Source organism: Salvia miltiorrhiza, chromosome 2 (genome assembly GCF_028751815.1).
Source record: "Salvia miltiorrhiza cultivar Shanhuang (shh) chromosome 2, IMPLAD_Smil_shh, whole genome shotgun sequence".
Taxonomy (NCBI): Eukaryota; Viridiplantae; Streptophyta; class Magnoliopsida; order Lamiales; family Lamiaceae; genus Salvia; species Salvia miltiorrhiza.
This window is the reverse complement of record NC_080388.1, coordinates 19,694,704-19,756,696: the sequence shown is the minus strand read 5'-3', so window position 1 is coordinate 19,756,696 and position 61,993 is coordinate 19,694,704. Positions and strand designations below refer to the sequence as shown.

At 42.2% G+C, this 61,993-nt stretch overlaps 2 protein-coding genes and 1 long non-coding RNA gene across 3 annotated transcripts; 1 reads left to right on the top strand and 2 right to left on the bottom strand.

Annotated features, from left to right (window-relative positions):
- Nucleotides 1-4,340: 4,340 nt before the first annotated feature.
- LOC131008105 (uncharacterized) lies at nt 4,341-8,844 on the bottom strand. The gene is made up of 3 exons (XM_057935004.1): nt 8,524-8,844; nt 6,503-8,220; nt 4,341-6,393 (listed from the first exon to the last, which is right to left on the bottom strand). The coding sequence occupies exons 1-3, from the start codon at nt 8,842-8,844 to the stop codon at nt 4,341-4,343; spliced, it is 4,092 nt and encodes a 1,363-aa protein (XP_057790987.1).
- Nucleotides 8,845-19,002: 10,158 nt separating this feature from the next.
- Nucleotides 19,003-21,120, top strand: LOC131008104 (uncharacterized). Its single transcript, XM_057935003.1, has 2 exons — nt 19,003-19,576; nt 21,074-21,120. Exons 1-2 carry the CDS (start codon nt 19,003-19,005, stop codon nt 21,118-21,120), a joined length of 621 nt encoding a protein of 206 aa, XP_057790986.1.
- A 35,922-nt stretch (nt 21,121-57,042) lies between these two features.
- LOC131011492 (uncharacterized) lies at nt 57,043-58,199 on the bottom strand. Its single transcript, XR_009096955.1, has 2 exons — nt 57,926-58,199; nt 57,043-57,330 (listed from the first exon to the last, which is right to left on the bottom strand). It is a non-coding gene; the product is annotated as an uncharacterized LOC131011492 (long non-coding RNA).
- Nucleotides 58,200-61,993: the final 3,794 nt, after the last annotated feature.

Genomic DNA, 61,993 nt, shown 5'->3' with positions numbered 1-61,993 from the left:
CATCCAAAGCATTCCATATCTTTGATGTCGTAAGCGGCTGACTTCCTTTCTCCGCTTCGATCTGTGGAATGTCTGGAGTTGCTTTCTCTTTCCTTTCCTTTGTAGTGCTGCTTGTGGAACCTTCTGTACTTTCGAAACTTGGACTCTATCTTGCTTGAATCTTTCAGTCAACAAGGCATATTGACTGAAGAAGTCCTCAGGGTTGAGTTCCGTTGGTTCCTTGATCTGCTTCTTGCCTTCTCTTGTTGAGGCTTTCAGTGCTACTCCTCTTGAGGTTGATGGACCATCTTCGTCTGATCCTCCAGCCTTCTTGTTTCCAAGATTTCTCAGAAGGTCGAACTCATTTGCCATGAGATCAGAGAAAAGCTTGTTTGTCGGGAGCTGACTGAATCCGCGCTTATGCTGATGAGCGACTGAGTAGATCTGCTATTCTCCTCGTGGCAGTGCTCGAAGAATCTTCAGGTTGATTTCTCGTTGAGTGTATTTGTCTTTGGAAATGGATTGAACTTCATTCAAGATTTGGTTGAATCTAAGTTCCATTTCCTCGACAGATTCATTCTTGAGCATGAGGAAGGAGTCGAACTTCTGGCAAGCTATAGATAGCTTATTCTCCTTAATTTCCTCGGAACCTACGCACATTCTTTCCAGAATGTCCCACATCTCCTTTGCAGTTCCGCACTTGATGATCTTCATGACATGCTTATCGGGAACGGTGCCGGAGATGATACTTTTGGCGAGGTTGTCTAGCTCATCTTGCTTCCTTTCTTCTGTGGTGAAGTCTGCCTTTGGCTTGGGCTGGACCTCATCATAAGGATCTTGTTGTGGATCAACAGGAACATTCTTGACGGTTTCGGTGATGGTGATAGGTCCGCTGGTGATGACTTCCCACATTCGGCAATGTTGGGCGGTGAGGAAGCGTTCAAGCCGAAACTTCCATATGTCGTATTTTTCAATACTAAACATAGGTAGAGAAGATAATCTGCTGTGGTTAGTCTCCATCAAAAAAGAGAGAACAGATAACAGCAGATAGAACAAATAGCTAGCAAGCACAAAAAGAAAGAGAACTTTTTCGAGACCTTTAAGAAAAAGGATCTAGTTCAATTAGAACCTAATCAGATACAGATAGTTCTTGCGAACAACCTGCTCTGATACCAATTGTTAGGTCCAGAGGGTCTCGAATAGGTGTATGGGGGGAGGGGAAATACACCTATGGGCTATTTTTCAAATTCCTCAATCAGAGGGATCTCAGTCAGAGATCAAAACGAAACCTTGCATGCAAACAAAGACGCCTGTTTTACAAAAATCAGTTTTGACCAAACAGGGTTGACGACTGATACTGAAACCTCTTCAGTAAAGAGTTATCAGTTAAGTTGTTGGAAGTTAACTGATGCACGTAAGGGCTTCAGTCGTGTTTGCTAAGACAGAGATGATAACACTCTTCCTGACTATCAAAAGATAGATCAGTCAGACTGATATCATACGCAGCGGAAATTAAACTTAGTTTCGCAATAGCCTCGGTGGAGCACGTTGTTGGTTGTTAGGTTACTCTTTGCAGTTAATCAGTGTTCAGTTTATCAATTGAAATAACACAAGTAAGAATGTAAAACTGAAAGCTGACAACACAGAGACTTTTACGTGGTTCGGAAAAAACCCTTTCCTACATCCACGGTTGGTTGATCAGACCAACAATCCACTCCGCAAGTGCTTAACAGGTGCACTGCTAACCAAACCGTGTGCTTGCCGGGTGCACACAACCGTACCACTGAAGAAAACCCTTCTTCAAGACCCACGCTTCACTCGCGTCGGATTTCTCTGCTCAGCACAACCCGTGCTAAGACTTCTCACTCAGAGTTAGATTACCTTCCTGAACTCCGAATCACTCAAACACTCTTTTGGGAGGGAGGTTTGCACGAGTGCCAACTTCACTACCAAGAACAAGTTCTTTGAAACAAGTTTGACCTTTGGCTTCTGGGTAAACAGAGGTTTGCCTAAGGTCTAAGAGAATGTGTGTGATAAACATGCATTTTTACCTCTTGGTGTGTCATTTTTGATGTTTAGTTATGAGGATTTTGTGTGTTTGTTGATTTATTTGAGCTTATATTGGTTTATAGTCAAGAACTTGTCACTTGCTTGTTGTTTGAACGAATTTTCAGATATAATGAAGCAGAATTTGGAAGAATTGGATGAAATACAAGTTGTAGTTCGTCTCGATAGGAGTTCGTGAGCGCAAACGGATTGTAAATCGGAGATCGGACGAAGGAGAACGAGCCAAAACAAAATTGCTGCGCAAAGCTGTCAGAGCTCGCGCGGTCGGCTCGCGCGGCCGCATGCCACGGCCGCGCGACGGAGCAGATTTTGCTGGAAGACCGCGCGGTCCAGGCGCGCGGCCGCGCGAGAGGCCGAGTTTTCGCCCAAAAGTCCGTTTTTCAGCTTTTTACGCGATTTTTGGGTATTTTTGAGTCCTACTTGACCTAGGGCATATAAATACTCCCCAAGAACTTATTCTCTGAACCTTTTATCACTTTATATCATATTTTACTTTTCCTGAGAGCTGGGAGAGACGGAGAACAGAGCAAGAACAAGATTGAAGATTCTCGATTTCAATACGGTTTTTCATTGTTAAATGTTTATTTGTTTTATTGAGAATTATATTCTAGTTCATATGTCTATGTGTGGCTAGAATCCCTTTTTCCCAGGGTTTAGGGAGTAGACATGATTTGAATTTCTGACTGTTTGATTCGATTAATTGAGACTGTTATTCCATTTTATGTTCTTGTTATAATTGTTTGCTTTATTGATTGGCCACCAATTTAGCATAATCATAGGTTTTAATTTGAGATCGGGAGATGATAATTATTACCTGAACTAAGAACATAGAACACATATATTTAATTCTAAAGGGAATTGATATTTGTGAGGGCGTTAATCCTATGAGCTTTTAGGAGTTGCATGTTAGAAGTGCGATCCGGGGACGGTAGCCTTGCATGTAATCAACGGTTTGTATGCCACGTGAGTGGGTATAGACTAATTTTGAGATTGCCTTAGGAATCATCTTATTAATTAAATTGAACATGTTAGTTAGGAGAATCTGTTGAAACCTTTGCCTTGGGAAATCTTCTCTTATCTGTTTCTCTGTTTCGCAGCTTGATTTATTTTCTTTCCTGCTGTTTATTTATTTTGTTCTTTAAAACAAAACTCTTAATTTCGTTTGTCCAAATAGAGTAGAATAATTTAGGACAGGAATTGGTTAATTCAGTCTCTGTGGAATACGACCTTGCTTACTACTGTACACAATTGCACCCGTACACTTGCGGCGTGTTAATAAAATAGCGAACAAGTTTTTGGCGCCGTTGCCGCGGATTGATTTTTATCTTATTATTAAAATAAAAATTTTATAAAAAGAAAAAGAAGAAACCTAAACCCTTGAAAGCACAGAGAAGCAAACTAAGGGCCGAGCCTCATTAAAACCTCAGAATGAGGAAAAAGAGTACTCGTCTACTAAAAAATAACACAAACTGTGAGGGAGCGGAAAGAAACGACCTCAGAGACTCCGGCCTAACCATTGTCCCTAGATCGTCTCGGCTACCCATCACAGAAACAAAACAAAGAAAAAAGAAACGAAAAGAAATCGTAAACAAAAGCGAGCAAAAACTCCAAAAGAAGACCCAAGCCAAGAAACTACTTGAACACCAAAAGAGCTGCAAACTACGAAGAAGCTTCAAGCCATTCCCATCGAAAAGCTGCATGCTCTAACAAGAGCGAGATACGGTGCATCAACGACCAAAACTCACCGCACTCAAAAGCTCGACGCCAATCTTTATAAGTCCCGCCGGCGGAGCAACCAAAAGAGGCCGAACTCTCCAGCCCCAGCCTTGAGCTCACCCAAGAACTGAAAAAGAGCTCGAGATCAGCCCACCAAAACCAACCAGCAGTCATGAAATCCACAGCAAAACCAAACCCCCAACTGTATGACGAAAGACCCCAGAGAAAAAGCTCATCCGAACTGAGAAGAAGCTCCTGCCACTCCCTCGAAACAACCAAATTAAGCCAATAACTCGGCCCAGACCACTGCCTCACCAGCCAAGTGAAAGCAAAGCAACCTAAAAAACAGAGAGCTCGACCTCCATTCCCCCGAAAAGACCAAACCCAGCCATCACCACTCGAAAAAGCAATGACAACGCTCTTAGAAGAGCAAGTAGCAGCGTATCTATGACCAAAACTCGCTGCTCTAAAAAAACCAGCCAAATCAACAGTCAAACCGTTGAGCACGAACTCGAAAAAAAGCAACCCACCAAGTGTTCGAGAAAAAGCCTCTACGAACAGCGGCTGAGAGGCCACCATTAAACCACCCGTCGAAGATGGCTATGAGTCGAAATGTCACTGCGAGTAGCATCCTTAATAATATCAAGCTCAAACGGCCACCATCCTTCCGGCATCGAGTTGTGCGCAAGGATGTCGGCCACTTTATTTCCCTCTCTAAAGATATGCGTAGTATGCACCTGAAAACTCTTAAGAGTATCTAAAACCATATCCCACAAAGCGGCGAATCTCCAAGGCACAGTCGCAGATCTAGAATGCAGCAGCCTTACAATGTAGGTAGAGTCCGATTCAATCCACAAACGATTCCAACCTCGAGCGTTAGCAATTTGCACAGCAGTAATAACCCCGAGAAGCTCCGCTTTGAAGGCATAACCGAGACCCCCTTTGATATGGAAACAACCCCTGACCGAACAACAAGCGTCTCGAAAAACACCTCCTGCCGCAATTTGCCCCGGCGCTCCAGAAGCGGACCCATCAGTATTTACCTTCATCCAGTTCGTGGTCGGAGGCCACCAATAAATATTAACAAAAGTAGGCGGAAGAGCCACCCGTGGCTTAACACCAATCTTCCGAAGAATAAGCAGATCCGAGCAAGTGTTACTCATGTGGCCAAGACTTTTGAAATTATTCTCCAACTCTGTAAAAGACGATTTGATAAAAACAAGGATACTCTTGGGATTAAAAATCTTATCTTCAAAAATACATTTATTTCTGTGAGTCCAGATGACCCATATCAGAGTAAGAATCCCCGCCTTCCAAAAACACTCGACTTGAGAGCTAAACTTTTTATTCCAAGCAGAAACTAAAAAGCTATGAATATCCGGCGCATCCAAATCCAAATTTTGATCAAACCAACCCAAGAAATCACGCCAAACATGTTTAATTCGAGCACACTGCCAGAAAATATGATCCATCGATTCGAGATCATTGAAGCAGAAAACACAGTGATTCGGCATAATGAGACCATGTTTAATAAGCCTATCAAACGTAGGCATCCTGTTATGAAGAATGCGCCAACAAACCAACGATCTCCGAGACGGAATATTACTCTCCCAAATCCACTTACCCCAGCTCACGTGAGGAAAACTATGGCAGTGATGAGAAAACGCTAAAGCAGAGGTGACATTCCCATGCAAAGACGGTTTCCAATAACGAACATCCTCGCTCTCTCCCATCGGTAAAAGAAGAATATCACAAACAACATCAGGAAAATTGTCCAAAAAAGCTTGAGTGAAGTGCCATATTCCTTCAAAGTAGAAATCGGCCACAGAATTGGTCAAAAAGTCGTGCATATAGCCAGGAACCCTGCATTTCTCAGCAATCTTGTACCCAAGCCAATCATCCATCCAGAAATTGGTGAGATATCCCTTCCCAATAGCACAAAAAGAATTCCTAATAAGAGGCAAAATTTCACTTCTGAGCCCCATCCAAACGGAGGAGGGAGTGACAACCACTTTTGGAAAACCAAACGCTTTAAGATAACGAGCCCTCATGATGTGAAACCCAAAATCTTGCCCCTTAATAACGCTCCAAGCACGTTTCATGAGAAAGCTTTTATTCATAGTAGAAAAAGAGCGAATCCCAAGGCCACCCTCCTCCTTAGTCGCACACATCCTGGCCCAAGCAACAGTGCAAGCATGTCGTTTATCAGCATCCCCCGACCAAATGAAATTTCTGCATTTGGCATCCAACTCTTTGATGAGCGACTTCGGCCATCTGTAAATCATCATAGAGTGCGTGAGAGAACTTTGAATGACCGACTTCACCAGGCAAACTCTTCCAGCCATGGACAGGTGACGACCCCTCCATTTAGAGAACTTCTGGACAATCTGGTCATGAATACTCCTGAGGTAAGAAGCACGAATTCGCCCAAAGAAAAGAGGGACACCCAAATACGTAAAAGGAAGGGAACCTCTCCTGAAATTGATCTCTCTTTCAATCTCACGACGCAAACCAGAAGAAATTTTATCAGAGAAGAAGATGTTGGATTTCTCAGGACTATAAATTTGACCGGACAAACCCCCATAGAAGTCCAAAATATTCCTGATGGTTTTCGCATTCTCCACGGAAGCCCTACAAAAGACAAGAATATCATCGGCATATAGAAGATGAGTTGGAAAAAGGCAGCCCCGAACCATCTTCATAGGCGTAAGGTGACCAGAAAGTCACACAATTGTGAAACAGCATACTCAGAACATCTTCCGCAATGCCAAACAAAATCGGAGACAAAGGATCTCCCTGCCTCACCCCTCTCGAACACGCGAAGTACCCATGATTACCACCATTATATCTGATGGAAAGTCTAGCCGAACGAAGCAGAATCTCAACCCAAGAGATAAACTGATGAACAAAGCCGCCAACTCTCAGAACAGCCAAGAGAAAATCCCACCTGAGGGTGTCGAAAGCCTTTTTTATGTCAATTTTGCACGCCATATTTTGGCCACCAGAAGTCCTTTTCATGCAATTAATACCCTCCGAACCAAGCATGATGCAGTCGTGAATCGAGCGGCCACTAATGAACCCAAATTGGTTCTTCGTTACATACTTCGCCGCCACTATACTAAGCCGAGTGGCTAAGATTTTGGGAATGATCTTATAAAAGAAGTTAGAAAGGACAATAGGGCGGAGATCCATCACCGAATTGACCACCTCCTTTTTAGGTGAAAGCACCATGACGCTAGCATTGCAGCCAGTGGGAAGGTAGGATTTTCGAAAAAACGTTTGAACGGCACACCAAATATCCTTTTTAATCACGCTCCAACAAGTTTGGAAAAACTTCCCAGTAAAACCATCCGGGCCGGGCGAACTGCTCGCCTCCATACCGAAAACCGCAGCAGTGATCTCGTCTTCATTAGGCACTCTAATGAGCAAACCATTATGAACGTCATCCACCACCGGATCAATAACCCACTCAATTGCCGCCATCTCCAGATCATCATGATGTTCTTCCTGGAAAAGTTTCGAGAAATAATCCACAATATGATTGCTAATAATATTCTGATCATAGACCATGCTATCCTCGATAGAGAGATGAGAGATCAGGTAAGGCTTCTTCTTGTACTTAAGCATTGTGTGAAAGAAATTAGTGTTTTGATCACCATCCTTAAGCCACTTCACTCTGCTTTTCTGCTGCAACAGACTGCTCTTCCTAGAAAGAGCCACATTAATCCTAGCTTGAATCTCCACTTCCCTGTCAAACAGAGCCTCCGTATACCCATGAATAGCAATTTGATTCTGCACCTCCATCAGCTCTCTTTGACTATCGTCCATCATCCTCTCAACTCTGCCAAAGACGCTTTTATTCCAATCTTTCAGAACATTCCTAAGCCTTTTTAATTTAAACATGACAGTATAAATAGGGCAATTGCTGTCCACCCCCTGGGACCAGGAAGCAGCCACCGTATCAAGAAAAGTCTCATGAGTCGTCCACATATGAAAAAACCTTAAATGCCGAGGACCCTGCTGCGAATTCTTAACGCACCTCAGAAGAAGCGGGGAATGGTGAGAAGTAATTCTCGGAAGAGCCTGAGTATAAGTAGAGTCCCAAAGGTTCGAAAAATCCTCAGAGAACAAGCCACGATCAATTTTGGACTCCACATGGGTCGGCATAAAGCGACGACCAGACCAAGTGAATCTTAACCCGACAGCCGGCGGTTCAATAAAACTCGTAGCCTCAATAAAATTACAGAACTCTTGACAAGACGTCACACTAGGAAGACAAGCACTGCTGCGCACATGAGCGCCTTTCACCGCGTTGAAATCTCCCATGAAAACTGTAGGACCCTGAATATGATCAAGTAAATCAATCCACAGGTGACGTCTGTCAATATGCGTGCTGGCCCCATGCACAATAGCAAACTTAAAATCCATGTTACTCCAAGAGCAGTCCAAAATGACAGCCTGCTCAGAGGAAAAAATAACATTAGTAATCAGATCAGGATGGCCAAAACACCAGATATTAGACCTTTTTCCCACTCTGCGATTTTGATGCAGAGGAATGAGATTTAAAGAATTCCAAAAAGCAGTAGGGATTTTATGAAACTTAGCTTTCGGTTCCAAAATTCCCATAATAATGGGATTGAAAGAGCGACAATGCTCTTTAAGAATCAGTTTAGATTCATCCGAGAGGCCCCGAACGTTCCAAACCAAGCAATTCATGGCAAACTAGGAATGTCTCGTGGCTTGGGCATCGCCCAACTCCACTTCAGCAGCCCAACTTTTCGCAGCAACATTATCCATAGTTCTAGCCTTGGAATTGTTGCTAGGTAAAATAGCATAACCAGTTGGCTTATGACCCCTATCAATAGCAGTCTCCAGCTTTTTGTTTATATATTCTTCAGCTTTTGAAGCTTGCTTCAACTGTTCCGTTCTCCGCAGTCTTCCCTTGATGCTTTCATCCATATTTACATGTTTTTTCACTGCTTTTCCCGTAAGACGACCTCTTTTTTTTTCCGTAACAGGAGCCTCCGCCAAAGGGTTAAGCACTTCCTGAGCCACTCTATTAGTCTGGATCACCGCCTCCATTTTCTGTATCCTGGTGTCTTCCTGAGTCGGCGCCTGCTGGTTATGGGGCATGAGTATCTCGCACGTTTGGTGAAGTCTCCTCAGTTACCGTAATCTGCTGGTTATTGGGTTGAGTATCTCGCCCTTTCGGTGAACTCTCCTCAGCTACCAAATTGCAAGGGACGAGGGCCTGATTGATAAGGTCAGGACCTCTGAATTCCTCTTCCTGCATATTCTGCTCTTCCTCTTCAGAAAAATCTTCCTCAGAATCCTCAGAATGGACCTCCCCATCTTCCAAATTCAGAGCTTCGAAAGAGTTACCAGAAGTGTGTATATTTTCCACCGCTCTAGGCTTCCAACTCTTGGGAGGCTTTTCCACAATCTCCGAAGGCTTGTTATTCTCAACCGCCTTAGCTCCATGCTGCCGATCTCCAACTCTCTTATCCATCTTTTTACATTTCTCCACGGAATGGCCGGTAATCTTGCACTTGTTGCAAAAAAGAGGAAGTTGTTCATATCCAAACTCCACATAGAAAGGCCCATCATCACAATTTATTAGCAGATTCTCTATAAGCGGAAGCCTAAGATCAATTTCAATTAATATCCTCGCGAAATGGCCAAATTCTCCAACTGCCGAAGCGTTATCAACCCAAATAGGCAATCCAAGGTGTCGTCCTATCCCCGTAATTATTTTCGGATGCCAACACTCCACCGGTAAATTATAAATACGAACCCAGACTTGACAAAGAGAGGAAATCTCACGATAAGGATCGAAATTCTTCACCCAATCTCTCAATCTCATAGTTCCAGTAGATAAGTCCCAGACCATATGAGACTTCGCCTTAGCTTTGTCTTCAGCAGAGTTAAACTTACATGTGTAAAATCCCTTACTCATGGGAATGAGGTGCCAGCTTCCCAAAATTTGCCAAAGTTCTTGTAATTCCTGTTTTAACTCCAACGAAGGCCGTGGTTTATCTCCTTTACGTAACATTAATCTGCCAATAACAGAGTGCTGGAAAGTGGCGACCTGCTGCTGATAAAGATCAGATGGTATATTTAGCGCAAAAACGTCACCTTGCTTCACCGGTTTTAGGGCAAAAAACTTGTGCGCCGGAAGATCCGGTTTTCTTGCCGGCCTCGGGGCCGTGACAGCAGAATAGGTCGGTTTAGTTATAGTCTCAGATTCCTTATTCTTCTCAGTCATAGTGTTTTTTCCATGCAGACCCATAGGGGAAACCCTAGGCGAAGGAACCTTATCCGAAGGAACCCTAGACGAGGAAGCCCTAGGCGAGCAAGCCCTAGGCGAGGTGTTGCTTAGCTTCTCTTTGGCCAAAGAATCACCAACAGGCACCGCATCAAAGTTTGTGGAAATCTTTGGCATTAATTGGCTGGGCTGCCCCCTCAGAAAAATCCGTTCTTGAACCTCCGAATTTCCACGTTCCTTCAGATCTTCAGCCGTTCCAATCTTATATTGTGTCGTATTCTCTCTAGTCTGAGAGTTCACCGGAGAAACCATCGTCAAAAAGCCGGCGAAAAGACGGCGGCAAAATTAGGGTTTTTTCTCAAGAGAGAAAACTCGAACCATGCCTCTCCTTCATTCACAATGCTTCTGTTGATTATTTGATATTAATCTGGATTTTTTTTTTTGTTATTTTTATTTATTTTCTCTATTTTTCCTGTGGTCCTGATTTTTGGTTCTGAAGTTTGCTAGGTAGTTCTATGGCTACCGTAGAAGAAGTTCGTGCTCTCAAGGAGCAACTGCAGCGTTTGATTGAGGCGCAGGAAAACCGCGAGGTTCAGAAGCAGCCTCCGATCAATGAGGCGTTCACTCCGCAGTATCAGTACTACGAGCCTCCAAGAGTTAAGCGCAAACAATTTTGAGCTCAAGACTGGTTTAATCACGATGGTGCAGCAAAACCAGTATGGAGGCAAAGCTGTGGAAGATCCCAATGCGCATTTGGCGCAATTCCTGGAGCTGTGCAGCACTGTTAAGATGAATGGAGTCCCTGATGACATTATACGACTCCGCCTTTTCCCATTCTCACTCAGGGATAAGGCAAAGTCATGGTATCAAACTCTACAGCTGGGAGCCAATCCAGTATGGGGGGACCTGGCAGATCTTTTCCTACGGAAGTTTCATCCTCCTGGGCTTACTTTGAAGTTGAAGATGGACATTCTTCAATTTCAGCAATTTGATGGAGAGACTTTAGCTGAAACATGGGAAAGATACCAGGAGAAGCTGAGGAAGTGCCCGTCCCATGGCTTTGATGAGGGGACTCTAGTGGTCATGTTTTACAATGCGTGTGGTGAGCGTGCGAGAATGTTTATGGATACAGCAGCTGGAGGTTCTCTGCTCAAGAAAGGGAGCTCGGAGGCAATGGAGATCATTGAAAGCATGGCTACTACAAGTTATCAATGGCCATCCGAGAGAGTTCAGTTGAAGAAAGTTGCTGCTGCGTCCAGCTCAGATCCCATGGCATTGATTTTGACTCAGCTGGCAGAGATGAACTCGAAAATCAATGCTATGACTTTTGGCAATTCTGAGCCAGCTGTAGAGATCCCGACAGGCGTAGAAGACGTCAACTACATTAATGGCAGAAACTACGGGAACTTTCAGCACGGGCAACAGAGCGGGTATAATAATGGACAACAGCTTCATCATGGAGGGCGTCCACATCCGAATTTGGCGTATGGGAATCCCAACAATGCAATTCAACCTCCACCAGGCTTCTCGATACCCAATGGAATGATAAATGCAGAGAAGGTTCATATCCAAATCCGACGAGAGGATGGAAAAGCTAGAGTCCAATGCCGTTGCTGTGGGGACTCAAATGAAGATGTTCGAGACCCAATTGGGTCAAATAGCCACCGCCGTCAACAAACTCCAACAGTCGGGTAATCTCATAAACAATGCCAAGGTGAATCCAAAGGAGCAGTGCATGGCCATTGGAGTAAAGAGTGAAGTCACCTCTGAAGACAGTCATGGTTCTCATGAGATGGGGAAAAGAGAGCTCTCGTGGAGAGTCCATGAGGAAGGTCGACGACTTCCACCTCATCTGCGTCCGCCTGGGTGGATGCCGTTTCCCCAGCGTCATTTTAAAATGGTTGATTTGCCAAGCGGGACTACACAGGAAGGGGCCATGACGGCAAAAGATGAGAGTGCACAGCTGATTGAGAAAAAAGCTGAGGAGGTCACTGTTGAGGTTTCTGGCAGAAAGAAGGAGGAAAAACAGAAAGCTACTTCGCCAGCAACTGTGACTATACCATTCCCTCAGCGCCAGAAGAAATAGAGGATGAAAGAGTGGCTCTCTAAGTTTTTAGAGATCTTTAAGAAGGTGAACATCAATATTCCGTTGGTGGAGATGTTACTAGAGAAGCCGCAATATGCCAAATTTCTCAAGGACATAGTCTCACGAAAGAAGAAGTTGGGAGAGTTTGAGACGGTGAATCTCAATGAAGAATGCAGCGCAATCTTGCAGAGGAAGCTGCCGGCGAAGGTCAAAGATCCGGGTAGCTTCACACTTTCCTGCATTATTGGAGGCCGGCAATTCAGAAGGTCACTCTGCGACTTGGGGGCGAGCATCAATCTCATGCCATTATCTGTTTTCAAGCAGCTGGCGATTGGAGAGTTGAAGCCGACATCTAATGAGGCTGCAGATGGTAGACAGGTCGGTCACCTATCCTCGTGGAATTGTGGAGAATGTGCTTGTGAAGGTGGGGGATTTTATTTTCCCTGCAGATTTTGTGGTTTTAGACATTGAGGACGACAACAAAATTCCGCTGATTTTGGGGCGCCCGTTCCTTGCAACGGGAAGAGCTTTAATTGATGTGGAGAAAGGAGAGCTCACGCTGCGAGTTCACGATGAAAGCCAAACCTTCAATGTCTATGAACCATGCCGCATCCACAAGGACGAAGTGCCCAAGAAAGTTAAAGATCCGGGCAAGGTAAGTGTTGATATTGTTAATACTTTTGATGAGGATCAGTTTTCTTGGCAGGACCCAGGTGATCAGAGTTCGCAGGAAGGGAGCACGACTGGCAAGAGTGGAGCAGGGAGCAGCTGTTCGCAACACTTCTTGTACCAGCCTCCTTGATGAGTTTGCTGTTCTGTCGAGCTAACGACGTTAAAAATAGCGCTTATTGGGAGGCAACCCAATTTTTGGTTAGTTTGTTCCTTTTTGTTTGTGTTTTTGTTTTCGTGCCCCACAAATCCTTTTCAAACTTATTCTCCTTAGTGGTGAATAAGTTTGGGGGGATGTGTCTTTGTGGGTGCACTTTTTGTTTTGATTGTTTTTGTTTTGTCGTTGAGTTTGTTTTAGTCTTGCTTTGGTAGTTTCTCTGTGATGTTACCTTGATGATGATGTGAGTAGTGTAGAGATTTGTTGGATAACTGGTTCATGATGATTTTTGTTTAAAACTTGTGAAATTGCATGCGTTTGTGTCGATATTGTTAAGATTGAGCATGAATGATGAATGATAAGCATGGTCTCTGTGTGCTTGCAATCAATGAAATAAGCTGTGAGATTTGAGCCTTGACTGTCATTATTTTTACAGTCTTATTTCTTATTCTTGAGTGATTGTTCGAGCATGCTTGTGTCTCACTAGAACTTGTCTTGGTTTCTCTCTCGAGGTCACATAGTGTGCTTAATAACTTTGAGATGATAGAAGGCCATCTTTGCTAGCCTATTTATCCCTTATTTGTCCTATATCTTTATATGATCCTAGTTCACCCCCTTTGAGCCTTATTTTTCCTTATTCTTTGATTTAGCTATGGGTGGGAGCTTGGAGATTGTTGTTATGGGGTAGTTGGTTTGTGGAGATGTGTGTTTATGAATTATATACTTTGATCTTGATTGAAAAAATCCTAGTACCCTACAAGTCGTTGAAAAAAAAAAAGTAAAACTGAAAAGAAAGAGAGAAAAAAAGAAAAGAAAAGAAAAGAGAGAAAATAATTGAAAAAAATGGGTACATAGGATGCTTTAGAAAGTCATAATATCATGAGAATTAATTATTGTGTTGTGATGGATTTTGTATTGGAAATTTGGTTTTTGTGATAGGTGGATGATTGTTGAGTTAGAATGTTATAAGGTTGGTGATTGTGCTACATTGAGGAGTATCTTTTAGTCACTTAGCCAAATATATCCCACCTTACCAAAGAGCCTACATTACAATCCTTAATGAAGACCTTTTTGATCTTGGTTATAAGAGCACACATTAAGTGGTGGAGAGGTGAGACGATTGACAAGCTTATGGTTGAGTACTTGTTTTGCTTGAACTGAGCGTATACACGTCCATATCTTTGATTGATACATTTGAGAGTTGAGAGTTCTTATTTTCTTTATCTTTTTGGTGAGGATTGCAAGTCATTGAGACCACAATTTGAAGTTTGTCATGAGTGTGATATCTTGATGATTGGAGATACAAATGCATGTTGGTAATTTTGTTGACAAATCTGAAGCCACAATGTTATCCACTTTTATCTACGCTCTTGTTGATTCATTCTTGGTTCATCTTTGTTTTGTCCGAGGACGAACAATAGTTCAAGTTTGGGGGGTTGATAAACATGCATTTTTACCTCTTGATGTGTCATTTTTGATGTTTAGTTATGAGGATTTTGTGTGTTTGTTGATTTATTTGAGCTTATATTGGTTTATAGTCAAGAACTTGTCACTTGCTTGTTGTTTGAACGAATTTTCAGATATAATGAAGCAGAATTTGGAAGAATTTGATGAAATACAAGTTGTAGTTCGTCTCGATAGGAGTTCGTGAGCGCAAACGGATCGTAAATCGGAGATCGGACGAAGGAGAACGAGCCAAAACAAAATTGCTGCGCAAAGCTGTCAGAGCTCGCGCGGTCGGCTCGCGCGGCCGCATGCCACGGCCGCGCGACGGAGCAGATTTTGCTGGAAGACCGCGCGGTCCAGGCGCGCGGCCCGCGCGAGAGGCCGCGCGAGTCGCCGAGTTTTCGCCCAAAAGTCCGTTTTTCAGCTTTTTACGCGATTTTTGGGTATTTTTGAGTCCTACTTGACCTAGGGCATATAAATACTCCCCAAGAACTTATTCTCTGAACCTTTTATCACTTTATATCATATTTTACTTTTCCTGAGAGCTGGGAGAGACGGAGAACAGAGCAAGAACAAGATTGAAGATTCTCGATTTCAATACGGTTTTTCATTGTTAAATGTTTATTTGTTTTATTGAGAATTATATTCTAGTTCATATGTCTATGTATGGCTAGAATCCCTTTTTCCCAGGGTTTAGGGAGTAGACATGATTTGAATTTCTGACTGTTTGATTCGATTAATTGAGACTGTTATTCCTTTTTATGTTCTTGTTATAATTGTTTGCTTTATTGATTGGCCACCAATTTAGCATAATCATAGGTTTTAATTTGAGATCGGGAGATGATAATTATTACCTGAACTAAGAACATAGAACACATATATTTAATTCTAAAGGGAATTGATATTTGTGAGGGCGTTAATCCTATGAGCTTTTAGGAGTTGCATGTTAGAAGTGCGATCCGGGGACGGTAGCCTTGCATGTAATCAACGGTTTGTATGCCACGGGAGTGGGTATAGACTAGTTTTGAGATTGCCTTAGGAATCATCTTATTAATTAAATTGAACATGTTAGTTAGGAGAATCTGTTGAAACCTTTGCCTTGGGAAATCTTCTCTTATCTGTTTCTCTGTTTCGCAGCTTGATTTATTTTCTTTCCTGCTGTTTATTTATTTTGTTCTTTAAAACAAAACTCTTAATTTCGTTTGTCCAAATAGAGTAGAATAATTTAGGATAGGAATTGGTTAATTCAGTCTCTGTGGAATACGACCTTGCTTGCTACTGTACACAATTGCACCCGTACACTTGCGGCGTGTTAATAAAATAGCGAACAGTGTGTAATCAGCAGTGACTGAGTTTGGCTTTGGAATTCTCTTCTTCGATTCAAGCTTTGGGGAGATTGAGCTTTAGGCTGAGTAGCAATTTCGGCAGAGCTTCAGCTTATGTCGTTGAATCGGTGAAGGTTAAAGTGATCCTCGAGCGCTATTTGTAGGAGAACTCTTGAATAGATCCATTGGCGTAGAACGTCATCAAGATTTCTTCCGTTGGAGAGAAATTCGAATTTGGGCTGAGGCTTCAATCTTCGAGGTTCCTTGTCTGGGTGGAAACGACTCTCTTTGATGGACAGGAGATGTGACGTCTCTGAAAAGTAACCACCAGATAGGAATGACCTCTGCAGAGATAAAGATATCCTGAGATCTCTGCATTTAATGCGACTGTACTTTGTGAGTACGTGGCTTCCTCTGAACGTTGGAAGATCAGTCCTAGGAGGAATGTTCAACTGATACTTGACTTTAGTATCAGTCCATTGCGCGCATTAAGTAATCAGTCTTCAACTGATTCTTCAACTGATACTTCAGTTGGTATCTGCAGTCTTCAGTCTTCAGTCCTTCGTTCTTCAGTCTTCAGTCTTCAGTCTTCGACACCACAAGCTAAACTAGAACCGAACTCTAACACTTGAGTTCAAAGTAATTCTAGTCTATTACAATTAAGTCATATGAATTTTGGTATCATCGAAACAAGGGTTAGGATATTCCACAAGGTTCCCAATGATGAGGAGTAAGGATCTCATCAGCCATCCTATTCCAGAAACGTCGAATCAAGCGGCGCAGACCTACGCCTGCGCAGACCAAGAGGGGAACTGATCTAGACTCTAGGTGCACCTGGCTTGGAGGAGCGGAGTCGCATCGTGCAAATATGAAAGTAAGATAGCGGCGCAGACAAAAGTCGGCGCAGACTAGAAGAGTTAGCACGACACTAAAGCAATACCCTGAGAAGAGTCAAAGAAAGAAGCGGCGCTGATGGAAACGAAGACTAAAAGAGCCGCGCGGATAAGTCAAGGGGACGACACATATGAAGGACCCAAGTACGTCTTATATAAAGAGCAGCGCACACAAAGTTCTACCCCAGTTAAGGACAATACGGACAAAGGTTAGACATGATAAAGTCAGCGCAGACAAAAGGTCGTCCCAGCGGAGTCAGCGCAGAAAAAAATGGAAGCAACCAACGTCGAAAATCTAGAAAGACCACGTGCTCAACGTAAAGCTGCGAGGTAGTTAGGAAAGTTTGTTAGAGGACAGGGAATCATTCACGTACACCGCATGTGGAGCGCGTGAATGACTTGTATAGACCCTTTTACCCTTCGCCCTAATGTAGTCTTATAAATACTCCCTGTAGTTCATTGTAATACACACGCAACATATTACTCTAAAGATTTATCTGCAAGTTTTCAAGCGAGTTCTCATATTGTGATACAGGTTACTCCGATTTCTCTTTCCGGCATGTTTAGGTCTAGGTTAAAATGTTGAGCTTCACCAACTGGCGCCGTCTGTGGGAAATTTGGGCTAAGGCGTGAGGTTTTGGGAGTGTATCCGGGTGTTCTCATGTGTTCTCCTGCATGCTTTAGGTAAATCTGGTCGTTCAAGTCTAGATCTAGAGAGGAAATGGGGTTCAAATTGCCAGATCTGCGTTCGTGTTCATAACTGACCATAACTGCCTATTGCGTAAAAAGGGAACGGATCAATTACATGAGTTGTGTTTGAATGTTTAACACGATTTGGTTCACGTTTTTGATTAATGTAATATGCATCTGTTTGTGTGTGTTTGCGATTTGTGTGGTTTTTGGGATCCAGGGTGGCCTCTGCCACCTTGCATGAACAAGGGAGACAAAACAGGGGAATGAAAAATTTTGAATTGTCTCTGGAAAATTGTGCCATTTTCTGAGTTATTCAAACCTTTTATGCTTACATTGTTCGTTAATCTTTGATTGTTTAAATTTTAACGTATGTCCATCACGAGCTGGTCGAGATAACTTATTCTCCTTGTGCTTGATATTTGCATGTTATTTTCGACTAACCTTTGTGTTTTCCCGGAGGGCATATTTCACCGGAGTTCTTTATTATGGGAGCATTCTTAATTTAAACATGAGCGACAGAATTTTCGCTTACCTCTGCCTGGGTTTATTTCCCAGAAAAGGGGCAATATCTATGATCTTCAAAGAGGACTTCTATGCATTTCTTTCTATCTAAGGATTTCCGTACATTTGATCGAGAATCATTCTATGGGCCGGAGTTCGTGGGTCTTCTTTTTCTGGGGCTTATCTCTATTATTGGAACGCTTATGGGCCCATCTATCATAAAAAGGGAATTACATGTAAGACGACATCAGCGCAGCTTGCCTGCGCCAACATATTTTTTCCATGCTTAGCTCATTATTTCTCATATTGTGATACAGTGATACAGGTACTTTGCCATGGCAACTCATGAACACTGCAAGGATCTAAGTAAAGATTTCGAAGCTACCAGGGGGGACACCAGCACCAAGCCTACTGACGACATATCAACTAAGGGAATTGATCTGACTGGGCTAACTCCACCAGGTTTCGCCACGATCAACAATATGGTTCCAGGTTCTATACAATCCAATATGGGAACAACCATGCCCGTCACTGCCACTATTGCTCCGGCCTTAACACCAGCCAACGTCCCTATTTCTGAACAAGTGCTAGCCATGATCAACTATGCAACTATGCGCTCTTTACTAGGTATTACTCAGCCAGCTGCCGCACCAGAGGGCGTTATAACTACACAAAAGGCAGCAACTGCACCGGCGCAAGGCTGGGGGAGGAGAGACTGCGATGGCTGCACAGACAGGAGGGAACAGGGGAGAAGAATGGGGAAGGAATAAGCGAAAGTTCATCACAAATAGTGTCCAGATCGAGGATGTGACGGATTCAACCAGCGGGACTACTCCGCAGCGCAGTTTGGGGATACACAAAGACAACGATAAGCTGAAGGAGAAAGTGTATTTCCTCCGAGACCAGTTGAAGAGCTTGGAGAAGGAACTTAGAGAACATGATCATAACACAGAGGTGAACAAATCCCCCGACCAGCATGAGCCGAGATTCGGGGAATCCCGGAGGGAAGCTACTCAAAAGAAGTCGGCACATACCAACGGAAACCACATTCACAAGAGATAAAGAAGGGCACAACTCTGATACTCCCATAGTGATATCTGCCCACAGGAGTCCCTTTTCAGAGGAAATATTATCGGAGCCTCTACCGGCAAATTACCGCCCCATCTCACTGGATTATGATGGTACCACCGACCCGGAGGTTACACATGGCTCGCTTTGAGGGATTAGCCGCACTACACCAGTACGGGGATGGAATCAAATGTAGGATCTTCGCCATGACTCTGTCAGGTATGGCTCAGCGATGGTTCCACAACCTCAGAAGTAACTCCATACAAACCTACGGTGATCTTCACCTCATGTTCATGAGACAGTTCGCTAGTGCAAAGAGGGTAGGGAAAACGCCAATTTCTTTGATGGACATCAGACAGGAGCCCCAGGAAACGCTTCGCGAATATGTGGCACGGTTCAACACAATCGCGTTAGATATAGCAGAAGTAGAATCTCAAATCAAGTGGTACGCCTTCGCTAGAGGGTTAAAGCAAGGCCCACTCTTTGAGGCACTTCAGATTAAGCCGCCCACCAGTTTCGAGGACATCATGACAATAACACCAGGGTATCTTCAGTTGGAAGATGCGAAAATGGCAAGAAAGGCAGAGGCCGATAAACTCAAACCCAAAAAGCAAGACAGCGCAGACACCGGGGAAAAATACATCGCGAGGAACCCCTACCGAGGATTACCTCCAAGAATTCCAACAATGGCTGTTGAGGCCGAAAATGGCTGTCGCAGCCCGATTCCCAACGCTAGTGATAGTGGGGTACGAGTATCGATACGACTAATATAAATGAATAAAGAACAATAAAACTAAACTGAACATCGGGCGAAAGCTCACATCAAAACATACTAAGGCAAAGCATTATAATTCGGCTCGAGGGTATATACGTCAACATCGTTATAACTTCTTAAATATCAGGAATTTCAAGAAGAAAAGCAAAGTAGGTACAGCTTATTTTCCATAAGGAAGCATAATATCAAGAGTATCACAGCAAAAGGCGTAACAATTATATGTATGAAGACATATAACCGCGAGTATATTACTTGATTAGGAAGGAATAAAGTATCATCTCACTAAGGTTTTATCAATATCAGAAGGAAAGCAAAGTATATCATCCTTAAGACTCTAACATCAAAGGAAAGCAGCAAAGAACATCATCAATGAAACAATCCCCACCAGCACCAGTCCAATCTCGCTCCATTGCTTAGCCTGCACATTTAGAAATATATGCAGGGCGTGAGTATATAATACTCAGTGGGCAAACGCCGAAAAATCATGAAAGGCGCTCTTAGAGCTATATGTTTGAAGCTTGCCACATCATCAGCAATACACAGAAATAAGTTAGCATAAATGAAACTGTGCATGCAGTTTTAATAATCATAACATCATAAAGAAACGACTGCAGTCAAAGATCTTAACATGTATGTACAACATCTACAACTTATCATCATCAAAGGTACTGAGAAGTAGGCCTCCCTCTCAAGTACCGTGACCGGCCGACCTGAAGACGGCTCACAGTCACCTCTGTGCACAAATCCCGCTTGTGGCAGGACCGAATTCGTCTCATCAGTAGAGGGTAACATACAAGCTCAACATCAAAAATTGGCAAGTCAAACAGTTCTTAAACATCATTTATCTCAATCATTTGATAAGCTCATAACATCATTAAATCATTTTAAAAAGGTCATACGATATACGTATACTCAAAATATTGCCCACCTGTAGTCCTTCGCTTAAGCTCGGTTAAGAATAGGTGACTTACTTCTTCGTCTCGCTCGGGTCTTCATAAATCATCAACATCATCACGAAAGTTCATGTGATAAAACAAACCTTAGTTAGAACTCATTACTAAAATTCAATCTCGTCTCAACAATAACTTCTCACTCATCGTCTATTTACCCAATAAAACTAAATCCCTAGGTATACTCAACTTCTAAGGATTCACACGTCTTACTCTCGATTTAACTCTCAACTCGAACCATACTCAAAGCAAAAAAGCACATAGGCATGTACAAACATATAAGCATACAACTCACACATACACAAATCACAAACAAACTCCATTCTGCACTGACTCGACTTCAAAACCTCACCAGACTCAGTACAGAGCTCTACTGGGGTCGGAGTCTATACCATTTGAAACCTCTTTGAGTCCAGTTTTATTAAAAAAGAACTAGGATGAAAAACTCCAAGTAATTTAGGAGATATGACTGTTCTCCTACAGCCTACCATATTGGCAGTTTTGAGCAGTTGAAAGTTGCGAAATTTTGAAAAATAGTAACCATTGCCGAAAAGGCTTGGAAAGTTACCAAAGTGCTCAAGACTCTTCTGTATACTTCTCATAAAATTTTCATGATGTTTGGGTAACAAGAACTCACCAAACAGTAGGTACAAAAGGGTTGCAAAATGACTTCACATTTCTCAAGCAAGCAAACATAAGTTAAACTCGGTGACCAGAGCAGAGAAATTCTCGCCAGAGCAGAGAAATGCTCGCCAGAGCAGAGAAATTAATTCTCGGTCAGAGCAAAGAAATGGGAAGCCAGAGAAATCAACATATCAGAGCAGAGAAATCACTAGTCAGATGAATCACTAGTCAGAGGAATCACTCGTCAGAGGAATCAATAGTCAGATGAATCACTCGTCAGAGGAATCAATAGTCAGAGGAATCACTCGTCAGAGGAATCAATAGTCAGAGGAATCACTTGTCAGAGGAATCAATATATCAGAGGAGAGGAATGGCTTCGCTGCCAGAGCAGAGGAATGACTTCGCTGCCAGAGCAGAGGAATGACGAACTCTCTGTCATAGCAGAGGAATGGCGAACTCTCTGTCAGACTCAAGACTCAAGACAGAACAGTGCAGACAAGAGCAAACTCGAAAATTCATCAACTTTTTCATTCCCAAAGTTCATCAAACACTCCCAAACATCAAAAATACTATCACTCAACATCATAGCCAACTCGAAAACTCATTTAAACACTACATTCATCAAACATCACGTTAATCCTTTCATATATTCATGCTCATCATCAAATCATCATTCAAGACATAACCTCAAGGATTTTCCAAATTTATATATATCAAACTGAATTTTGTAAAAATCATGTCTCAAGACTAAGCTTTGCAAAAACACACCTTAATCACCTCAAATCATCACATATAACATATTTCTCACCCCAATTTAAGAAAAGAACCAGAAAGATTTTTAAAGGGCATGAACCCTAATTTTCAAAAATGAAGAAGAAAAAGGTGGAGGGGGAGTTTCTCATGCTTCAGTCATCCTTCTATACACATATATCTCACAATAAAGTCTAGATCCAAAAGATTAAAACACTTACTCAAGTAGTTTCAAGAAAAGGAAATCTTCTCTCTATTCTTCAAGCATTAAACTCCACTAATCTTCTTGAATCAAGAGTAGAAAGTGTTTAAGGACTAGATGTCGCAGCCCGCCGTCTAGCCAGTGATAGCGTAGACTGGGTATCGATACGACTAAATAAAAGAAAGAAACAAAGGCTGGAAAACTGATCTCATTTTTATGCGGAAGCAAGATAACAATTCATACTAACTTTAGCAACATAGCAACCTTTCTAGATCATAAACATTGGCATTACTATAGAAGCCAAAGCATCGGAGTTTTTGTCAACATATACAAACGGTCGTAGATCAATATATACAAGGATTCAAAATATACAGAGTTACACAACAAAAGGTGATCAAACTATATGTATGGGGACATATAGCTGAGAGTGTATTCCTTAATTAAGTCTAGAACAACTTAAAAACATAATGCTGCCATAGAGATGAAAGCACGACAGAAGGTGATCATCCGAAACAACAATCCCCGCCAACACCAAGCCATCCTCCGACCATGCTTATCCTGCACATTTAGAAAATATATGCAGGGCGTGAGTACATAATACTCAGTGGGCAGACGCCGAAAGACAAGAAAAGTGCTCTTAGAGCTATATGTTTGAAGCTTGCCGTCATCAGTAATACACTAGAAATAAAGTTAGCATAAATAAATCTGTGCATGCAGTTTTCATAATCAACATCATAAATAAGTGTCTGTAGACAAAATAATCAACATGTATGTACCGCATCTACAACTTATCATTATAACCAAGGTACTGAGAAGTAGGCCTCCTTCTCAAGCACCGTGACTGGCCGACCCGAAGACGGCTCACAGTCACCTCTGTGTACACAACCCCGCTTGTGGCAGGATCCAAATTTGTCTCATCAGTAGAGAGTAACACACAAGTTCATCATCAGAAATATTGGCAAGTCAAACAGTTCTTAAACATCATTTAATTCAACATTTGATAAACTCATAACATCATAAATCATTTCAGAAAGCTCGTAATTTTTTCATACTCAAAGTATTGTCCACGTAATAGTGGTTATAAACATACTGCCCACCTGTAGAGCTCGGCTTACTGCAGGTGGTACTCGGAGAAATCTTCACTTGCGTCCTCGACTGGTCCCTTTAGTTGTAAACATCGGAATAGTGCATGCGACAAGTTAGAGGAACTAGTTAGAAACTTCATCTCTAAAAGCTTAACCTTAATCTTATTATAACACTCATCATAATTATATTTCAGCTTATCTCCGTCTAATCACTCAACTCTATGACAATAAACTCTAATCTTATTCTCAACTTAACACTCAAAAGGCTAGATTAAAAGTAATCAAGCACATAGGCATGCACAATCACATAAGCATACAACTCACACATAAACATATCACATACAAACAAACATAAGTTTGACTCGGTGACCAGAGCAGAGAAATGCTCGGTGGTCAGAGTGGAAAAATTCAGCAGAGCAGAGTAGAATAGCTCGGCAGAGCAGAGAAGAAGTACTCGCCAGAGCAGAGAAGTACTCGCCAGAGCAGAGAAATCAACTAGCCAGGGCAGAGAAATGATGAACTCTCTGGCATAGCAGCGGATAAATGAAATCTCTGTCATACCAGAGGAATTACGAACTCTCTGTCATACCAGAGGAATGACGAACTCTCTGTCATACCAGAGGAATGACTTCTCGGTTCAGGGCAGAGAAGTGAAGAATTCTCTGTCAGCAGAGAAATGAACTCGCTGGCAGAACAGCGGAGAAATGAACTCGCTGGCAGATCAGCGGAGAAATGAATTCTCGGTTCAGAGCAGCGAAATCACAACTCGGCAGAGTAGAACAAGACTCAAGGCAGAACAATGCAGTCAAGAGCAACTCGAAAATCCGTCAACTTTTCCATTCTCAAAGATTATCAAATATCACGTTAATCCTTTCATAAGTTCTTACTCATCATCAAGTCATCAATCAAGACATAACTTACAGATTTTTCCCAAATTCTTATATCAAACTAAATTTTGTAAAAACTCATATCTCCAGACTAAGTTTTGCAAAACACACCTTAATCACTTCAAATCATCACATATAACACATTTCTCATCTCGATTTAAGAAAAGAAAGATTTTTAAAGGGCATGAACCCAAATCTTCGAAAGTGAAGAAAATGGAGTAGGGGGAGTTTCTCATGCTTAAATCATCCTTTTACACCCATATATAACTCACAAAAAAATCTAGATCTAAAAGATCAGAACACTTACTCAAAAAGTTTCAAGAAAAATGAAGTCTTCTCTCTATTCTTCAGGCTTTAAACTCCACTAATTTTCTTGAATCAAAAGTAGAAAGTGTTTAAGGCTAGATTTAGCGGAGTATTTTATCACAGTTATGACTTGAGAAGCTTCGAGCTTAGTCTCCAATGGAGGAGAAAGAGAATGGCGTGAGGGAGAGAGAAGAAGGTGAAGGGCCGAGAATGAGAGTGACGGAAAGAGAGAGAAAGTCTTTTGTTTTAAACACCAATCTTACTCTCTAAGCTAAAAAGCATTAAATGCCCAAATAGTACTTTGTCTCCCCTTAAGCTTACATCCTAATCCTTCTAGCTCCATCCATGCCACACGTCCAACTCTAGTAATGTTAGGGAATTTGGCACATGCTCAATTGGATAAAAAAAACTAGGGTGTGAGTGTAGTAGTATGTGGTATAGGAATAACTCATGTATTAAGCTACATTAATAAAGTGTTATAACACAAAACTCCTGTGACCAAAATTAAAAAAATATTTGCACTAAAATTAGTGCACTCACTCAAACAATCTCAGATAAAACGCGGATCATGTGAGTGTAGAAATGTGTGGTGGTAAATAATAAAAAAAATCATGTATGCTATTATTCAAAAATCACAATTATTCAAATATAAGTGCACACGTATCAAGTAAATCACATAACGTCAATCAAAAAGCTCACAAAGTTATCACATTATAACGAATCATCACTCGTCATTAATCTAATCGTCACTCTAGCTTAATCCTCTTTATAGTGACTTTCAAACACTACCTCGACTCTATCTCACGCACTTCGTCTCAACTCGAAAACAAATAATATCTCCATCTCAGCTCTAACATCATTCTCTATTCTCTTAATATCTCTATTTTACTCATATTACCATCCATCGATAACTTCCTCTCGTCTTTAGTAAGCTAGTCCTTAATCTCTCAATAGTATTTCGATACTATTGCAAGGTAAACAAAATACGGGGTGTTACATCCTACCCCCCTTAAGAAAAATTTCGTCCCGAAATTTGTGTTACTCACCTTCGGGAAAAAGCTCTAGGTATTTTTCCTTCAAGTTCCCATGTTGCTTCTTCTTGGTCGTGATGTCTCCATTGTACTTTCACCAAGGAAATTGCTTTGTCTCGTAGTTGTTGAATCTTCTTGTCCAGAATAGCTTCGGGTCTCTCTTCATAGCTCAAGTCTGGTTCAAGAGATACTTCTTCTTGGTGAATGACATGTCTGGGATCAAACACGTACTTTCTCAATTGCGAAACATGGAAAACGTCGTGGACGTTCGCGATATTCGGCGGTAACGCAAGTCTATAGGCTACAGGGCCTATTTTCTCTAGTATATCATATGGTCCAATATATCTCGGTTTCAGTTTCCCTTTGATTCCAAAACGGTGCACTCTTCGAGATGGGGAAACTTTGAGAAAAACTTTATCACCTACATCAAATGGATCTCCGTTCTCCTGGTATCTGCATAAGACTTCTGACGATCTTGTGCTTCTTTAATCCTCTGCCGAATTTGTCGGACAATGATGATCATCTCATCTATTGCTTCAGGACCAAGTATCTTCCTTTCTCCAACTTCATCCCAATATAACGGGGATCTGCACTTTCTTCCATAAAGGGCCTCGTATGGAGCCATGTTGATGGTTGATTGGAAACTGTTGTTATACGCAAACTCAATTAGGGGCAAAACTTGCTCCCATTGGACTCCTCTGTCTAACACAACAGTTCGAATCATATCTTCCAAGATTTGTATGGTTCTCTCAGACTGTCCATCCGTTTGAGGATGAAACTGCTGTACTAAAATTTAATTTAGTATCCAACTCTTTCTGTATGCTCATCCAGAATCGTGATGTGAACTTCGAATCTCTATCCGATGTGATCGTCTTCGGTACTCCATACAATCGCACTATCTCGCGAATATAGATCTGAACTAGCTTGTCGGATCCATAAGTGATCGGAATCGGTATGAAATGTGCACTCTTCGTCAATCTATCAATGATTACCCAAATGGCTGTGTTCCCTCTTTTTGACTTTGGCAAACCAGTCACGAAATCCATAGCTATATGGTCCCATTTCCACTCAGGAATCTCTAGTGGATGTAACTTGCCATAGGGTCGTTGATGAAGTGCTTTCACTTGCTGACATGCTAAACATCTCTCAACGAAGGATGCAATCTCTCGCTTCATGCCTTCCCACCAAAACTTTGTTTTCAAGTCTTGGTACATTTTTGTACTCCCTGGGTGTGCAACGTAGGGATGTGTCATGAGCCTCGCTCATGATTTCATTCTTTAAATCTTCTACATTAGGCACACACAATCGTTCTTCGAATATGATGGCGTTGTCAGGCCGCTTCATGATATCCATCCACCTTCTCAGTTCGGATCTTCGATCGCAGCTTCTCAAACTTTTCATCCTCACTCTGCGCTGTGACAATCCTTGATCGTAGATCGGGGGTAATACTCAGCGTAGAAATTATGATCTCTGCCGTTCGGGTGGTACTACTACTTCCAATTTCATCTTCTCGAACTCTCTAATCAGGCTCTTCTCTTGAGTAAGGAGAAATCCTAACTCTACTTGATTCTTTCTGCTCAACACATCAGCCACGACATTGGCCTTTCCCGGGTGGTAATTGATTCCACAATCGTAATCTTTTACCAACTCCAGCCATCTTCTTTGTCGCATATTCAGATCCTTTTGCTCAAAGAAATATTTGAGACTCTTGTGATCTGTGTAGATTTCACACCTAACTCCGTAGAGGTGGTGTCTCCAAATCTTCAAAGCATGTACTACTGTTGCCAACTCTATATCATGCGTTGGGTAACTCATCTCATGCGGTCTTAGTTGTCGTAAAGCGTATGCTATCACTTTTCCCTCTTCCATAAGTACGCATCCTAGACCATTCTTCGACGCGTCCGTGTGAACGGCATACTCCTTATCTGCCTTGGGTACGGCTAACACTGGGGCAGTAGTGAGTCTCTTTTTCAGCTCTAGAAAACTTCGTTCACAATTATCCGTCCACTCGAACTTGACTTCCTTCTTTAGCAGGTGCGTCAATGGCTTAGCAATTTTTGAAAAGCCCTCAATGAATCTCCGATAATACCCTGCTAGTCCTAGGAAACTACGAATTTCATGCGGCGTAGTCGGCGATCTCCACTCTTGTACTGCTCGAACTTTCGCTGGATCTACCTCAATTCCTCTCGCAGAAACGATATGGCCGAGAAAATTGACTTCTTCGAGCCAAAACTCGCATTTGCTGAACTTAGCATAAAGCTTTTCAGCTCGCAATCTCTCCAATACGATCTTCAAATGCTCTTCATGCTCTTGTTTACTCCTCGAGTAAATTAGTATGTCATCTATGAAAACTAAGCACGAACTTATCCAAGTATTCGTGGAAGACTCGGCTCATGAGATCCATAAATACTGCGGGGGCATTTGTCAATCCAAAAGGCATAACTATGAACTCATAGTGTTCGTATCTCGTGCGAAATGCCGTCTTCGGAATGTCTTCTGCTCGTACCTTCAATTGATGGTATCCAGTTCTCAAATCGATTTTTAAAAATGTGCTTGCTCCTTGAAGTTGGTCGAACAACTTTGTTTAACTCTCGGTAGTCGATACACAACCTCAAGCTGCCATCTTTCTTCTTAACGAAAAGGACCGGCGCTCCCCACGGGGAAACACTAGGTCGAATAAAACCCATGTCTAGTAGTTCTTGGAGTTGTAGCTTCAATTCTTGCAACTCTGCTGGGGCCATCCTGTATGGCACTTTCGACATCGGTGCGACTCCAGGTTCAAGGTCGATCGTAAACTCAAGCTGTCGATCAAGTGGTAATCCCGGTAAAGTTTCAGGAAAAACGTCCTTGTACTCTCACACAACTGGCACGTCATCAATATCTGCTTTGGATTCCTTCCTCTGATTTAAATATACGACATACGCGGTCGTATCTTTTCTTTGCAAAAGCTTCTTGGCGCGCAAAGCCGAGATGATTGGCATTTTCTTCCATTTTCCTTCAATGCCAACGAAGGAAGTAGGCTCTTGGCCAGGTGGCTGGAATGATATCCGTCTCTCCTTGCATTTTATCTTCGCATGGTTCTCTTCCAACCAATCCATTCCCAAAATTATATCCAAGTGCCACATAGGCATCAACCGCAGATTTTTAGCCTCGAGCTTTAACGTTCCTAACTCGAATTCTAAGTTAGGGCAAACATGTGAAACCATAGTAGTTCTGCCTATGGGTGTAGTCACTTTCAGACATTGTGGAGCAGGCTCTACTTTCAGTTCCAAAGTATCTACACAAGTGTGAGAGATAAAAGAATGCGATGCTCCAGTGTCGAACAAAACTACTATGGGTACACCTTTCATCTCGCCTATACCTGTTAGATTACCTTGATTCTGGCCTTGAGTTTTCTGATCGATCGCAAACATTCTTTGATGATGTTGCTGTTGATTCGCCTGTGGGTCAGCTGGCTGTCTCCCCGACTGATGTTGTCGGTGGATTGATTGCTGGCGTTCTGGCGGTGGTAGCGGTAGGGCTCCTTCTACGGCCTTGAGTTGCGGCTGGAAAGGTTTCGGTCTTCCACCGGTTCCACTTTGCTGTCGGTTCGGGCATTGGTTGGAGTAATGTCCGACTCTTCCACAGGTGAAACAGCTATTTGTTCCCATCTTGCACTCTCCCAAATGTAACTTATTGCATTTTGGGCAGGGAGGTATTCCTCTTGGTCCTAGCGTTGCTGCCGCTAGGGCTGCATAAGGTCGTTTATCATTGCCTTGAAAATATGGTGGCGCATTCTGACCTTGCCACGGCTTCTTGGGACCTTGGTTTCTTTCGTCCCACTTCCTTTTACCTTTCTGTCCTTGTCCATAAAAGGATTGACTCCCCGATTGAGCATTCGGGTTCAATTGGAGTACAGAGGGTTGACTCGTCTTTTCTGGCTGCATTGCCAGCTCCATGTCCAGTGCTCGATTCAGTACTTCAGCATAAGTAAGTGTGCTCTGACTTGCTAGAACGACTCGAATTTCTTGCTTCAAACCGGCACAAAATAATTCTGACATCTTCTCATCGGTATCTACTCGATATGGTGCATATCGAGCTAAGTCACAGAGCAATCGGTCATATTCGGCTACCGTCTTATTCCCTTGCTTCAAACTCACGAACTCCATTTCTTTCTTCTTACGATAGCTCCGTAGTATGTATTTCTTACAAAGAGCTGCTTTGAATTGCTCCCACGTAAGTTCATCTACTTGTTCTGGGGTCAAAGTTTTCTGTTTGGCCTCCCACCAAACATCTGCGGACCCCTTGTGCTGGTAAGACATGCACATGAGGCGCTCAACATCGTTACATCTAAAGAATCTAAAAATCCTTTCCATGCTTCTAATCCATTCTTCTGTCTCAGCGGGATCTCCAGTTCCGCTGAAAGTAGGTGGATTTTGTCGTAGAAAAAGCTCTTCTACTATTCTCTCTTGCTGTGGGGGAGGTGGAGGTGGTTGTGTGGGATCTCTCTGTTCTTCCTCCTCCTCTTCCTCTTCTACTCGGTTTCGATTTTGTCTTCTCGGAGGCATGCTATAAGGAAATAAAAATTCACATTAACCTCGGAACTAATCTCTCTATGTTACATAACTGATGAGGAGTAATATGTGCAGAGCAGAGAAACGATATAAATCAGAGGGGCAATCTCTATCAGAGAAATCAACATATCAGAGCAGAGGAATCACTAGTCAGAGGAATCACTCCTCAGAGGAATCATTTGTCAGCGGAATCACTCGTCAGCGGAAAGAACCTCACCAGAGAAACGGGCTCTCGCAGAGGAATGGTGATTTCTCTGTCAGAGCAGAGGAATCCCTAGTCAGAGCAGCGAAATCACTAAGCCAGAGGAACCGAATGCCAGAGCAGCGAAGTGAATCGTCAGAGAAATGGATTCCGCTCTGGCGCAGATATCTCATCTCGTCATAAACTTATATTTATATCTCAGCGCTCTCGTCTCATCTTACTTTTCTCTCCCTATCTTCAAGCAATACTAGGTATAACTCATAGTTCTATAGTAATTCATCGATTAAATCTATATCCCCTCGATTTGGTCTCACCCAACGTAAGCTCTCTTTACCTCTACTCTATTGTATTTCTCATCATCACATAGTTCTCGTTCATCGGTTACTCAATTCTATCATCACACATCAAGTCAAGCATCATTGAAGATCAAGTAAAAATAAAGACCCTCTGGTCATCATCATATATATAGTGAAAATTGCCTCTTCGAGGTCTTTTACAAAAGTTGGGATCTATGTACAGCAAAACAACCCCTAACTCTACAATGATGCTCCATCTATACAGGCATCATGAGTACTAGGCATCTATAATTACGCACTACTATATTTTTCCATCTATGTACATCAGCTATGCATCACTAATATATATACTGACATCCATGCTAAACAGCACGGTCATCACCCGTCATCAGCTCCAGACACTCTACTCTCTACATCATCAACTAACATGTCCTCACTCGGCTCGGTCTCTTCATCCTCGTATTCATCGATTAAGCGATTCACGCTGTCGTCATCCGTCTCGTCCTCCACATCAGTATCCATCATCGGCCCGTAGATAGGCACCTCGGGAACAGGTACCCACGTCTCCTCTCCATTGGCAGCCGTCTGACGCTGCAGTGGCCGAGTCTATCCATAACCAACTGTCATCTCGGGAGTTTCCTCATCGGGATCCTCCTCATCACTATCGAGTCGTGCAGGCCGCGATCCTCCCTCCTGGGCGTCCCGGGATGGTGGATACAGAATCGAGTGCATATACGTCTGAAAAGCCAAAGTGCCTGGCTCAGGCAAAGGGGTAACTCGCGGGTAGGGATCAAAAGGCACAGTCTCCATCAGCGGCTCAGCAATCACAACAGGCGGTGCTATCTCTGGGAGCGGTAATGGCAAAGGCGTCGTCACCGAAGTAAAATCCCATGATGGTAAATCGGCACTGGGAAAAGGCATGAGTGACAAGAATGAAAACGGATCATGATCTCTCACGGGCGAGTAAGTCTCAAAAATAAATGGTTCGGAAGCAACCGGCTCAGGTAAGACTGATGTAGGATCAGCTGGAGGTGGGGGAATAATTAGATAAGGATCCGCTGGCAGTGGAGATGCCTCTTCTGCTCTTCCCTGCGCTGGTCCGTCGAGGGCTCCATAAGGCAGTGAAGGTGGCTCGTCGAAAGCGTAGTAGCGGTAGCTGATAATCGCAATAAACCTGTGGAAATCTGCACTCACGAAGCGTCCAAAGTCAGTCCTGAAGATGTTCTGCGGTACTAACGAAGCTGCCCAATCCTGCCACTCCGGAGGTAGCTACGGAATCAAGTGAGTGATGGCCTCTGCCTCGTCAATGCCGCAAGAAGTTATCTCCATCCAGCGACTATGGTAATGCGCTAGAAATTCTCCGAGCGTATCGCCCTCTCTAGGTCCAGTCTCTCTGAACCATCGGCGCATCACCTCGCGATATCTCTGCATCGCTGTCTCTTCTCGACTCTGCATCCTATAATAGTAACATCGTTTTTATCAAAAGTGGACGTAGCACTTGCTTGGTATTCCTCAATCAACAACATACTCGTTCTTGTTTGGTACGGTGGTGCAACGGCTATACTAGCCTCAATATCTCTCCATAAAAAGAACAATCGTCGTCTCATGTCATACTCCATCTCCTCAAGCAGTCCCATCATTAAACCAATTCGTTAATTATTAGTGAAACAAGCTTAAAACTCATCATGAAAACAGTAAAGAACAGCAATAACTCTTACCTCAGTAAGCAAGCGGAGATGGGGTGTTGGGGTGTCGTTTCAAAAAAAAATATCACTCTCAACTAGTCTAAGATTCAAATTTAGACTAGAACTCCATTTAAGGACAGGTGCTAGCAAAGTTCGACTCAGTTAAGAAACATACTCAAAGCAGACGACCTGCTCTGATACCACTCTGTCGCAGCCCGCCGTCTAGCCAGTGATAGCGTAGACCGGGTATCGATACGACTAAATAAAAGAAGGAAACAAAGGCTGGAAAACTGATCTCATTTTTATGCGGAAGCAAGATAACAATTCATACTAACTTTAGCAACATAACAACCTTTCTAGATCATAAACATTGGCATTACTAAAGAAGCCTAGAGCATCAAAGTTTTTGTCAACATATACAAACGGTCGTAGATCAATATATACAAGGATTCAAAATATACAGAGTTACACAACAAAAGGTGATCAAACTATATGTATGGGGACATATAGCTGAGAGTGTATTCCTTAATTAAGTCTAGAACAACTCAAAAACATAATGCTGCCATAGAGATGAAAGTACGATAGAAGGTGATCATCCGAAACAACAATCCCCGCCAACACCAAGCCATCCTCCGACCATGCTTATCCTGCACATTTAGAAAATATATGCAGGGCGTGAGTACATAATACTCAGTGGGCAGACGCCGAAAGACAAGAAAAGTGCTCTTAGAGCTATATGTTTGAAGCTTGCCGTCATCAGTAATACACAGAAATAAAGTTAGCATAAATAAATCTGTGCATGCAGTTTTCATAATCAACATCATAAATAAGTGTCTGCAGACAAAATAATCAACATGTATGTACCGCATCTACAACTTATCATTATAACCAAGGTACTGAGAAGTAGGCCTCCTTCTCAGGCACCGTGACCGGCCGACCCGAAGACGGCTCACAGTCACCTCTGTGTACACAACCCCGCTTGTGGCAGGATCCGAATTCGTCTCATCAGTAGAGGGTAACACACAAGTTCATCATCAGAAAAATTAGCCAGTCAAACAGTTCTTAAACATCATTTAATTCAACATTTGATAAACTCATAACATCATAAATCATTTCAAAAAGCTCGTAATTTTTGCATACTCAAAGTATTGTCCACGTAATAGTGGTTATAAACATACTGCCCACCTGCAGAGCTCGGCTTACTGCAGGTGGTACTCGGATAAATTTTCACTTGCGTCCTCGACTGGTCCCGTTAGTTGTAAACATCGGAATAGTGCATGCGACTAGTTAGAGGAACTAGTTAGAAACTTCCTCTCTAAAAGCTTAACCTTAATCTTATTATAACACTCATCATAATTATTTTTCAGCTTATCTCCGTCTAATCACTCAACTCTATGACAATAAACTCTAATCTTATTCTCAACTTAACACTCAAAAGGCTAGATTAAAAGTAATCAAGCACATAGGCATGCACAATCACATAAGCATACAACTCACACATAAACATATCACATACAAACAAACATAAGTTTGACTCGGTGACCAGAGCAGAGAAATGCTCGGTGGTCAGAGTGGAAAAATTCAGCAGAGCAGAGCAGAATAGCTCGGCAGAGCAGAGAAGAAGTACTCGCCAGAGCAGAGAAATGCTCGCCAGAGCAGAGAAATCAACTAGCCAGGGCAGAGAAATCAACTAGCCAGGGCAGAGAAATGATGAACTCTCTGGCATAGCAGCGGAGAAATGAACTCTCTGTCATACCAGAGGAATAACGAACTCTCTGTCATACCAGAGGAATGACGAACTCTCTGTCATACCAGAGGAATGGCTTCTCGGTTCAGGGCAGAGAAGTGAAGAATTCTCTGTCAGCAGAGAAATGAACTCGCTGGCAGAACAGCGGAGAAATGAACTCGCTGGCAGATCAGCGGAGAAATGAATTCTCGGTTCAGAGCAGCGAAATCTCTACTCGGCAGAGTAGAACAAGACTCAAGGCAGAACAATGCAGTCAAGAGCAACTCGAAAATCCGTCAACTTTTCCATTCTCAAAGATTATCAAATATCACGTTAATCCTTTCATAAGTTCTTACTCATCATCAAGTCATCAATCAAGACATAACTTACAGATTTTTCCCAAATTCTTATATCAAACTAAATTTTGTAAAAACTCATATCTCCAGACTAAGTTTTGCAAAACACACCTTAATCACTTCAAATCATCACATATAACACATTTCTCATCTCGATTTAAGAAAAGAAAGATTTTTAAAGGGCATGAACCCAAATCTTCGAAAGTGAAGAAAATGGAGTAGGGGGAGTTTCTCATGCTTAAATCATCCTTTTACACCCATATATAACTCACAAAAAAATCTAGATCTAAAAGATCAGAACACTTACTCAAAAAGTTTCAAGAAAAATGAAGTCTTCTCTCTATTCTTCAGGCTTTAAACTCCACTAATTTTCTTGAATCAAAAGTAGAAAGTGTTTAAGGCTAGATTTAGCGGAGTATTTTATCACAGTTATGACTTGAGAAGCTTCGAGCTTAGTCTCCAATGGAGGAGAAAGAGAATGGCGTGAGCGAGAGAGAAGAAGGTGAAGGGCCGAGAATGAGAGTGACGGAAAGAGAGAGAAAGTCTTTTGTTTTAAACACCAATCTTACTCTCTAAGCTAAAAAGCATTAAATGCCCAAATAGTACTTTGTCTCCCCTTAAGCTTACATCCTAATCCTTCTAGCTCCATCCATGCCACACGTCCAACTCTAGTAATGTTAGGGAATTTGGCACATGCTCAATTGGATAAAAAAAAAACTAGGGTGTGAGTGTAGTAGTATGTGGTATAGGAATAACTCATGTATTAAGCTACATTAATAAAGTGTTATAACACAAAACTCCTGTGACCAAAATTAAAAAAATATTTGCACTAAAATTAGTGCACTCACTCAAACAATCTCAGATAAAACGCGGATCATGTGAGTGTAGAAATGTGTGGTGGTAAATAATAAAAAAAATCATGTATGCTATTATTCAAAAATCACAATTATTCAAATATAAGTGCACACGTATCAAGTAAATCACATAACGTCAATCAAAAAGCTCACAAAGTTATCACATTAAAACGAATCATCACTCGTCATTAATCTAATCGTCACTCTAGCTTAATCCTCTTTATAGCGACTTTCAAACACTACCTCGACTCTATCTCTCGCACTTCATCTCAACTCGAAAACAAATAACATCTCCATCTCAGCTCTAACATCATTCTCTATTCTCTTAATATCTCTATTTTACTCATATTACCATCCATCGATAACTTCCTCTCGTCTTTAGTAAGCTAGTCCTTAATCTCTTAATATTATTTCGATACTATTGCAAGGTAAACAAAATACGGGGTGTTACCTAGTTTAGTGGAGGATTGCACCGTAGATACAGTCTTGAGAAGCTTGAGCTTGGTCTCCAATAGAGGAGAGAAAGAATGGCATGAGGGAGAGAGAAGAAGGTGAAGGGCCGAACATGAGAGTGAAGGAAGGAGAGAGAAAAGGTCTTTTGTTTTAATCTCCAATCTTACTCTCTAAGCTAAACACATTTAATGCCCAAATAGTACTTTGTCTCCCCACTTGGCCACTTGTCTAATCCCACATGTGAGAAAGATTAAAATAATGGGAGTGAGTGAAGGAATGTGTGGTGGTAAAAAAAATCATATATGCTATTATTCCAAAAAAATCACAATGACTCAAATATGAGTGCACACGTATCAAGTAAATCACATAACGTCAATCAAAAAGCTCACAAGACGGATCATCACTCATCATTAATCTAATCGTCACTCTAGCTTAATCCTCTTTATAGTGACTCTCAATCACTACCTCGACTCTATCTCTCGTCTTTCATCTCAACTCAAAAATCAATTAACATCTCTATCTCAATTCTAACACCATTCTCAATTCTATCAACATCTCTATTTTACTCATATTACCATCCATCGATAACTTCCTCTCGATTTTTGTAAGCTAGTCTTTAACTCTCAAGGTTCTCAATAGTATTTCGATGCTATTTCAAGGTAACCAAAATACGGGGTGTTATATCATCAAGGGTTCTCTCTCTCTCTTCCTCGACTCTATGTCAAACTCATTATTCCTATTTTCTTAATAGGACAGTCAATCTCTAATAACTCGGTATTCGGTAATTCTATTCCCGGTAGTCGGAAGTAAAAATAAAATCTCAACTCAATTCAATCAGCATCTCTAACTCGACTCGTTTCTCAAATCTCATCACTCTAACTCCATCATTGGTTTGTCCACTCATAACTCTATTTAATAGAAAATCTGTCTTATCTGGTCATAAAAGAAAAATAATCTCGCATCTCGATATCTCAGTTTTCTCAATAGTGTTAAAACACTATCTCCCAACATAAGGAAAAGTACGGGGTGTTACAATGGCCCATTAATCATGGCGCGGGCAGAGATGAGAGAAGAGCGCGGTGGTTACCAAGATGATCCACAAAATCCAACTCAATGGAACCGTCATATAGATGAGATTTTCCACCGAATTAAGGGAGAGAATTATTTCAGAGCCCCAAAAGATTACCAACCAGGAGCGCCAATCCCAGGCAGGAATAATCTATTGTGTGAATATCACAACCGCTACGGCCATCTCACCCGCGAATGCGGACACTTGAAACACCAGTTGGAAATCTTAGCGAGGAAAGGGTTCCTAGACCACTACATAGAAAGGCCACGGGGCGCATACAAGGAGCGTCGCTATGATGAGCATAAGCGAGATAGAGACGATGAACGGCGCAGACGTGACAACACCTGCCGGAGTCACGATGACAGGGATAGGAGGGACAGACATGAGGAGAGAAGGGAAAGAAGAGATCATAGACGAGACAGTCAGGACAGACATAACCCTGTAAATCATGTCCAATACGACAGAGAAGTGCATATGATCACGGGAGAAAACAATGTACCAACATCTAACAGGGCCAAAAAGTAATTAGCTCGCACAGTCAGATCAGGAAACTACGACCAATCTGTCATGACAGTCAACATCGCGCCCGATGAACCGATAATATCTTTTGGACCAAAGGATGCTAGGCCTCTATTCTATCCTCACGACGACGCCTTGGTATTTTCTGCCAACGTGGCTAACGTCCTAGTACATCGCATCTTTATCGATTCAGGCAGCGCTGTCAACATCTTATACCTAGGAATGTTGGCGGGCAATGGGTCTAGAGGCTAAGTTAGCGCCCGCGGCGGCTCCTCTCTATGGATTTTCAGGGGAATCAGTCCTACCAGTGGGAACAATTTGAAGGAATATTAAACTGAATTAACGTTCCGCTTTGCCCGATGATCGTTTCTTGGATTATTATCAATTTATCATACAACGATTAATCCTAACATGCTCCTATGAATTTAACAGCTGCACGTTGGAGTTCAGAAATACCTGAAGAATTCAGTAGAATTCGTCAATCTGTCGCTGAACAGGTCAGCCAACTTCAACGCTCCTGTTTGACCCCTCAAACGACCTCCAATCGTATTCTGTGCAGAAATACGACTTCTTCGTCTTCGAAAGAGCTTTCCGTGGCCACCTGATTCATCATGAATCGGAGTTCTGTGGAGGAAGTTATGGCCGTTTTACTGGAGACTGCCAGAACTTGGTTTCCTGCGAAAATCTGACTCCAGCTCTGATCTTCTCGACTGTATCCCGCTCAGCTTTCACCGTTGGATGGACAACGATCTATGAAAGTCCCAAGAGAGAATGCTCCACACTTTTTCCTGCGCCCCACAGCTCTCTCAACAAACCCTAATATTTTATCAGTCTATTTTCCTGAGAGCTGACAGCTGTATTTAATAGAATTAAATACGTAGAAGGCGCCAGAAATAATGTAGGAGGCGTGTTCTCTCTATACTAGGGCTAGGAGTCTTTGGGCCAGTCCAGGGACCAGATACAAGGAATAAAGATGGGCCTCAAATAAATTAATTTATCTATGGTCAGCGCAGACCATAATTAATTTATAAATATCAGTTCATTCCACTAGAGAACCGATACTGACTTACCCCTTTATTGCCGGTGATGAGTCGGGGGCTTGTATTTAGACTTATTAAATCTCCGTATTTAAAATATCCGACATCCATTAATTAATTAGAGCTCTGACAGCTTAAATTAATTAATCTCTTTATAAATCCTTAAGCAGTACCACTCAAACTTTATTATTACGCCTGAACTTAATCAACCTGCAGGGTTTAGCGAAATAAACCTTATTGAGCTCCTTAAGGGGATGTCATTATCCTATACCGGATACGGGTACTAATACAGATAATCAAATATCATATATTAACCGCTATCACCCAAGATACAGAGTACTCGAGTTAGTATATAACTTTCACCCATAGTAAGTCAAAGTGATATACGAATTAACATATATATCTGAATACTTATTAGTATTAAGATCTTATAAGTCACCGAGATCTTGATTCTTCACTTAGGTCAGATAGAAGAATACATCTCAACTGTGGTCCTATCAATACGTAAAGACGTACCAGTATAGACAAGTAGCCAAGACAAACTACTTCCATCTATACTGCAGCCTAAACCAATAACTTGTCCTAGAGTTATTTCGGCTGTGATCATATTATATCTCTTAAGGTTATTCCAATTATATGGTCTTCTGTGATCTACAACACACCATATAATCTACTTATATAGAGATAAAGAACATACATATGCAATCATGAACACAATCAGATAGGAGATTACATAGTGAACTTAGGAAACATTGTATACAAGCATAAAACGTTCTTGCTTTCAGTATACAAATCCAACAATCTCCCACTTATACTAAAGCAAACTTTTAGTATACAATGCGTCTATTTACCAATCACCTAACACTTCTCCCACTTATACTTAAAGTTTCCTAAGTGGGTGGCATCAATCTGGCATCAATCGCATTCCCATCTTTCAATGACCATTTGCGATAAGCCTTTTGTGAAAGATCAGTAGGTTTCTCCAATATGTGAGAATTTATTCTTTGAGCACAAAAACCTCGATTTACGAATAATCGTATAACTTGGTACTTACTCTCCATGTGTTTAACCCCTTGTGGTTCTTGGATTCCTTAGAGTTCGCAACTGCACTTGAGGTATCACGAAGGTGATGCTCCCACGCAAACTAGGAATTACCCTTAGATCCTGGAGGTAGTGGTCAAACCAAAAGGTTTTACCTCCCAAGAAAAAACACATAGCTCGAGGTAATTATTCTTTGTTCCGGTCAGCCTGGAAATCCGAAATCATATAATCCAAAAATGAACTAAACTGTCTAACTGGTAAACTATCCTTATTCTCTAGTCAGAGACTTGAGAATATAATTTACCACAATTCAGTGTCCTTAACTAGGACTATACTGATATCTTACAACCATGCTAACTGCATAGCAAATATAAGATCTCGTACATAGCAATCCATACATGAAGCTATCTACTGCGGAAATGTAGAATACTGCCTTCATTTCCTCAACCTTAATAGGCATCTTAAGACATAGTCTTTCGATAAAGGAACGCCATATCTAAAAGTTAGCAATCCTTTCTTGGCGGTATTCATACTACAACGAGTATTCTCAGTATCAATGTAAGACACTCGAGATAAGCCCAACATCCTTTTCTAGTGATCCCTTATTACTTTGATCACAAAGATGTATACTGTACCTCCTTAGTCTTTCATATGAGACTGTCCGGATAACCATTACTTTATGTCTTGACAATAGCTCCATATTGTCGCCAATTAAGAGGATATTGTTTACATAAAATGCAAGATAAACCACATCACCGATGACACGAGAGCGATTGACACGAGATGTTTCTCTCCCTCCCTCACGTAACCTCGATGGTTTAAGTGAGCTGCTATGGGTAAAATGATCTGAATGTTCTGAGCATGGTACTTGAGAAAATATCATCATAACCTATACCCTTACACTGGGCATAACCTTTCGCCACCAGTCTAGCTTCGGAAGCTACGACCTTGCTCATTCGGGCCTGTCATTATCTTGCATACTCACTTAGAACCTAAGGCATGACTGCCTCCTGGTAGCAAGATTTTCTAGTATACACCCATATTCTTAATGGATTGCTCCATTGAGGTGTGCCAAGAATCTACATTCTCGTCTTCCACTAATTCCAAGTAGATATCTGGGTCGATTCTCTTATATTCACTACCAGGGACTGAATCCAAAGATTCTCCCAAGAACATAAATCGATCGGGTTGTCCCACAACCCTCCCACTACAATGGATCTGTGGTGGCACATGTGTGTCAACAGTGCGTGCAGTGTCTTGTGGTACAAAACTCTTGCATACTTGGCTTGGGTGATGGAATCGCCTGTCTAATGTCTTCAATTTCTTGAAACACACTATCTGACTTGGATTAGTAATTATTCCCATAGTCCACTTCTAAGAATCGTGTGTCATTGCTAATAACCACCTTCTGATTCTTTAGGACTAATTGCAAAGATACATAACTCATCATCGAACATATTTTTCCAAGAGTGACCTATTTATTCTCTCCACCACACCATTTTATATAGGGATTACACGGTGTAGTAAACTGGGTTGGAATCCCAAACACTGACAATGAATCAGAAAAGATCATTCCTAACACATTATTGGCCCTTTATCCCCCTTGTCATGAATGACCTGGTCTCCATCTTTTCATCTATACAGGATTCGCAGGTTCGAAATGCTACAACCTGGATTAAATCCAATGTACTATTTAGACACGAGCCTTTGGATCCTGTTAAGATAGATGTGACCTAATCTAGGGTATCAATATATGTGTAAGATCCTCATGAGAGATTAGCCTTAACTTTTCTCTTTCTTTTGTTCGATGATGTAAATGCAATATAAATGTATTTTGTAGACAAGTTATAGTATGAAGAGAGATGTTCAAAATACCAGAATAGACAACTTTGTCATTTCTTATGATAGAAATACCACTATCAAAAATGACATAAGATCCATCTATTCAAAATTTTGGAACATGATAAGGAACTCTCAAAAACTAAACTATGTCTTTAGAACTTAAAGACAAGGCTTCAATTGCAACAACTGCAACTCAAGCCACGTTGCCTATGAAGACAATCATCTCATCACTTCTCAGCTTCCTTGTCAGCTTAAAAGGCCATGCAAGGTGTAACAATCATTATCAGTTTCTCTCGTTATCCACTACTCACAACTGAGTAGAAAATGAGCTGATATGTCTTAGTTACTATAGCAAGTGAAGTACCTTAACCCTTTGCCTTGAGTATTGAATGAAAAAATCTTCAATACTCAATCTTATCACACCACTACTCCCACTATTTCCCTTGTCTTTCTTGCCCCTTGGACCCTTCTTCTTCCCGTCATTCGACGAAGAAGATGGCTCTCATTTGGCAATAACAAGTGCTTGCACATCTCTTTTCCACAACTTCCTTAGCCGTAACTAGAGCATTCAACAACTCAAAAGAAGTATTATCTTTCTTGCTCATAACAGCATTGAGGCGGAAGTTCTTAATTAAAAGACTTGGGAAGAAAGTTCAGGATAATATCGACTTTTGCCTCACCGTCGATACTCCCACTAAGCAAGTCAAGTCCGTCAAAAATTTGCATGACATGCTCGTGCACTGAGCTGTGCTTACTCATAAAAATAACAAGATTACTCTCATCAAATTTAAATGAGCAGCTCAGTCCAACTCTCCGAACACTTTCTTGAGATTCAGCATGATGCTAATAGCATCGTCCATGCCCTGATGTTGGAGCTACAAGGTTTGTGACATTATACTCATAATATAGCATATAACCACATTATTCGCCTTATGTCACCTTTTATGTAATTCATTTTTCTCATCAGTTGACTCATTATTCGGACCAATAGAACGTGGAGTAGTAAGCAACACAAAAATTGTGTTAGTTTGTGATAAGATAAAAATCCAAAACTGCGTTTCCATTTTATATATGTGGACCGGTTAAAAGACTTTGTGCAAGAATAAAGAAACAGGAGACATAGACATATCTGAAAGTAAACAAATTAAACATGTAAGAACATGAACGCATATAGTTCGTAACAATAATATTGTAACCTTTTGATAAAACAATATTAGTGAAACCTCCAACGGCTCAAAGAATTCCATATGTAAGCCACGTGGGGTGGACAGTTACACACGAACTCCTCAACCAGACTATTCACCTAGTCATTTAATTTCCATGTCAACTTAACCTTTTGACAAAAGAAATTAATAGTTGGCACCTTAACTAGACCATATCATCATCAAGAAGGGACTCCGTAGGGGAGTTGTACATTGTACTTGATATGATATCTAAGCAATGACCACATTTTAACCTTGAAAATTAAATTCTCGAAATTGACATACTCACTCGGACCATGCCGCTTTCAATTTAATTTTCTTGGTTATCTTATTTAATTCCATTCTCCAAAGTACTTGTGAAAATTACACAAGTAAGCCACGTGGGGTGGACCGTTACTGCATAACTCCCACTACTTTAATGGTTTAAATATTTTTTATAGAAACCTCTTCTGACAAACTTATGAGAAACAAATACGAAGTAAGCCACGTGGGGTGGACCGTTACTCATATTGCTAAACACTTTGTCTAGAGACCGCATGTGGAGGTCTACATAATTTTAAGAATAAAATTAATTAGAAATAACCACAATTTAACTTTGAAATTAAATTCTCAAATTTTGACATACTCACTCGGACCATGCCGCATTCAATTTAATTTCTTAGTTATCTTATTTAAATCCATCATCTAAAGTACTCGTGAAAAATTATACGAGTAAGCCACGTGGGGTGGACCGTTACTGCATAACTCCCACTACTTTAATGAATTTAAATATTTTTATAGAAACCTCATCTGACAAACTTATGAAAGAACAAACATGAAGTAAGCCACGTGGGGTGGACCGTTACTCATATTGCTGATCACTTTGTCTAGAGACCACTTGTGGAAATCTAAATAATTTTAATCATCCATAAAATTATTAAGCTTAGTCTTTTTTCTTTCAAAAGGTTTGATCATGCTCAACACATAATCCTAAACATGCTCATCTAGAACGCAATATGTAAAAACATGCTCGCAGAATTCTAAAACATGCTTAAGAAAACGATAAACCTACTATCATGCTTGTCTAAGCGCAGTTAATAAAGCATATTAACAAGCAGAGACGAACAAAAGCAGGTAAAGAGCATAAGGATTAACACCACGACATGCAAAGAACAGAATTAAAAAAATAAAGTTCTTCGTGACCCATTCGTGGAACCCCATATTTCTAATCTATTACAAAGAACAGAAAAGAAAAAGCTCAAAAACGTAAACTCGGCCCGAAACGCTTCAAACAGGCCCCTCTTTGAAAACTAGGGTTTGGGCCCCCTAGGGTTTGACAAAACGCAGCTGCCACCTCCCACAGCAGCCGCCCCGGCGCTCGGCAGCAGCAGCCCGGTGCGCAGCCCCGGCGTGCAGCAGCAACAGCCCGGCGCACTGCCCGGCGTGCAGCAGCAGCAGCCCGGCGTGCAGCAGCAGCCTCCCGGCGTGCAGCAGCAGCAGCCCGGCGCACTGCCCGGCGTACAGCAGCAGCCTCTCGGCGTGCAGCAGCAGCAGCCCGGCGCACTGCCCGGCGTGCAGCAGCACCAGCCCGGCGCGCACAGCAGCCAGCCCGGCGCACAGCCCCGGCGTGCAGCAGCACCAGCCCGGCGCGCAGCCCGGCTCCTGGTCCCAGCAACCTCGCAGATCCAGCACGAGAACAGCAGCAACCGCAGCAGCGGCCGCGCGACTCCAGCCGGGCACGCAGCAGCGCAAAGCACGCACGCGCAGCCCATGGCGCGCCCAGCCCCTGCTCGCCAGCCATGCTCCTCGGCCCTACCTTTGCCCGACCAATCTCGCCCCTCGGCACCTCGCTGCCCTCTTTACTCTCCAACTCCGTTCTTCGATGTTGATTCGTCGTCGTCATCGTTCCGTTTTCCAACAATTACAGATTGCAAAGGAAAACAAATACAATTTGAAACCCTAATCTAACCACGGATTTATCTCGTGGTGAAAAACGATTACAACGTCAAACGACTTATCCCACGAATCAACAAACCACGAAGAACAACAGCAGGAAAAACAACGCACATTATTAATCGTACATAAATTAATAATAGAGCCAAGAAAATAATCCTGGGCTCTGATACCAATTGAAGGAATATTAAACTGAATTAACGTTCCGCTTTGCCCGATGATCGTTTCTTGGATTATTATCAATTTATCATACAACGATTAATCCTAACATGCTCCTATGAATTTAACAGCTGCACGTTGGAGTTCAGAAATACCTGAAGAATTCAGTAGAATTCGTCAATCTGTCGCTGAACAGGTCAGCCAACTTCAACGCTCCGTTTGACCCCTCAAACGATCTCCAATCGTATTCTGTGCAGAAATACGACTTCTTCGTCTTCGAAAGAGCTTTCCGTGGCCGCCTGATTCATCTGAATCGGAGTTCTGTGGAGGAAGTTATGGCCGTTTTACGGAGACTGCCAGAACTTGGTTTCCTGCGAAAATCTGACTCCAGCTCTGATCTTCTCGACTGTATCCCGCTCAGCTTTCACCGTTGGATGGACAACGATCTATGAAAGTCCCAAGAGAGAATGCTCCACACTTTTTCCTGCGCCCCACAGCTCTCTCAACAAACCCTAATATTTTATCAGTCTATTTTCCTGAGAGCTGACAGCTGTATTTAATAGAATTAAATACGTAGAAGGCGCCAGAAATAATGTAGGAGGCGTGTTCTCTCTATACTAGGGCTAGGAGTCTTTGGGCCAGTCCAGGGACCAGATACAAGGAATAAAGATGGGCCTCAAATAAATTAATTTATCTATGGTCAGCCCAGACCATAATTAATTTATAAATATCAGTTCATTCCACTAGAGAACCGATACTGACTTACCCCTTTATTGCCGGTGATGAGTCGGGGGCTTGTATTTAGACTTATTAAATCTCCGTATTTAAAATATCCGACATCCATTAATTAATTAGAGCTCTGACAGCTTAAATTAATTAATCTCTTTATAAATCCTTAAGCAGTACCACTCAAACCTTATTATTACGCCTGAACTTAATCAACCTGTAGGGTTTAGCGAAATAAACCTTATTGAGCTCCTTAAGGGGATGTCATTATCCTATACCGGATACGGGTACTAATACAGATAATCAAATATCATATATTAACCGCTATCACCCAAGATACAGAGTACTCGAGTTAGTATATAACTTTCACCCATAGTAAGTCAAAGTGATATACGAATTAACATATATATCTGAATACTTATTAGTATTAAGATCTTATAAGTCACCGAGATCTTGATTCTTCACTTAAGTCAGATAGAAGAATACATCTCAACTGTGGTCCTATCAATACGTAAAGACGTACCAGTATAGACAAGTAGCCAAGACAAACTACTTCCATCTATACTGCAGCCTAAACCAATAACTTGTCCTAGAGTTATTTCGGCTGTGATCATATTATATCTCTTAAGGTTATTCCAATTATATGGTCTTCTGTGATCTACAACACACCATATAATCTACTTATATAGAGATAAAGAACATACATATGCAATCATGAACACAATCAGATAGGAGATTACATAGTGAACTTAGGAAACATTGTATACAAGCATAAAACGTTCTTGCTTTCAGTATACAAATCCAACACAATTGAATTGCCAATGACTATAGGGCAATCAGGGGGAAAAAAGACTCGAATGGTCAAATTCTTAGTCATTGATGCACCAAAGCCCTCTTACAACATGATCTTTGGGAGACCAGCGCTGAACTCTTTCAAAGCAGTAATTTCCACTCTCTACCTGAAGATGAAGTTCCCCTTGGAAGGAGGCAAAATTGGAGAGGTTTGGGGAGATCAAGCCGTATCGAAGAAATGCCACGTACAAGTGTTAACTCAATACTCAGGACAAAAAAGGGAAAGGTCAATACACCAAACAGAGACAAGCAAGAAGGGAAAAACGGGAATGGTTACTGGCTTCAGAGCCCGAGCGGAAGGAGATCGCAGGGCTGCAAGGGGGAAATGATAAGATCCCCCTCGTCACCACCACTAATACGTGCATGGTTATTGAGCTTTTCACTGATAAAGAAGGATTCACTACCAAAATCGGGGCACATATGGAACCAGAGCTGCAAAGAAAAGTGATAGCCTGCCTGCGCAGAAACGCTGATGTATTCGCATTCAGCACAGCGGACCTGAAGGGAATTGACAGAGAACTAGCTGAGCATCGATTGAATGTAGACCCCACAATTAAGCCAGTGAAACAAAAGACGAGGCACTTCGGCGCTGAAAAAGACACCACTATCCAGGAACAGGTACAAGCATTGCTAGAGGCAGGACATATTGTGGAATTTCAGTATCCGGAATGGGTGTCCAATGCTGTTATGGTATAAAAGAAAGCTAAGACCTGGAGGATGTGTGTGGACTACCGGGACCTCAATGCGGCTTGTCCGAAAGATTGTTACCCATTACCACGGATCGATCAACTAGTTGATGCTACATCAGGGTGCGAACTTTTGTCGATGATGGACGCTTACCAAGGGTACCATCAAGTCAAGATGTATAAGGGCGATGTTATCAAAACGGCATTCGCAGTCTGCGCAGGGATCTTCGCATACGTGAGTATGCCGTTTGGCCTCAAAAATGCAGGGGCCACGTACCAGAGGATGATGGACAGGATTTTCAAGGATCAATTAAAGGAGAATATGTCGGTTTATGTAGATGACATGCTAGTACACAGCGCTGAAGCACGTACACATGCGGACGACTTGGAGGAAATCTTCTCAGTTGTGCGAAGACACAAGCTCATGCTCAATCCAGCTAAATGCACTTTCGGGGTTCAGTCGAGAAAATTTCTGGGATACAAGGTTACACCTGAGGGGATAGAAGTGAATGCAGACAAAGTTCGAGCCATTCTCGACATGACAGCGCCGCGGAACATTAAAGAAATACAAACATTGAACGGAAGAATAACTGCACTAAGCCGGTTCATATCAAGGTCGGCAGAAAGAAGTCTGCCTTTCTTCAAAATTCTAAGGAAAGGAAGTCGGTTCGAGTGGGATAATGAGTGCCAGCAAACCTTTGAGGACCTCAAGAATTATCTCAAAGAATTACCCATCTTGACCAAGCCAGTACCAGGAGAGCCATTATATCTATACACCTCGGTGGGGGTAGAGTCGTTGAGCGAATGTGCTAGTACGAGAGGAAAGGGGTATGCAGAAGCCAGTCTACTTTGTGAGCAAAATCATCCAAGGAGCAGAGATTAGATACACCGCCGCGGAAAAAACAGCTTATGCCATTATGATCACAGCAAGAAAATTGCGCCCTTACTTTTTGTCACATAAAATTATCGTCAGAACAGCGCTGCCTTTTCAACAAACTTTGGGGAGGCCAGACCTTGCAGGAAGAATGGTAAAGTGGGCCATTGAGTTGGGGGAGTATGATGTGATGTTCGAGCCTCGTACAACCATCAAAGCGTAGGCCTTGGCTGATTTCATTCAAGAAACTACAAGGTGGCCGTTGCGGGGACCATGGACGGCACATGGTCGACGGCTCCGTTACTAAAGATGGGTGTGGAGTCGGAATATACATTGAATCACCCAAAGATGGAGCTTACCAGTTTGCGATCAAGTTCGAGGATAAGCTATCAAATAATGAGACAGAGTACGAGGCAGTCATAAGGGCCGCCCACATTTTGAAGGAACTTAGAGCAGACACAGCCATAATTAAGACGGATTCACAACTAGTAGCCCAGCAGTTGAGGGGTGAATGCGAGGTCCGCGACGACAGAATGAAAGCTTATTACGATCACATGTAGCAAATCAAGGGAAAATTTGAAAGAACTGGAAATAGTACAAGTACCCCGAGAGGAAAATCGGAAAGCCTGATCTTCTGGCAAGGATGGCCAGTGCCGTCGAACAATCATGGAACGACGAAATCACACTCCTATTTGAGCCAAAGAGGAGTTCAGAGGTCCAAGTCTGCGCAGTTGAAGTTGGGAACGATTGGCGAGCTCCAATTATTCATTTTTTTACGAACAGGGGAAAGAATGGAGGGAGACACCTCAAAGTATGCCAAATATGAGAATTTTTGCTTGATCAGCAACCAGCTTTATAAAAGATCTTTCACACATCCGTTCCTTAAATGTTTATCACCGGAAGAAACAGAGTTTGCTCTAAAAGAAATTCATCAGGGTTGTTGCGGGAACCACACAGGATACAAGGACTTGACCAGAAAAATCATCAGAGCAGGGTTTTATTGGCCCGGCATCGACAGAGACACCAAGGCATATGTAAAGAAATGTGGATCTTGCCAGAGACACGCGCCAAGAATTAATATCCCAGGGGAGGAAATGGGGATAATGTACTCAGCACATCCTTTTGATAAATGGGGAATTGACATCGTAGGCAAACTGCCAACGGCACCAGGAGGAAAGTGTTTCTTGATAGTAGCAGTAGACTATTTTTCGAAATGGGTGGAAGCAGAGGCTGTAACAAGGGTGGATGAGACCACCATTGAAAAGTTCATCTGGAAAAACATCTGTTGTAGATATGGTGTGCCCAGAGTTCTAATATCAGACAACAGAGCCCAGTTCACTAGCCGAAAAATTGAAGATTTTTGTTCAAGAATGGACATTGAGCAAAGATTCGTCTCAGTGGCTCATCCACAAGCCAATGGTCAAGTAGAGCTGGCTAATCGCACCATCTGCGAAGGCATCAAGAAAAGATTGGAAAGAAGCAGAGGACGATGGGCAGAAGAATGACGCGGTTCTGTCGGGCACTGCGCACCAGCCCAAAAACAGCTACAGGTGAAGCCCCGTTCACTTTGGTTTATAGGCTCAAATGCGATCATACCAGCAGAGGTAAGGCTAGAGTCACATCGAATTCGTACATATGATCCAGTGCAAAATGAGGAACTACGCAGACTCGAGCTGGACCTCATAGACTTAAAGAGAGAAGAAGCTCAAGTCAAAGTATTATCAAAGCAGGATACGACAGGAAGATCAAGCGGCGCCGACTCCAGAAGGGCGACCTAGTACTCAAGCGCGCGGACGCTCTAAAGGCCACTGGGAAATTTGAGGCTAATTGGGAGGGACCTTATATTATCACTGAAGTCTTAAGAGGCGGAGCGTATCACTTGTCCGATCAAGAGGGGAGATCACTTACAAGGCCGTGGAATATCAACCATCTCAAGAAATTTTATGTATAAATCTCAGATATGTGCGGTCGTCGTGTAGACCAGATACTCTTTTTCCCCAAAGGGGTTTTAATGAGGTCTGGGGCCATGGTCATCATCAATAAAGATCTATGGTTTTAGGGAGAACTTGCTTCTTATATCTTCCATTAGCATAATTTACAACACAAGTCACGAGGACGGCACAGACAAATTCAAGGCATAAATTGCACGACGAGGGCATTAATTGCATATATTCAAGGCATAAATTGCACGACGAGGGCATTAATTGCATATATTCAAGGCATAAATTGCACGACGAGGGCATTAATTGCATATATTCAAGGCATAAATTGCATGACGAGGGCATTACTTGCACAAATTCAAGGCATAAATTGCACGACGAGGGCATTAATTGCACAAAATCAAGGCATTAATTGCACAAATTCGAGACATAGATTGCACAAGCTCAAGGCATCAATTGCACAAGTCTGGGGCGTCAACAGTACAAGCTCAAGGCATCAATTGCACAAGTCTGGAGCGTCAACAGTACAAGTCCAAGACATCAATGGCACAAGCTCAGGACATTGACTACGCAAAGGAGGCATTACTGGCAAGAACTCGTCTGCGCCGCTGCTGCCAACTTCACTAAAGGCCTCATTCACAAAATTCAAGACGTTAGCCATGACAACAAAAACATTGATCGCAAAATCAGGGCATTAATTGCATAAGCTAAGGCATAAATTGTAAGCATCTAAGGCATTAACTGCATGATACCAGGCGTGAATTGCAAAAGTCTAAGGCATTAACTACATTACGAAGGTACCAGTAGCAATCGCAAAACCTAAAAGACGATGATCCGGAACCCTGGGCTGCGCAGACCAGGGTCCCAAGTCCGCGCAGGTGAGCACCTTGCCTAAGTAATCAGCCGAAAATCCCCATGGTTAAACCGCGGGCCCAAATGTTCTAACATAAGAGCGCAAGGCATTAATCAAGACTACGGCCCTAGTTATCATCGGAAGAGTAATTCGATATGGGAAATGTCATTTCACAAACAGCAACAAAAAGCTTGTGAGTAACACACGACGCTTGCGAGAACACAATACGAACTAATGAATAACTACTGGAAAGGGGAAGATATCAAAAGATTCATACAAAAGACAAACAAATTACACCAGTTTTTGGCTAACAAAAGCCTCGGAGCGAATATACAAGTTTTAAAATTAAAAAACAGAAACGCTTCAGAATCTAAGGATTAGAGGTTGGAGTCGGGGGCTTCTCCATCTGCAGCTCCTCATCCGTATCACCGCTCCCATCCCTACCGGAGGGTTTACGCTGCGCTGACTCATGCACTGGAGATGTCGGCACCGCTACGACTACGGGAGCTGGCTCATAGAACACCCCACCACCCGGGTAATTACCCCGAACCGATCGGATACAAGAACGAATCTCATCCAGATAAGGCGTCCTGATAAAGGGCTCAGTAGGAAGATCAACGCCTGCGGCCCGTCACAAACAAGCTAATAGCCTTGTCTATGACGGGAAACCACCATTCGGGAGTTGGTCGTGAGTCCGCATTGATACCCAAAATTCCTCCAAGAGCATTCGAGTCGATGGCGTTTAGCTCTGCATCATTCTCACACAGGGCCCTTTGCTCAGGGGAAGCTTGGATCAAGTTGAGGGTGATCTGGGTTGACTATTTGACAAGCCATTGCAGCGCCGGAGCTGCAGCATTCAGCAACTCGGGGGTACGAGCGAAGGCGGTGATGGTCTTCAGTAGCATGATGCGCAGGAATGCATGACCCTCCGAAGAAAGAAAGTAGCGTAGCCGATATTGTCGGGTGCCACGCTGGAAAGCCAGATTCTCCTTAGCCACGATCTCTTTCTTAAGAGCAGCCAGTTTCTCTGTCCAATCTTGGGTAACCGCCGCGAGCTCTTTCTTTTTCTCCTGGTTTACACGTGCCAACTCTTCCCGAACTCGGGCCAACTCCGTATCGACAGACAATCTCTCAGCCTTTAACTTTTCGTTCTCCTCTCGTAGAAGGCGAGATTCTTCTTAGGCGTGAGTACACCGAGCCAGCGCTCCTAAGACCTTCTTATCTTTGGTTTGAACCTCGCCTTCCGCACGGAGGAGACTTCGAGCAAGAGCCAAACACTCAACCCTGGCCTGCGCAGACAATAAAGAAAAGGAATTGAGGGAACATCCATCTAAAAAAAAAAAAGCACATCATCGCAAATAACGACAGTTCACCGTCTCAATCGTTAGCACAAGGTCATCTGCCATTTGCCTACGGGTCAAGGACTCCCGAACTTGGAGGTCAGCTGAGCAATCTGGGCGACCATTTGCGACCGACACTCTTCGCCGGTCAAATCTCCAAGGGCACGAGGGATGATACCCACTCCAGATGACGCCCCAACGCCGAGAGGACGGGGAGGAGAAGCGAGCATATGAGCAGAGGAGACGGCACCCTCTGAGATCAAGTCAAGGGTCTCTGGCGGCGCAGCCGGCGTTGTAGCTTTCTTCTTCTTCTTTTGCTGAGGTTGCTTTTTAGTCGGAGCACTTTTTTGCTTCCTCTGAATCAGAGGATTGCTCTCTTCTGAATTTTCTGCATCCTCATCGTGAAGTTGGAATGAACTGACTGGTGGGCGTCGAGAACCCGAAGACCCCACAGCGATGGCTTGAGCGGCGCTGCCAATGGTCTGCGTAGCTGGGACTGATTGGCCAGCTCCTGTTTGAGTAAAGTTAAAACTCGCGATGCCACCATGCGATGGTGTTTTCCACGACTCCATACCTGGCATAGATTAACCAACATGAAAAACACATCATAAACATATCTCAAGAAACAACGCGAACATCAAATAAGTTAAGAGAAGTGGACACGAATGCAGAACAGAGTAAATACTAATATTAAACAGCAACAACACAATCAATACCCGCACGGGACAAAGGATAGCGGGAGAATAAGCCTGCGCCGGCCAATACGGAAGCCTTAGTCACTAGTTCTTTCACCTTCAAAACATCATTATCTCGAGCTTCAACCAAGCGCTTTAGAAGGATGTCTTCAATGTCGGTAACACGCGCAGAGCTGGAGGCGGAAAGAGGCTTAGTGCGATGCCACTGAAGTTGGGCGTCGGCGCCGATGACGTCTGGCCAAGTGCCATTTCGGGTTTGGACAAAGAAGTATTTGTCATGAAAATCTTTGTCTAGAGAGGTCAATTTGTTCATAAAGGCCATATAACCCCCAGCCTTGGAAGTAAAGTTATAATGGGACCCGGTCCGTTTTAGAACGTGGGTCTTATGGAATAAGGCGGCGTTGTAAGGATAATTATTGGCGGCGCAGACTATATGCAATAAATGGGCCCGACGAATAGAAGAAGGAGAAAGTTGGAAAAAGGAAATGCCATATAGGTTACATAATTCGATCAAAAAGGGGGAGGGAGGGATTCGCAGTCCCGCATCTACTTGATGCAGCCAGATCGGAATAACATCGAGGTTAAGGCCCCGGCGAGTATCAGGCATATCGGAAGTGGGATCAGCCGAATTTTGAGGCCAGATTTTGTAATCCGGATCGCCAATATCGATGCGAAGAGTATCCCTTATCGCTTTCAGGGACTGAATAGGCAAGGTGGATTGGGGAAGTTCAGACCCTACGCCGGCCATGGCTGATGCGAAGCTTTGAACGGATCAATAATACGAAGCGGAAAGGGGAAATAATAAAAAATCACCGAGAAAAAGAGCACACTACGAAAAAACAGAGGAAGGAAAGAGCGGGTACCTGGTTAGACCTAGTGGCGGGGAGGGCAGTAAAGAGGAAGAGGACGACCGGACAAGAAAGAGGAGATTGAAGAAAAGATGAAACACCAGAGAGCGTAAGGGAAAAAGAAGAAGAAGAAAGGAAGAGGAGGATGGTAAGTATTTATAAGAGATGAGAATTCAAAAGGGCGGAAGAGAGGGAAATCATTAGGGCTGACACGGGCCCAGATCACATCATAAAACGACGGTTGAGAATGAAGGGCTTAGATTGAATTAGGGACTGTGAAGAGACACGTACGGGGAACAGTGAAGGTGTCAGGCATTAAATGAGGAAACGTCACAGACAAGAAAAACCCCGCGCTGATGGGAATATGCCAGAAGTCTAGTGCAGCTACGAAAATTCAGAAACTCTCTTTTCGTAGACTAGGGGGGAGTAGCTGATGAGGAGTAAGGATCTCATCAGCCATCCTATTCCAGAAACGTCGAATCAAGCGGCGTAGACCTACGCCTGCGCAGACCAAGAGGGGAACTGATCTAGACTCTAGGTGCACCTGGCTTGGAGGAGCGGAGTCGCATCGTGCAAATATGAAAGCAAGATAGCGGCGCAGACAAAAGTCGGCGCAGACTAGAAGAGTTAGCACGACACTAAAGCAATACCCTGAGAAGAGTCAAAGAAAGAAGCGACGCTGATGGAAACGAAGACTAAAAGAGCCGCGCGGATAAGTCAAGGGGACGACACATATGAAGGACCCAAGTACGTCTTATATAAAGAGCAGCGAACACAAAGTTCTACCCCAGTTAAGGACAATACGGACAAACGGTTAGACATGATAAAGTCAGCGCAGACAAAAGGTCGTCCCAGCGGAGTCAGCGCAGAAAAAGAATGGAAGCAACCAACGTCGAAAATCTAGAAAGAACATGTGCTCAACGTAAAGCTGCGAGGTAGTTAGGAAAGTTTGTTAGAGGACATGGAATCATTCACGTACACCGCATGTGGAGCGCGTGAATGACTTGTATAGACCCTTTTACCCTTCGCCCTAATGTAGTCATATAAATACTCCCTGTAGTTCATTGTAATACACACGCAACAAATTACTCTAAAGATTTATCTGTAAGTTTTCAAGCGAGTTCTCATATTGTGATACAGGTTACTTCGATTTCTCTTTCCGGCATGTTTAGATCTAGGTTAAAATGTTGAGCTTCACCACCCAACACAAACTGACCAAGCCTACATCTATCACTTGTGAACCTTTTTGAGCTTAATAATTCATTTGAATTCACTGATAAATTTGCCCAAATTTGAGCCGTCCTGGTCACTGAACTTAAGGGCAAAAGAAGGGAAGCTAGTGTAGTGGAGCCTATGGGCAGGACTAGTGCAAGAATTGCAAAATGGGACATCTAATCCCAAAATAAAGAAAAAGTCCAGAGAGAAAGAAAAGAAAAGAAAAAAAAAAGAAAAAAAAAAGTTAATGTCTTTGTTAGTATGTGCTTAAGCCCGCAATTATGGGCAAAGGTCAACATTAAGTTCGGGAAGTCTGTTGCCTAGAATGAAGTTCAGAATGACCTTAGCCTCGTACCAAAAATTTTCACCTTATGCCTTAAGCCATGTTACAACCCATAAAAGACCTAATGAGATGCACCTAGAACATTGACTAAAGGGGGAGACAATAGAAGATAGGCAAGCCTATGGCAAAGCCCTTCTTGACTCAATTGATGGCATTGCATGATTTTTTTTGTCTCTAAGTGCTTGCATGTTTTTGCTTAGATATTCTCTTGCACTTTTGTATTGCATTTTGGTTGTGCTAACCCATGTATCGAGTCTTGTCCGTTTTGTGTGTGTATGTCTTTTGGGCATAATTGCATGTGCACGCTTGATGACAATCGTGTTTAAAGTGTGTGCATGTGATGAGCCCATGTTTGTGCTCGTTTTTCGTGTCTGTTTTAGGTCCAGATAGAGTCTTTTTCCTTTGTTTTGCTAGAGTCAGTCGCCTGGGAGGGCGTAGTTCCAGGGCAGGCCCGTTCTTTGGGCAGAAGGTGCTTTTAAGGCATAATGCTGCTGCATTCCGCAAAAGAGGCATGAGTTTGAAGCATAGGAGTTTGGGACACTCAAAAGCTTGTTTTGTAGACTAAAAGTCCGAGAAGCAGGATGTTGGGCAAACCGACCCTTTTGCCCATAAGTACCACGCGGGATCCAATTGCATTGGAAGAGGGTTCTGGGCATAATGCGACTTCTGTTTGGGGAAGAAATATGAGCACAACCACAGAGCCAATTGGAGATTGAAGCAGCATGTTACAAAAGCTTAGATGAAGTTTGGAGTTGCTCATGGCAAAACCGACCCTTTGCCCATAAGCACCGTGTGGGACCTAGTTGCACCAGAAGAAGATCGTGAGCAGAAGGTACAGACGGGGGCAGAGAAGAAGAGTGCAGGAGATGGAGTACATAAATTCGTGTTGTGGGCAAAGGCACAATTTGATCAGAAGATGTGGATAAGGATGTTCGCTATTTTCTTTACACGCCGCAAGTGTACGGGTGCAATTGTATATAGTGGCAAACAAGGTCGAATCCACAGGGACTAATGGTTATCAATGCCTATTCTTAATTACTTTACTCTATCTGGAAAAACGAATTTTAAAGGTTTGATTTTTTTGGAAAACAAATTTAAATTGAAATAAAGAAACACTAAAAAGAAATCAAGCTGTGAAAATGCGAAGTAACAGAAGAAAGAGAATTTCCCAAGGCAAAGGTTTCAACAGATTCTCCTAACTAACATGATTGATTCAATTAATGAGATAATTCCTAAGGCAATCTCAAAGTTAATTCATACCCACTCCCGTGGCATACAAATCGTTGATTACATGCAAGGTTACCATCCCTGGATCACACTTCTAACATGTAACTCCCAAAAGTTCCTAGGATTAAAGCCTTCACAATTATTAATTCCCTTTAGAATTAAAATAAATGTGTTCTATGTTCTTAGTTCAGGTATTAATTGTCACAGCCCGGTTGAGCAAAATATAATTAGCTTGATCGATTTGGACCGTGAACTATGATTAGGATCGACAAATGAATAACAATTAACTATTTTTACTACAAGATACGAATGATTTACAAACTAGAATAGAAATGAAGATGGATATTCTCAAGAACTCGAGCTAAGGTAACATGGGAATATATTACAACATCGATGAGGGATTAAGCTTGAAGATAGATATCACACAATTTAAGTAGATTAATTTACATCCCATGGGCACTAGCGGAAACAAGACTAAAATACAACTATTCTCCCAAAATATATTTGGGTTTAATTGCTAAGCAAAACATAATAAGTTTATAGCCCAAAAGACATGCGACGGACATGTTCAACAAAAGAGGTACATATATGAGGCCTTTTACATATTTTATAGCATTTGTAGAATCTGGCAAAAAGAAAACTCCGCTGCACAACACACCTGCTTTCCATTCCCTCTCAACCTGCACATTTAGAAATATATGCAGGGCTGAGTACAAATACTCAGTGAACATGTGCCGAAAGATACAATATATATAAGACTTTAACATTATCATGCCATGAACTAGCAGCACACAGGGATTTTATTGTAAAGAACCTGTGCCTACTAAAATATTTTAATACAATATATCGTTAAAATGCCTGCAGACAATTCACAAGAGTATGTACCATCACATCCACAATAACCTCAGCCAAGTGACGGGGAGTAGGCCTCCTCCCACTGTCACCACGACCGGCCGACCCGAAGGACGGCTCTGTCACAGCCCACTATCCCAATGACGGGTTAACCGGGGTTATGACTTGGGTGAACAATAAGAAATGGAAATTAAAAAGGGATTTACTAAATAACCAACATTAATAACAACAAACTAGTGGTATATATATATAACCACTTGGGTAATTAACAAATGAGCCAGCCATAACGACTAAACCCCAAATGAAAGTTAAACAAAATGAAGGAGTAATAAGTTCCACAATACGATAACAAATTCAGAGTGTTTGCAGCGGAAAAACGTGTGAGTTATGCATATGGAGATGCATACTCAAGGTTTCATTACATAAACATCAAAAGGGAAATCCGCTCAACACCAATCCATTCCATCGCCTGCTCAACCTGCACATTTAGAAATACATGCAGGGCTGAGTATAAAAATACTCAGTGACATAAGCCGAAAATACAACATGCATACATATATAAATTGAACTGCCATAACAGTAACACACAGGGGTTTTCATAAATGACCTGCGCTTACTAAAACATTTCGTTCATTTTCATAAAGGTGGATGCATCCCATTTTCAGTCTATATGATCCATATCTGTCCTTTCTGTCACGCGCCGGGAAGGAGGCCTCCTTACCACGGACGCCAAGACCGGTCGCAAGCGACTCGCGGTCTCCATGAGTGTACACGTTAACCCTAGCTAGCGACCTTTGTCTAGCATAGGATCCCAATTGGATTTCCTTTAAAGTTGGCGAACCAACACAGATAGGATACATATAAAAACATAAACATTTTTGGCAGTCAATCATTTCATAAACATTTCATTTCATTTCATAAACATTTCATTTTCATTTCATAAGAGTCATTTATCATTTGGGCATAATAATAAATTGAAATTAACAGTTAAAATCATCTCATGCATATATTCGTATAAGAGGCCTACGACACGCAGGGGATCTCTATATACGTATAGTAAAAGTAATGCCCACCTCAATTGTTCTTAAAGCTGGCGTGGAGTCGTTTCTTCTTCTGCTTCACTTTCTGTCGCCCGGACCTTCATTGATGAAGAGTCGATAAGTTCGTGAAGAAATTGTCATAAGACAAAGTCTAATTCTACGTGCCTAAGGTATCTTTTAATGTTTTAGGGTTCTAGCATCCATATTAATCTCGTTTCATTCAATCAATAAAATGTAACCAATTATCATGTAACTATCATATAGGTTCGAACCCATTTGTTCGAACATCAACATGTACATAATCCATAACCTCCCTCTTCACCCGTCATTTAGTCAAGTACTCCAATAATTAAGAACAAGCTATATATTATCACCCTGAAAATTTAATCATTATAAATCATGCTTTCTCATACTTCGCACATTTTCATCACTTAAATAAATAAATCATTTATAAACACATGCTTAGCAATTTAATATCTCAATTAAATCCCAAGCTCATTTGATAAAGTAAATCATATACTTAATCATTCTATAACACAATTCCACATTTTTTTTTATCATGTAAATAAATAAGAAATTCCATTATTCATTTATAAATAATAAAACATTTTAAAATCCATTGATATGAAATAAAACATTTTAACCATTTAAAAAAAATCCATACTCGTAAGCTTTGAAAATAATTTTATCATATAATAAATGGGGCTTAATCCCAAAATATTTGCTTTAAAGTCCATTAATAATTTAAATAATAGAATGGACTTCATTTAGAATAAATAATCCCAACTTCCAATATTAAAATTTAAATCAAGAGATTTAAATTCACTAAGTAATTTAGTGAAAATTTAAACATTTTTTTTTTTTTTTAAGAAATAAGGCCAAAATTCGTAGGCCTATATTTAAAACAATAGCCCAAGCATTTAAATAAAATTAGCCTACACAACTAAAATAAAAACCCATCAATTTTAAAACAAAAAGAGCCCAGCAGAAGTAAAATAAAATCGGCCCAAACAAATTAAAACATGAGCCCAAATTAATAAAAATCGGCCCACTCACTCTTTTTTTTTTAAAAAAATTTTCGGCCCACTCTAAACCTAACCCTAATACATACAACATATACCACACACACAAAACACATAACACACGCACACCTTTCTCACTCTCTCCCTCTCGGTCTGCCTCTCTCGTCTCTCTCACTCTCACTCGGCTGAGGTCGGCGCCGCCTCCGGCGCGCCGCCTCGCCGTCGTCTCGTCCCCTCTCTTTTCACTCCCTCGGTCTCCTCTTCCCTCTCTCTCGCTGGTACAGTCGCCTCCGCCTCCTTCGCGTGCCACTGCCGCCTCCGCCGTGGCCAAGTACGGCGCCGCCTGGTCTTCCTCCTTCGGCTCCTGCTCGGAAAAGTGCGCGGGTAGCCTCCTCTCCATCCCCTCATCTGGAACAGGGCATCTGCCCTCTCCGCCATAGGGAGCGCACGGCCGCCGTCTGGCTGGAGTCGCGGTGGAGGCCGAGCATTGCCTCGCCGGGAAGGTAGGTTCCAATTCTTCCCCCTTTTCCTCTCTTTTCTATTTTTTTTAAACCCAGATCTGAAATTGCCCCCCCTTTCTTTTCCTCTTTTCCGGCCGATCAGGAACAGCTCGTTGCTCCCGCCGCCGTGTCGCCGCTGCCGATGCCGCCGCGTCGTCGTCACTGGAGAAGATGAGTCCTCCCTTCTCTCTCTCTCTCTTCCCTTTTTTTTAAAACTGAAATCCTAACCATCTCTCTTTCTACCCTCTTCTCTCTCGTTTTTGGCAGGACAAGGGCTAGGCGGCTGTGCCGCCGCCGTTGCCGGCGTCGAGCAGCTACCGGCTGCTCATACCCTTCTCACTATTCCCGGTTACACACTCAAGACAGAGACACAAAAAGGCCCAATTTCAGTCCAGATTCACAAGTATAGCAAAGCTAGGGTTTTGTTTAGAAATCTGTTCTTTCATCATTCATTTATCATTTTCTTAGCAAAATCAAACCTTGTAAATGTAATAGCTTAGAAAATATATTAACATGTGTGCGTGCGTATTCTTCTGTTCTTTGATGCTTGAATCGAAATTAACAAGACAGAGTGGAGAGGAATTGGAGTAACCTTGATATGAGTAGGAAATGAGGAAAATCTTCTTTCTGAATTCACCAAAATTGGATCTGCGAATTTATTCAGCCAAGCTTAACAATGAAATTTTGGATCTGAAAACTATGAAAGAATTGAAAGAATTAATGGACGTTTATTACCTCTTTCTTGTTTTGGGAAATCTTGGAAACTGATTTGGAAAGCTGGAATCAGTGAATTATAATTCAAGCATAAGAACGTATAGCTTGGATTAGAATGTTAGGAGGAATGGGAGGAATGTTGGCTGCTGATTTTGATTAAATAAAAGCTAATTGCATGTTGAGATGTTAAAGGTGTAGAAGATGGCTGGCAAAAGAAGGTGTAAAGAGTGTTTAGTGGAATGATGAGTGTGTGGAATAATGAGTGTTTAGTGGAATGATGAGTGTTTAGTGGGATGGTTGGCATATGATGAGTGTTTCCAACACCATCAATTTATTTAAGAGTAAGATGGATGTGGAAATGTGTAGGTGCAAGATGAATGTGATGAATAAAATCCTTATTCTGTATTTGTAATACTAATTTCGGGTTCTCATATAACGAAGCTTCGTTATAACTCTCTATAAATTACATATTTTATAACTCGTTTTATAAGTCGAAAATTAATTACGACTTCAAGTAAATAATAGAAATACTATTTCTATCGTATATAAATTAAATAACATGACTCTGCTAAGTCAGTTATAATCCGAAATAATAATTATTGACTACTCAATAATCCTTTAAATCTCAAACGGATTCAAATAATAATAATAAGAATTTAGCACATCAAAACACATATATAACAATTAAATCAGTTTTATTATTAATGGATGCCGAACCCTAATTATTAAGTCTTTAATCAGTGATTAAAAACTGGGATATGACATACTATCCCCCTTAAAATAAATTTCGTCCCGAAATTTGTACCTCAGGAAATAATTCTGGGTATTTCTCCTTCATGCTAGACTCGAGTTCCCATGTCGCCTCTTCTTGATCATGGTGCTTCCAAAGGACTTTTACTAGGGGTATCGACTTATTCCTTAGTACTTGAACCTTTCGATCTAGAATAGATTCGGGTCTCTCTTCATAGCTCATATCTGGGCTTAGGATAACGTCGTCCCGTTGGATCACGTGTTTTGGATCATAAACATATTTTCTCAACTGCGACACATGAAACACATTATGCACATTCTCAAGGCTTGGCGGTAACGCCAGCCTGTAAGCTACCCGGCCCACCCTTTCTAGGATCTCATAGGGTCCTATAAAACGGGGTCTAAGCTTACCCTTTACGCCAAATCTTGTAATCCCTTTAGAGGGAGAAATCTTCAAAAAGACTTTATCCCCACACTCAAACTGCAAGTCGGTTCGACGTTTGTCGGCATAAGACTTCTGTCTATCTTGGGCCTCTTTAATACGCTGTCGAATCTGACGGACGATCTCAATCATCTCGCCTACTGTATCTGGCCCCAAGATTCTTCTTTCGCCGACTTCATCCCAGTAAAGCGGCGATCTACATTTCTTCCCGTATAACGCCTCATAAGGTGCCATGGCGATAGTTGCTTGATAGTTGTTGTTGTAAGCAAATTCGATTAGTGGCAACACACGCTCCCAATCTTCTCCTCTATCTAGCACAACAGTCCTTAACATATCTTCTAGCGTTTGAATTGTCCTTTCGGACTGACCGTCGGTCTGCGGGTGGAAAGCTGTGCTGAAATTCAACCTTGTTCCCAATTCCTTCTGCAAGCTTATCCAGAATCTGGAGGTAAACTTAGAGTCTCTGTCGGACGTGATTGTCTTCGGCACCCCATGTAAACGCACGATCTCCTTGATGTAGAGTTGGGCTAACTTATCTGATCCATACGTGATAGGGATAGGCATAAAGTGTGCGCTCTTCGTGAGTCTGTCAATAATGACCCATATTGCCGTGTTACCTCGTCTTGTTTTTGGCAATCCTGTAACAAAGTCCATTGCAATATCGTCCCACTTC

Bases quoted from the DNA above. Each gene is read 5' to 3' on its own strand.
- LOC131008104 (XM_057935003.1), top strand. From the start codon at position 19,003: ATGGCTCGCTTTGAGGGATTAGCCGCACTACACCAGTACGGGGATGGA. The intron at 19,577-21,073 runs GTCGCAGCCCGA...GTTCTCCTACAG, and splicing joins TGTTGAGGCCGAAAATGGCT to CCTACCATATTGGCAGTTTT.
- LOC131008105 (XM_057935004.1), bottom strand. From the start codon at position 8,844: ATGGAGGCGGTGATCCAGACTAATAGAGTGGCTCAGGAAGTGCTTAAC. The intron at 8,221-8,523 runs GTGGAGTTGGGC...TCCTCTGAGCAG, and splicing joins CGAAAAGTTGGGCTGCTGAA to GCTGTCATTTTGGACTGCTC. The intron at 6,394-6,502 runs GTTTCACAATTG...TGTCTTTTGTAG, and splicing joins GAAGATGTTCTGAGTATGCT to GGCTTCCGTGGAGAATGCGA.